General features: G+C 40.1%; 3 protein-coding genes across 3 annotated transcripts; 2 read left to right on the top strand and 1 right to left on the bottom strand.

Annotated features, from left to right (window-relative positions):
* Window positions 1-8,095: 8,095 nt before the first annotated feature.
* Window positions 8,096-8,641, top strand: LOC116012654 (secreted RxLR effector protein 161-like; the record flags this gene model as incomplete). The annotated part of the gene is made up of 1 exon (XM_031252278.1): window positions 8,096-8,641. A coding segment is annotated over one exon (546 nt), but the record flags the coding sequence as incomplete, so codon positions are not given.
* Window positions 8,642-32,500: 23,859 nt separating this feature from the next.
* Window positions 32,501-36,136, top strand: LOC116013807 (protein artemis). Its single transcript, XM_031253737.1, has 4 exons — window positions 32,501-32,848; window positions 32,935-33,040; window positions 33,319-33,530; window positions 34,219-36,136. The coding sequence occupies exons 1-4, from the start codon at window positions 32,660-32,662 to the stop codon at window positions 35,557-35,559; spliced, it is 1,848 nt and encodes a 615-aa protein (XP_031109597.1). The 5' UTR covers window positions 32,501-32,659; the 3' UTR covers window positions 35,560-36,136.
* A 78-nt stretch (window positions 36,137-36,214) lies between these two features.
* On the bottom strand, window positions 36,215-37,878 carry LOC116013808 (NAD(P)H-quinone oxidoreductase subunit O, chloroplastic). The gene is made up of 6 exons (XM_031253738.1): window positions 37,547-37,878; window positions 37,371-37,426; window positions 37,175-37,240; window positions 37,037-37,078; window positions 36,765-36,824; window positions 36,215-36,538 (listed from the first exon to the last, which is right to left on the bottom strand). The coding sequence occupies exons 1-6, from the start codon at window positions 37,788-37,790 to the stop codon at window positions 36,509-36,511; spliced, it is 498 nt and encodes a 165-aa protein (XP_031109598.1). The 5' UTR covers window positions 37,791-37,878; the 3' UTR covers window positions 36,215-36,508.
* Between the last annotated feature and the right edge of the window lie 16,829 nt (window positions 37,879-54,707).

Raw genomic sequence — 54,707 nt, forward strand, 5'->3', positions numbered from 1 at the left:
AGCATGTTGTCGAGACATCTTCTCTTTGATCTTAGCAGGTTCGATGACTGGAAAACACGCATGCTTGCGTATCTATCAGCCCTCCATGATGAGATGGCCGAAGTTATAACATCTGGACCAGTCAAGATCATGATGGTAAACACGACTGCTGAGCAAACCAGAGATACACCAAAGTATGTCCCCAAACCTAGGGAAGAATGGACAAGTGATGATAGGAAGAGAAACAACCTGGACAACATTGCCAAGGATATTCTCTTCAGAGCTATAGACGAAACCATCTTCCCAAAAGTAAGAAAGTGCAAAACGGCAAAAGAGGTATGGGATACTTTGATGTTAATTGGTGAAGGTAACGAACAGGAAAAGGAAAACAAGCTCACCGTGGCCATGAAGAAGTTCGAGGACTTCAAGATGAAGCCAGGGGAGAGCATCGACAGCATGGAATCTCGTTTCATGAAGCTATCAATAGAGATCAGTGATCTCGAGAAGGAGATTCCACAAAAGGAGCTAAACCTGAAGGTCTTACGAGGCCTTACCAAGGAGTGGGAAATGAAGGTGATCACAATGCGTGATCACAGGGATTTGAAGAACACCACAACCGACCAACTGTTCAGAGATCTCAAAGCCTTCGAATTTGAGATGTTTCCGAGAGATGAGGACGTGGNNNNTTCATGAAGCTATCAATAGAGATCAATGATCTCGAGAAGGAGATTACACAAAAGGAGCTAAACTTGAAGGTCTTACGAGGCCTTACCAAGGAGTGGGAAATGAAGGTGATCACAATGCGTGATCACAGGGATTTGAAGAACACCACAACCGACCAACTGTTCAGAGATCTCAAAGCCTTCGAATTTGAGATGTTTCCGAGAGATGAGGACGTGGTGGACAGACGGAATGTGGCACTGGTTGCGGACCAACCAACCACCTCCTCAAGGTCAGATCCTAATCCCACTGATTTTTTATCTGACGAACAGTTTGCTTTCTTCATAAGAAAATTCAGGAAGTTCATGAAGAAGACACCGGAAAGCAATACAAGTTCACCTTCCTCCTCAAGAAGGAAAAATGAGAGATACACATCCAGAAGAATGGAGGAAGAAGATCAAGGTCTATGCTACAACTGCAGGAGACCAGGGCACTTCAAGGCTGAATGTCCTTACCCACCGGTAAGCAAGCATCAAGGCCAGGAAGGTAAGGATTCCAGAAGAAAAGAGGAATCCAGAGAGAAGCCAGCACAAAGTGGCTTCAAGGGAGATTCAAAGAAAAATTCACGCAGAAAGGCGCTTGTTGCTGAGGAATTTGAGAAGGCAATCGAGGAGTCCGAGACATCGAGCTCCAGTGACAGCAGCAGCAGCTCAGAGGATGAGAGGGGGCTCATCTGCTTATACACTACAGAAGAGGAGGATAAATGCTTGATGGCTATCAATAATGAGGTAACCTCCCCTTCTATATCTCGCTGCTCTATCTCTACTTCTCAATGTTCTTCGTTTGGAAGCGATGAGGATCCCTTCGAAACTATGGAATTGATCAGAAGGAACCTCAAAATCGCTAACAGCACTCATGCCAAAATCCGGGAAGAAAATAGCAAACTAACTGCTGAAAGAGATATGCTTAACAACGTCTCGAAAGAGAATTCGGAGCTAACTCTCAAAGTAAGCGAGTTAGAAGCCAAAGTAATCCTACTGGCTGAAGAGTGCAAAGCTCGAGAGACCAGAGAACTTAATCTTAGAAAGGTCATAGCATCATACACTAATTCCTCCAAAGCTATGGAGAAAATGGTAAATGATCACAGACCTACTAGTGATAGAACCGGTCTAGGGTTCCGTCAAAACTGTCTCTCGAGAGATAAACAGACCAATGGTTTGGAAACTTCAAATAATGGAGGATTTCAACCCAAACCAGACAATGGTCATAAAAGACCAACAGAAAAGACCAGAGTAGCTATTCATAAACCGTCCCTATACACCAGCAATGGAAAGCATAGGAAAGCTACGAAGAATGGCCGGGTAAACAATATCGAGAGATCACCTTGCTATCTCTCGCAAGGCCATTCCAAGTACAAAAGAAGCTACATTCCATATAATGCGCCTCAAGGCAAATATGGATGGTCTGAGATCCATAGAGTTAGGAACTCACGGATGGAGAAAGGCAGACTCTATCCATCTAGTGAGAATTGGTCATCGAATCATGATTTCTGGAAAAAACCTCACTTCCAGCAATTTCACATGACCAAACAGCGTATGAAAGGCATGGTGCATAAGCCAATCGAAAAATCTACACCTAAATTGATTTATGCACCAAAGAGGCCCAAAACTTGTGCTAGCATTCCTTATGATTATCAAACGTATAATGGCTACATTACACCTAGGCTTGGAGTAATGGGTCCAAGGTATAAATGGATGCCTAAACTTACTAACCAACCAGGACCCAAAGATTGGGTACCTAAATCTGCTTGATCTGCTTGCAGGACACCAGGGACATATGGTTCATTGACAGTGGATGTTCGAGACATATGACGGGAAACTTAACACTGCTAGAGAACATCCATCCTATCGAAGGTCCCCTGGTGACATTTGGAGACAACGAGAAGAAAGNTCACACAGAAAGGCGCTTGTTGCTGAGGAATTTGAGAAGGCAATCGAGGAGTCCGAGACATCGAGCTCCAGTGACAGCAGCAGCAGCTCAGAGGATGAGAGGGGGCTCATCTGCTTATACACTACAGAAGAGGAGGATAAATGCTTGATGGCTATCAATAATGAGGTAACCTCCCCTTCTATATCTCGCTGCTCTATCTCTACTTCTCAATGTTCTTCGTTTGGAAGCGATGAGGATCCCTTCGAAACTATGGAATTGATCAGAAGGAACCTCAAAATCGCTAACAGCACTCATGCCAAAATCCGGGAAGAAAATAGCAAACTAACTGCTGAAAGAGATATGCTTAACAACGTCTCGAAAGAGAATTCGGAGCTAACTCTCAAAGTAAGCGAGTTAGAAGCCAAAGTAATCCTACTGGCTGAAGAGTGCAAAGCTCGAGAGACCAGAGAACTTAATCTTAGAAAGGTCATAGCATCATACACTAATTCCTCCAAAGCTATGGAGAAAATGGTAAATGATCACAGACCTACTAGTGATAGAACCGGTCTAGGGTTCCGTCAAAACTGTCTCTCGAGAGATAAACAGACCAATGGTTTGGAAACTTCAAATAATGGAGGATTTCAACCCAAACCAGACAATGGTCATAAAAGACCAACAGAAAAGACCAGAGTAGCTATTCATAAACCGTCCCTATACACCAGCAATGGAAAGCATAGGAAAGCTACGAAGAATGGCCGGGTAAACAATATCGAGAGATCACCTTGCTATCTCTCGCAAGGCCATTCCAAGTACAAAAGAAGCTACATTCCATATAATGCGCCTCAAGGCAAATATGGATGGTCTGAGATCCATAGAGTTAGGAACTCACGGATGGAGAAAGGCAGACTCTATCCATCTAGTGAGAATTGGTCATCGAATCATGATTTCTGGAAAAAACCTCACTTCCAGCAATTTCACATGACCAAACAGCGTATGAAAGGCATGGTGCATAAGCCAATCGAAAAATCTACACCTAAATTGATTTATGCACCAAAGAGGCCCAAAACTTGTGCTAGCATTCCTTATGATTATCAAACGTATAATGGCTACATTACACCTAGGCTTGGAGTAATGGGTCCAAGGTATAAATGGATGCCTAAACTTACTAACCAACCAGGACCCAAAGATTGGGTACCTAAATCTGCTTGATCTGCTTGCAGGACACCAGGGACATATGGTTCATTGACAGTGGATGTTCGAGACATATGACGGGAAACTTAACACTGCTAGAGAACATCCATCCTATCGAAGGTCCCCTGGTGACATTTGGAGACAACGAGAAGAAAGGACGTACAAAGGCTGTTGGTGAAGTTCATAAAAATGAATTGGTGATCAAGGGGGTATCCTACGTTGAGGGGCTCAAATTCAACCTCCTTAGCACAAGCCAGTTCTGTGACAAGGGCTACAGAGTAATCTTCACCAAAGGCAAGTGCCAAATCATACAAGAGGAATCTCTCGAAGTCGTCCTGGAAGCAGCAAGGAAAGGAAACATGTACATAGTGGATTGGAGATCTGCCAAACCATCCCTATGTATGCTGGCAAGGAGCAAGGAAGACTTATGCTGGGATTGGCACAGTAAGCTTAGCCATCTGAACTTCAAAACTATCAACAAGCTTACTAAGAGGAACCTTGTGGAAGGACTGCCCAAAGTGACGTTTCGAAAGGATAAGATATGTGAGGCATGTCAACGCTGCAAACAGATCAAATCCTCTTTCAAAAGCAAAGCCGAGACATCATCCACTAGACCATTAAGTCTACTTCACATGGACTTATTTGGACCGGTGGATCCACCCAGCATGAGAGGAAGAAAGTACANAGAAGAGGAGGATAAATGCTTGATGGCTATCAATAATGAGGTAACCTCCCCTTCTATATCTCGCTGCTCTATCTCTACTTCTCAATGTTCTTCGTTTGGAAGCGATGAGGATCCCTTCGAAACTATGGAATTGATCAGAAGGAACCTCAAAATCGCTAACAGCACTCATGCCAAAATCCGGGAAGAAAATAGCAAACTAACTGCTGAAAGAGATATGCTTAACAACGTCTCGAAAGAGAATTCGGAGCTAACTCTCAAAGTAAGCGAGTTAGAAGCCAAAGTAATCCTACTGGCTGAAGAGTGCAAAGCTCGAGAGACCAGAGAACTTAATCTTAGAAAGGTCATAGCATCATACACTAATTCCTCCAAAGCTATGGAGAAAATGGTAAATGATCACAGACCTACTAGTGATAGAACCGGTCTAGGGTTCCGTCAAAACTGTCTCTCGAGAGATAAACAGACCAATGGTTTGGAAACTTCAAATAATGGAGGATTTCAACCCAAACCAGACAATGGTCATAAAAGACCAACAGAAAAGACCAGAGTAGCTATTCATAAACCGTCCCTATACACCAGCAATGGAAAGCATAGGAAAGCTACGAAGAATGGCCGGGTAAACAATATCGAGAGATCACCTTGCTATCTCTCGCAAGGCCATTCCAAGTACAAAAGAAGCTACATTCCATATAATGCGCCTCAAGGCAAATATGGATGGTCTGAGATCCATAGAGTTAGGAACTCACGGATGGAGAAAGGCAGACTCTATCCATCTAGTGAGAATTGGTCATCGAATCATGATTTCTGGAAAAAACCTCACTTCCAGCAATTTCACATGACCAAACAGCGTATGAAAGGCATGGTGCATAAGCCAATCGAAAAATCTACACCTAAATTGATTTATGCACCAAAGAGGCCCAAAACTTGTGCTAGCATTCCTTATGATTATCAAACGTATAATGGCTACATTACACCTAGGCTTGGAGTAATGGGTCCAAGGTATAAATGGATGCCTAAACTTACTAACCAACCAGGACCCAAAGATTGGGTACCTAAATCTGCTTGATCTGCTTGCAGGACACCAGGGACATATGGTTCATTGACAGTGGATGTTCGAGACATATGACGGGAAACTTAACACTGCTAGAGAACATCCATCCTATCGAAGGTCCCCTGGTGACATTTGGAGACAACGAGAAGAAAGGACGTACAAAGGCTGTTGGTGAAGTTCATAAAAATGAATTGGTGATCAAGGGGGTATCCTACGTTGAGGGGCTCAAATTCAACCTCCTTAGCACAAGCCAGTTCTGTGACAAGGGCTACAGAGTAATCTTCACCAAAGGCAAGTGCCAAATCATACAAGAGGAATCTCTCGAAGTCGTCCTGGAAGCAGCAAGGAAAGGAAACATGTACATAGTGGATTGGAGATCTGCCAAACCATCCCTATGTATGCTGGCAAGGAGCAAGGAAGACTTATGCTGGGATTGGCACAGTAAGCTTAGCCATCTGAACTTCAAAACTATCAACAAGCTTACTAAGAGGAACCTTGTGGAAGGACTGCCCAAAGTGACGTTTCGAAAGGATAAGATATGTGAGGCATGTCAACGCTGCAAACAGATCAAATCCTCTTTCAAAAGCAAAGCCGAGACATCATCCACTAGACCATTAAGTCTACTTCACATGGACTTATTTGGACCGGTGGATCCACCCAGCATGAGAGGAAGAAAGTACACTCTTGTGGTAGTAGATGACTACACAAGATTCACCTGGACCGTGTTCTTAACCAAGAAAAGCGAGACAAAAGTTGCCCTACCAAATCTTTTGAAGCAAGTTCAAGTTGAAAAGGATGTCTCGATACTAAAGATTCGGTCAGATCAAGGTGGAGAGTTCGTTAATCAAGTTATCGAGAGCTACTGCAACGAGAACGGTATTCATCATCAGTTGTCAGCTGCTCGAACGCCTCAATAGAACGGGGTTGCTGAAAGAAGGAACAGAACTCTCAAGGAAGCTGCAAGGACCATGCTCTCGCAAGCCAACATATCTCAAGGATTTTGGGCAGAAGCAATCAACACAGCGTGCTATACCCAAAATTGGTCCTTGATCGTGAAAGGAGTTGGAAAGACTCCATATGAGTTGTGGAATGGAAGAAAACCGAATGTAAGCTACTTCCACACATTCGGGTGCAAATGCTATATCCACAACAATGGGAAGACTCAGCTAAGGACTTTTGATGAAAAGGCTGATGATGGAGTATTTCTAGGATACTCATCGACAAGTAAAGCATTCAGAATCTTCAACAAGCGGAGATTGGTGGTTGAAGAATCCATACATGTCTCTTTTGATGATAGAACATCAACAGATCAACCACCAAAGTCAGTGGAAGCAGCTGAGGAAGCTCAGTCGGAGTCAATCGAGAGATTAAACTCACCTCTCGATGGGAAGAAACCGATAGTTTGAGACGTAGCGGAACTTCAGTCAGAATCAGATGATGAAGAGCATACCAAGGAGAAAGCTCCTAACTCAGTTGATCCGATCCAGATCATAGATGCTCAACCCACATCTCAACCTTCAACGGAAGTATCAACTGAGGAGCCACAACCCGACCTAAGATGGCTGAGAAGTCACCCTGCGGATCAAGTGATTGGAGATGTACGTGACAGAGTTCGGACCAGATCAGCATACAGAGAAAGCATGTTTGCTTGCTTTCTATCGCAAATAGAGCCTAAGGTGATCGATGAGGCTCTATGTGATCCAGATTGGGTGCAAGCCATGCAAGAGGAACTTCATCAGTTTGAACGGAACGATGTTTGGGAACTAGTTTCGAGACCTCATCATCAGAATGTCATTGGTACAAAGTGGGTTTTCAGAAACAAGATGAATGAGGATGGAGTCATTGTTAGGAACAAGGCCAGACTTGTCGCCAAAGGCTATTGTCAGGAGGAAGGAATAGATTTTGATGAAACCTTCGCTCCAGTGGCACGTCTCGAAGCCATACGCATCTTTCTCGCATATGCCGCCTTCAAAGACTTTAAAGTATATCAAATGGATGTCAAGAGCGCTTTTCTGAACGGACTTCTCGAAGAAGAGGTGTACGTTGAACAACCTCCGGGTTTCTTGAAGGACGTGGGAGCTGACAAAGTATACAAATTGAAGAAGGCACTTTACCGCTTAAAACAAGCTCCGAGAGCTTGGTATGATACCTTATCTTCTTTTCTACTTCAGTGTGGGTTCACCAAAGGCCTAGTGGACAAAACACTGTTTAGAATTAAGGATGAGGATCACATCTTATTGGTGCAAATCTATGTGGACGATATCATTTTTGGAAGCACCAATCCAGACTTGTGCGAGAAGTTCTCCAGGTTGATGAAAGGGAAGTTCGAGATGAGCATGATGGGAGAACTCAACTACTTCCTTGGATTACAAGTGAGACAGCTTAAGGAAGGTATCTTCATCAATCAGGAGAAATACACCAAGGATCTGCTCAGAAAATACAATATAGAAGGGAAATCCTCAGTCAAAGTACCCATGGGAACCTCTCTACGTATCGATGTCGACAGTGAAGGTCTAGAGGTCGATCAAACTACATATCGAGGTATCATCGGATCTCTTCTTTATTTAACTGCTAGTAGACCAGATATATCCTTTGAAGTAGGTGTATGTGCTAGATTTCAGGCAAGTCCTAAGGAAAGTCACTTAAATGCATCTAAAAGGATCCTTAGATATCTCAAAGGTACGCAAAGTGTTGGACTTTGGTATTCGAGAGGTGGATCTTTCGAACTTACGGGTTATTCAGATGCGGACTTTGCCGGTTGCAAAATAGATCGAAAGAGCACATCAGGGACATGTCAGTTTCTAGGTGGAAGACTTGTCTCATGGTTTAGCAAGAAACAGCATTCGATAGCTACAAGTACCGCTGAGGCAGAATATGTAGCAGCTGGAAGTTGCTGTGCTCAGGTTTTATGGATGAAGCAACAACTACGGGATTATGGTGTTGAATGTAAAGAGGTTAAGATCATGTGTGACAACACCAGTGCTATAGCTATTACTCAGAATCCAGTGTTACATTCAAGGACAAAACACATTGATATCAAGTATCACTTCATCAGAGACCATGTTGAGAAAAAGGATATAACTTTGGAATATGTTGCAACTGAGGAGCAACTAGCAGATATTTTCACAAAAGCATTATGTGAAAATAGATTTTCTCAACTAAGGTTAGAATTGGGAATGATAGAATTGGGATGAATGATCAAATCTTATCTTTTTGTATTTAGTGCCATGAACTGTTTCGCATGTGAGGAGCGGTTTCATCAACTTTATGGCAGCTTTGGAGTTACACAGCATTGAATGGTCATTTATATTGCATCCCGTGACTCAACAGTGGTAACTTTTTGGGCTATAAATAGAGGGTTTTCTTCAGCAGTTTATGTCATCGACTTCTTCATGGAGAAGAAGAAAGGAAAAGACGATGTACCGTTCTGGTATAGGGGGAGAAAATCAGCAACGAAGTCCAAAGATTTTCAAGGAGAAAACTATCCAGAATCAACGAAGGGTGAACAGATTGCGGAGCTTCCTGATAATCCAAGCAAGCATCCTATTCCCATCCAAGGTGAATGGATCCCCAAATGCGAGGAGATCCACAACGATGGGATACTGGAGTCAGGAGAAGAGTCTTGCACAAGTGGGACTCCTACCGCTGCACTTTCTGGAAAAGAACCTCCCTCAACCAAATGGAGAACCAAGGGAAAGGGAGATGAAGCCTGTGAGGAAGGCAGCAGCGGAGAGAAGAACAAGAAGGGGAGTAGCCACCTCTAGTTCTGTTAATAGGAGAAATAGGACTTTAGATGGCTAGTTCCTGTTCTAACGATAGATTCCTATTAGGCTATCCAAGGCCAAACAAAAGTTTCTATGGAATCTAATAGGATATTGATTCATATGTAATGTTTTCGAAAATCACTAAATGAACTTAAGGAAATGTTCCAAGTGATAGCTTTTGATGAATCAATCTTGTCTCCGTATCGCAATCTGTGTTCGAAAGGTAGTTCGAGAGGTACATGTTCAGTTTGCCTTTTTGTGTTATATCTCGAAGAAGGGTAGTTCGAGAGATCACTTCGAAAGATATCAAACTGACTATCTACGTATCTCTAAATGGAGGAATAAGGAGGGTTAGGGATCGATCACTCAGGGGGAAGATCCTTAACCACAGGAATGCTTAGATGGAGGAATAAGGAGGTTTAGGGATCAATCACTCAGGGGGAAGATCCTTAAACTAGCAAAGTCGAGAGTTTACCTTCGAGAGGTAAAACTAATGAGCTCAACGGATATATGGGGAATGGCTAACTTTGGACATTAATGTTAGCCACGTGGTCTTCGGTTACTGACGGTTTTCCGCTCTTAAAGGCATTACCTTGATAAGTGGGAGCATGCTTATATAAATATCATCTCTTTATATCCCACTATCCAAAACCGTATTATATCTTACCAAAATACCCTTACCATATCTTACATACATAACCGTTATAAAGGGTATTTCTGACTTTTAAATTCTTTTAAATTAACCGGGATCCCTTTTTCGGGTCAAGCTCTCAACCCTACCCATATATCCAACCCGAATCCACATGATATAAAAGCCAAACCCTTCTTCCTTACCCGGATTCAAGCTCAAACCGAATACCCAAAACCCCTAAATCCTAAACACTGTACACATTCCCTCCAAAACCTCAAATCTTTCAACTATGGCATCCGAATCCTCCACATCAACCTCATCTTCCGACGCATATCAGAGGGAGTTGCGACACATTCGCACTCAGATCAAACAAGTCAAGGCGGGGAGTATCCTTGACAAAAACGGCTTCATCACCCACTCATCAAATCCAAAGATGGCGGAGAAAGTCCTGAAAAAGTTTGAGAAGGCAGGACTTATGAAATACATGACACACGACTACCAAACCATTCATGAACTCGACTTCACTGAATGGTTCACGAATGCCAAGGTCACGAAGGGCAAAATAGAGAGTCGGTTCAATGAGATTGATATCACGACCTCTGTTGGTGACCTCAGAGCGGCATTCGACTTCGCGACATCGGAGGAAGCAGTCTAGCACCTCTCGGATTACGACTTGGACAAGCAAGTTTTTTGGAATAAAATCCGACTGGAGACTGCACCGCCCAGAGCATCCTTGCCCTCCGCAAGTTCCACCTAAAGGAGAGGTTTGCTCTTGCTGCCGACCTTATAATGAAATTCCTGCTCGGCAAGGTGTCTGGAACTGACGAAATCAATCTGGATATCCTCAAAATCCTCCACGCCATCTGGAACAACAACAAAATGGACTGGGCACATATCATCTTCAATTTTCTTCAACAGCAGGTGCAAAGCTCAGTCTCCAACACCAACCTGACGATCAGTAAAAAGGTTGGTTTCGGTTTTGTTGTTCAATATCTTCTAAGTTTGAAGGGCTTAGAACTGAGGGAAGGGCGAGAGATTCATCGGAATACCTATATGGGTAGGACGAAATCTCAAGCTCCAAAGGCTAAAGGTGTTAAGGGTGCACCTTCTCCCTCGAAGCCTAAGGGAAGGGGCAAAAGGAAAGCCCCAGCCAAGGAGAAGGAATCTGATGATGAGCCTCTGGATACCCTGGTCAAGAGGGTTGCCTTGCCAAAGAGGGCTAAAAAGGCCAAAACTATCACTCAAATTCGAGAGGTAACACCCTCAGCTATCCAAGTACCATTCGAAGACAGGGCACAGGCCCAGGGGGAACCTCATGCTACACTGGCCGCTGAGGTTGAGAGAGTGCCCCCTATCCGATCCATCTCAGACGAAATGTTTGTTGCTCTGAATGATGATGGTGCTGGCTGTGCTGATGAATCCTTGGCTATACCTCGAGAGGAAGTTCGAGAGATTGAAGGTACTGGGATCAGTGATCCAGTACAGACAGAAGTTGAGGAACCACGAGAGGTGGTTCGAGAGGTAACAGTGGAAGCTGCATCGGCAACAGAAATCCTATCTGCTGGATCTCATGACTTTAATGATGATGCTACTACTCAGTTAGATCGCCGTGGTGAAAGATGCCTCTGACTTCTCCAGGTTCTTCGATGGATAAACTGGAGAACAGGCCCTTTTGATCAACTGATTGCACAAGCAGCAGATATGGTGGCTGAGGAGGACTTTGCTTTAAATTGGTTAAACCTCACTGCAATCCCAGCCAATGAACTTCTGAATCTTGCCCATGAGATGCACGTAACCAGGAGAAATCTTGGTCGATCTGACAAGGGAAAGGGCATAGCTGTTGATGCGCAAGAAGCTGAAGCCGAGCCTGTAGTGGATCCTGAATTAGAAGCTCAATTTCAAGAAGATATCAGGCTCGCCACTGCATTATCCTTGGGACATCAAGTAGAGGATACGAGAGGTCCAGGAGAGACCTCTGGGATTGCTCGAGATGATTCTGAGAACCCAAAACCAACAACCGCAATCCCCTTGTCCCAAGTAGATTTCTCTGCTCTGGACGAACAGGTAGCAGTTTTGAGAGGTGAATCCGAGACCTCTGAAGCACTTGAGGTGGCTCCTAACACTGTTCTTCTTTTGCCACCACCTGAGTCCACACCCTCGAATGACACCGATGAAGCACAGACAATTCAAGAGGGTGACATACCGTTGCTCCAACTCCCAGGTTTTCCCATCGATACGGAAAGAGAAAGGTGGAGTGCACCAGCTGCTCCTGAAACAATAGTGATTCCTGACTCACCTGAGCAAGATGAGGTACAATCTGATGAGCAACGAGAGCAAAATGTCCCAAGTCCTGCTGGTTCGAGAGGTACTGAGGAGGACGATGCGACCATCGAAGGTGGAAACAGGGAAGCACCTGTCGACACTTCGTCTCCAACCCCACCAGCAGATGACCAAGTTCCCAGCACTGGTTCGAGAGGTGACGCTGAGGGGGAACTTCTATTGGATGGAAACCGGGAAGCGTCCAATACCGAAGAACCCTCCCTGGCTGATCCAATCTCAACAGTCGCTGAAGCTAAGGCTCCAGGTTCGAGAGGTGAAGAGCAAGAAGTGATCCATCCCTCAGGTGGAAACCGGGAAGCGCCTGACATGGAGCTACCTTCGCGCTCTGAACCCAGTGTCCCTGCGACCCCTCAGAAACTCAATCGAGAGGTGGACTCGCGAATGCAAGTCATGGGTGGAAATCTGGAAGCACCCAAGTCCCCTCCGACTACAGGTACTTCTTCTCCTTCAACTTCTGATTATGATCAAAAGGCCGAACAAGCTTTCATTGGCGAGGTGCGTCAATTCATGGCCGATCACTCTCAGAAGATGGCTCAGATTGAGCGCATACTGACCGTTGTTCGCAACGCTGCAATGCCTGCGGCTGGCACAAGTGAATCTCAAGCTAGCCATGACGAACTTCTCGAACAGGCAGTATGGGCTGAGGATGCAGCACGGAAAGCTGCAGATGAAGCTGCTGTAGCTCGAGCAGAGCTGAATTAGCTGAGATATGGGCAGAGCTTCGAGCCTTCCAATATTCCAGTGAACTTCGACAGGACGTGATGAAAGCACTACTCGATGATCTGTCGAACCAAGTGCCTGCCCAACTTCAAGCACTTTTCGAAGGCATGTCCACCCTCCTTTCCCGAGCCGATGATGCCACCAAGGGGGAAAATAATACTCATAATACTCAGGGAAGGACATCAACAACTAGCAAGAAAAGGGCAGCAAGTGAACCAGCTGGACCTCCTCCAAAAGTTCCAAAGTCATTGAGCAAACAACTGGAGGAAGCGAAAAGAGCAGAAATCTTAAGGGTCCAGCATACACTGGAAATGGAAAGAAGGAGACAAGAAGACAGAGAAAGGAGAAGAAAAAGACAAGAACAACAAACGGCCAAAGAGAAGAGAGATGAGCAATTTATGAAAAACTTTAAGTCAGGGTTCAAAGAAGACTCAACTGAGTACCTCAATGGAATCATAGTAAGTCTTCTTGCTAAAACTGACTTATCTCTTCATAGCGGCCTTAATCCTCTGGAATGCATCGAATGGTAGAGAGATGGGGTGATTGAAGGCAGCTTCATAGGTGAAGCTTTTATCAATTACCTTCACCTGGACATATCAGATAAATATCTAGAGCAGGTGAACTCCAAGGACCCCATCAAGACACGAGCAGCCATAAACGAGAAGAGGAAAGCAGACAAGCAGTAAGCTCTCGATGTCTACATGCATTCGAAATTCATGTTGTTCTTTATCTTCTTTCTTTTCTGCTATTTCATGTAAAACATTCCCTTATATTAATGTACATATCTTTTGCTGGGGGTGTTGCGTGAGTTCTTATTTCATGTTTTAGCAGATTAGCTCACTTGTCAAACTTACCGTATGCGCTGAAAATAAAATCAATGATCTTTTCTTGCTAATCAGGCATACAAGTATAAGTGTTGGCATCATCAAAAAGGGGGAAATTGTTAGGAACATAATGTATTAGGTTTTGATGATACCAAAATGTATTTTAGAATCCCCTAAGTCTCGAAAGATAGGAATCAATGTAAGTTCGACAAGTAAACTAAGAGCGAAAATACAACCGGGTAACTTGAGCTCAACTCGGAAAATATTTAAGCTTAAGGTAAACTTGTGTGAACATCTTAGAAAATCTCGTGTTGTAATCTTATAGATAGATCAGAAGAAGGCACGGGACAACACTGGAGGAATAAGGGTCTGCGAGACATCAACTAAGTCGCGAGACATAAGCACAGTTCGAGAGGTAGGACCTCTCGATACAACAACCCAGTTCGAGACATAAGCAGAGTTCGAGAGATAGATCTCTCGATACATGGGGATCAAGACATCAAACAATCGAGACATCAATTTTGGTCTCGATAAACTGACATTTCTCCAAAAGGCTGAATGACGGTCAGGAAGCATGAATAAAGTTTGGAGAAGAAGAATATCATGGAGATAAAATATTAAGGAGGTGCCAGAAGTGGATGCCACATCAGAATTCCACAACAAACGGATAGAAGGTGCACTAATCCAAAGTCAGTCTTATTCCCTAGAACGAGGATCAATGGGAATTTAAAAAGAGTAACTTTTACCAAAAGTAGCAAGTGGAGCATGGACTCAAGAAAGTGGATTATGGAATATCCACTACCAAACAAAAGGTTCAAGTTACAAGACCACCACTCCATGAAAAATGCTGAAAAGATGCAAGACCCATACACAGCATGGGAGACAAATTTCAAACGGAATAATTTTCCCTCCAACGGAATTATTCCTTAACTCTCATATAAAAAAGGACGTGAAGACACAAGTTAAAGGAAGGGGAAGTTTTCGTCAGAGGAACTGAGTTCATTATGAAAATCTTAAGAGGTGTCTATTTCAAACGTTCAAGTGCCTGTGCTCAATCCGGAATATCATCCTGATATTCAAAATAGCGAGAGAACACATCTTAGTGTTTGAGAGAGTTACAAAGCTTAAACTGCTATACATCTAGAAGGTGACCGAAGCAGCTCTACATCGAAGTTGATTCAACGATAGCTTTTGGTCAGATTGGAGCTTGTTACACTCAACTGTGACAACCAAAGGTCCTTGCTTTGGATTAAGCAAGAAGAGGCGGAGTAACCTGGCAGCTGTCTAGTGAAGATCCTGAGGCTTGAGGCGGGCTTGGTGATCAAAGCTCAAGTGCTCGATAGGTGGAGTAACAAGAAGCGGGGCGAAAAACCTGAGGCTTGAGGCGGGCTTCGTGATCAAAGCTCAAGTGCTCGACATTGTATTAAAAAGGGAAGTTTTAGTTCAATCCTTCCAGGGAGTTTCTGGAAGAAGAGTGGACGTAGGCGGGTTGGCCGAACCACTTAAAAATCTCTCTCGCATCTACTTTCTGTCTTTATCTCTCGATCTAACTCTCGAATTGCACTGCATATAATCACACCTCTCGAACTAACTCAAACTCGTGCTAACTAAAAGGGGATAACTTTTCCGCTGCGCATAAAACTTTGTCTTCATCTTGTGAGGTATCGGACCTAAACATCCTAAGTCCAATACACACGAGAATTCGAAAAAGATTTGCAAAATCTTATACAAGTCTATTCACCCCCCCCCTCTAGACTTGTACCCCATCCCCTTGGGACCAACAGGTGCACATAGGTCGCAACCAGGTGCATGAATGTTAACAAAGTAAATTACTTGCACAAGTGCAAGTAAAATGTATTGCGGATGCAAGTAAAATGTATTACAGGTGCAAGTGAATTGTACAGTGAGTATCAATACTAAGTGCACCTAATGTTATAACTAGGTGCAACCTATGTTATAACTATGTGCAACCTATGTTATAATTAGGTGCACCTAGGTTGCACCCAGGTGCATGAATATTAACAAGGTAAATTACTTGCATTTGTAAGTGAAAGTATTTGCGAAAATAGGTGCATGAATATTAACAAGGTAAATTACTTGCATTTGTAAGTGAAAGTATTTGCGAAAATAGGTGCATGAATATTAATAAGGTAGATTACTTGCACTTGTAAGTGAAAATAGGTGCGAAAATAGGTGCACTTTTAAGTGAAACTAGGTGCAATTTTAAATAAAACTAGGTGCACTTTTAAGTGAAACTAGGTGCACCAAAGTTCCAGTTATTTACGAAAATGCCACCGCGTCATTTTTTTAAAATTGCATATGATTCGTTGATCTGGACACGTGGAAGGTTGTGGAGCGTTCTCATTTCTTACTTGGGCGACAATTCGCATGGGAGTGCAACCCTATATATATATATATATATATATATATATATATATATATATATATATATATATATATATTATTAATAAAATATTTTATTAGTATATTTGGCTACTGCCAGTGGGCAGTAACCATTTAATTTTTTAAAAAATATTTTCCGGTTTCGGAATCATAGGAACCTTAACCGGAGGTTCCGGTTAAGAACCGAAACCGTACGGGCGGTTCCGGTTCCGATTTGGTTTGAACAGTGCACGGTTCGAACCAAACCATAGTCATGGCTACTTTTACCGCTGCCCCCTTTATAGCTTCCTCTGTTTCATTTTGTTTCTTCTTCCTAATTCATTTTTGGAGAATTGTCAGCATGTATTTGGTTGAAGGATCTTACCTTTCTTGCTTTGCTGAAAATACTACCTCCATAGTCTAAAGTTTCTTCAATTTTGAATAAGCTGCCATATTAGTAAGTAAAAACTAATCCCCAATTTGCTTTTTGGACATAAACTTACTCCAATTCAAATGCCAGCAATAACAATTAAAAATAACAATGATAGTAGGAGGAGGCAGCATCCGCCTCTTTCCAAATCGAAAAGAGGCGACATCCGCTTCCTTTTGTTTTGGAAGTTAGCAGCGTTGCCTCCTTCCGTTATGGAAAGAGGCAGTATCCGCCTCCTTCCATTATAGAAGGAGGTAGCATCCGCCTCCTTCCAGATCGGAAGGAGGCGACGCCCACCTCCTTGTGTACTGAAATGTGGCAGCGTTGCCTCCTTCTGTTATGGAAGGAGGCAACATCCGCCTCCCTCCTGGAAGGAGGTGATGTCTACCTCGTTTCGTTCTGGAAGGTGGCAACATTGCCTAATGGAAGGAGGCTGGGGCAGTAACGTTTAACCTCCTTCCAGATCATAAGAGGGCTACAAATAGAGCTGTCGAAACGGGCCGGTGGGCCTCGCCCCGCCAAAGCCCGCTAAAGCCCGCCATATGGCGGGGGCGGGCTAAAAAACCCGCCAAAATACGGACCTATGGGAGGTCGGCCCACCCCGTCCCACTTTAAGCCCGCGGGCCTTGGCGGGGGCCCGTCAAATTTTAAAATTTTAAATTTAAATAAAAAAACTAATACGTGTATACTAAAATAATTTGAATATTTTAAACATATATTAATGCAGTTGTAAAGTTTTAAACACAATAATAACAAATAAATAATCAAATATATAATAATGTATTAATCTAGAAGTAAATAACAAATACTAAATTATTTTTAACTTCATATACATGTATATATATATATATATATATATATATATATATATTATAGTATACTGTAAACGTAAAAAAAAATATTTTAATAATTTTTTTATAATTGAATTTAGCTTATAGTATACTATATATATTACTGTTGCGTTTTATTTTAATAATTTTTTTATTATAGATTTGGCAGGCCCCCACCGGCCCGCAAAGCCCGCCCCGCCAAACCCGCGGGTTAAGCGAGGGCGGGCCAAAAAAGCCCACCAAAATATGGGTCCAAAATATTAAGGCCCGCCCCTCCCTTTTCGCAGGGCGGGACGGGCTAAGCCCATTTTGACAGCTCTAGCTGCAAACATCGCCGGCCGACTAAAAGTAAATATAAATTAAAACTATTTAAGCTATTTGTATGTTTGTATGTTAGTAGCAGAAGTCTTTTTAAACAACATGATGTTATTTAAAAATGGTCTTCAACATGCTGTTATTTAAAAATGGTCTTAAAGTGTGCGACCTTGAAGAATTTTTGTTAAAAATATTGAAATATAAAGGATCTTTTGTTACAAAAATGAAACAACAGAAAAGAAAAATAAATACAAAATTATATATACTTAACTTCACTCTGGGGATCTTATCCTAGTAATTTTGCAAGTTCATATACTCTCAGCCCAGAATTGAAATTCTCTTCTCTACTACCTTTCACTATCCTATCTTTTACCTGTTAAAAATAAAATTAAATTGTTGGAAAAAATAGCACAAAATGACATTTTTAGTAGCTATTTTGTGGTACAAATATATGTGGGGTCCACTTTCGATCTGGGTCAGGTCAAAGTGGATTCGGGCTCTTTGTAGTTAGACGAAGAGATTGATATATAGTACGCACAAAATGGATAATGGGTGAATGAGAAATTGGTTCTCTAAGTTGACCCATTTGAGTTGGAAAATGGTGGAAAAACTTTGAAGTAAGCTTTTGTCCCACATTAGTTTGGGAAGTGGGTTTGCACCACTATTTATACAAGAGCCTTTCTAAGGCTTAGTGAATTGTATAGCATAGAGGCTCTCTCTCGCGCACAGGGGGTGCAAATCAAATCCCAAAATGAGCCCGAAAAGGCTTGACTCGTGTGCGCCAGCACCTGCGGGCATGAATGTCGTCCGGAAAATTGGAAAATTGGCTAGCCTTGCGGGCTTAGTTGTGCCGAATTTTTCTTAACATTTTTCAGGTAAGATGAGGACTTGGTAACAAGAGGACTTGAGGACACACACTAAAAACAACGAACTGTTTTCTCTCTCGAAACTCTGCTTCTACTCCTTTCTCTAAACTGCGTTCATACTGTTGCTCTAGTTCGCTGGGTTCATCAGTTTGGGTGCTCAAACTGTGAATCGTAACACGTTTTATCCTGGGAAACCTAGGCTACAACACTCCTAGCACTTTTGGGAGGTAGCAAATAAGCTTTTAAGGAAAGAGTGCTTCGCTCGACCCGTGTTAATACTTTCCAGATTATCCTTTCGTTCTTATCATTGTTATTATCCCAGAAATATTATTTTCGTAGTAATATTTCCTAACAGTCTTAAAACCTTATTCCTTTCTGTTTTTGTCTCTAATTTCCTCGAAGAAATGGAGAACCCTGCTTTGCCAGTTCACAATGAGAACAAAAATGTTGTTGAGAACAACAATGGTGGGAATAGCAATAATGTTGCCCAATCCCAGACTCCACCAGTGAATGTTGGTTCACAAGACGGTGGGAGCATCGAGGGGTACATCCCCACGATGCAGGTACCTACGGTACCAAATGGATCGGCTATTAGTCACGGAGGATCGAGTGGCGTGATCACTACATGGTCCGAGGACTGTGGTAGTGTGACCAACTACTTCGATCATAATCGAGGGAAGGCCAAGCGAAAGCTTAGTCCTGAACAAGATTATGTGAAGAAGGCGAAGGGTCACTAAGAAGCTAACCGTCATCCTGGTGAAAAGGTTGAGGATAACTTCGCTAGGATTAATGGATACGGTGGATGGTTGGACGAGTGAGGTCACAACCAGATTCCATTAATACCCGATGTGATGTGATGAGACCACCCTGAGGGAGTGGACTGCTAATCAAATGGAACGAGGCACATGGTGTGAAGGACTACTACGAGATAGGAATTAGGAAGTTTATTTCCAATGTAATCTCCTATCTAGTTAAATTTATTTTAATAAATTTGTAGTAGTATCCTTGTAATGCATTTTTAATTTATTGATTAAAAATATGTATGTTCCATTGATATTATTGAATCACGAAATACATGCAATTATTTTATGAAATAATGTTTGATGTATGATTCAATATATATATATATATATATATATATATGCTTTGTGCATATGTAGCATTTTTTAGAAATGCTAAAATGGTTAATGACCTTAACGAAATGTAACAAGTATGTTACATGATTGAAATCACGTAAAGAACCTCGGTTCTAGATTTCAAAGGAAATCACTTTGTCAAAATTAGGATAGCAACATCCAATACAAATATACGAGATAACAAATCCACAACCAAGATACCAACTGAATCACAACTTCCACAGAATAATCACAAAGGAACCAACCAAACCGACATAACAAGGAATAATCGATACCAACTGAGGTATAACCTCAACCCAATAACCACAAAGACAAATCAACCATTATACCAAAGGTAGGCACCAAACCACCACCCCCAAATCACAATAATAACCATAAGACCAATCACCATATCCATAATACAACACGGAGGCAATAAGCCCAACTACGGAGGCATACAAGCCCGTCATTACAGAGGCACACAAGCCCATTATCATAGAGGTACCGAATTCCCAATCATAGAGGCACACGGGCCCAATTACGGAGACATACAATGCCCTAACAATACCAACCACCAAATAGTCCATAATTCCACTAACCAAATCCTAAGGTTACCAAAGATTCAACAAGATAAGAAATGCTCATAAGGACTCAAGATCTCCACATACCAACTCAGATTCACCCACAAGAATCACCCACCAACAGTGTACATCTCTCAATATGAACACAGTGCATACTCAGGATAATAATCAAGGAATAACCCAATGATACTAACTTAAGAGATCAAGATAAATGTCCAAAGATCATGAATAAATACTCAAGAATCAAGGTGAAATACTCAACAAGATGCTCAATACACATCCCAGAATAAAAAGGAATCAAACAGAGTTTCGAGACCTCAAAACAGACACTGGATCAAAATACCAATTGAACTAACGGAACACAGCGGCGGAACGACTTGGCCCGCTGGACTGCACAGCAAGAAAACATGGAAGAGGTTCACGGTACTCACCTCTCCGCCACACCTTTCCGCCCTTACACTTACGGAACACATTGGCGGGACACATTATACCGCCAATGTGCACCGTAAGTGCACTCCAACTCACAGATTCCAGAATCGGAACAAAACACACGATGAACCATTCCAGAATACAAATCATGCTCAGAATACACAGATTACACATCTCAGAAGCAAATAAATCACGGAATCCATAACAAGAATTACTCATACACACCTAGATACAAAGGATGATGAACACAAGTCCAACAATCCACAAATAAAGGTTCACAGACCATCAAACAAGGCTATAACCCCAAGAAATTCACAAGATTCCAACACCAAATCATATATATAGATCATGAGTGAAAATAGGTTTAGTGAGACATAGATGGTTACCTCTTGGAGCTCTTCTCAACCAAGCAATCCTCAATACACCTCACAAGGCACCACCTCCTTCTTGATCATCTTTTTCCCAAGAAAGATCCCCAAAAGAATATAATGAGAACTTATAAAAGACTATGAAAACATGATGAGAAATGATATCTTCCTAAGGAGAAATACTTACCCAAGTGCTATAGACCTTAAAAGAGCAATCTTGACTTGAAATCTTGAAGGATGAAGTGTAGTATATGCTTAGGGTTCTTAGAGGTGAAAGAGTAGGAAGAAATGTATTTTGCAGGAAAAGGAAAGAGCTAGGGGTTGGAAGTACAAGACTTTTTATATGAGTAGGGAAAATCATTACATACACAATATATGTATCATATTAGGGTATTAAAATAAGACATGGGCTTATTTATAAGAAATGGGTCATCCATACCCAATATCAATTTAATGAATATAAATATGGTCCTTCCAATGATTGGGCCATTACATAATTAATATACTTGTAAGGAATAGAAAGGGTCCAATTAAAGAACATCCCTTACAAAATTAATTCAAGGAAATTGGGCCTTGGATTAAATAAATAATTCCGGGTGGGAAATATATTTCTATAAAAAGGTCGGAGCCCAATTAAATTAAATTAATTACACGGTAGAATTAATTACCGGGTTTTAAGGCTTGAATTAAATACGGGGTATTACAATAGCAAATAAGGTTTTAAGGAAAGAGTGCTTCGCTCGACTCGTGTTAACCCTTTCCAGATTATCCTTTCGTTCTTATCATTGTTATTATCCCGGAAATATTATTTCCATAGTAATATTTCCTAACGATCTTAAAACCTTATTCCTTTCTGTTTTTGTCTCTAATTTCCTCGAAGAAATGGAGAACCCCGCTTTGCCAGTTCACAAGGATTTAATCTACAAAAGATTAATCCCACTGCTACTAGTAAGAAACTAGTATAAGGGATTTAAACTACGAAAGATTAAATCCCACCACGAACTTGGTACGAAACCAAGAACAAAATTTATATAATAGTATATAAACGAGAAAGGGTTTCTAACCTTAGGTTTAACCCAAATAAGAACAAGAAATGAAGAACCGGGAAGTACGAGTCGTGTGTACACACACTCTCTTTAAAATCGATTCGCCACCTCCCGATCGTGCTTGGAGCGTTGTGGTGTTAGTCTCCCAAGATAAAATGGACTACGGCCTTGGAGTTTGAGCACACAAACCCAACGCCCGGCGAACTAGAACACTTCGATGTTTTACGGAATTTGATGGCAAAATTTCTTCTTCTTAGCAAAAGGGATGTGTGAATAGAAAAAATCAAAAGAAAATGTTTTGAAAATTTTCAATCGAATTGTATCAAACATTCTGCCAGCAACATGGTATTTGTAGGGGAAAGGAGAGTTAGTAGCCTAATAATGGCACATTAACCAACATAAATTCAATTTAATAATTGGATAAAAACGTCTGAAACGGTCGTAATAATTATCGAAATAATATCAACGGTCACGAAATTAATACGCAACTAATTTTTACCGCACATAACGACCCGTGTTCAAAATATTTGAGTGACCGAGAAGTCCGAGATCCGCACCGCAACGGTGCAGCATTGATTCGGTGCTTAGCACCGAATCCTTAACCAAATGATGCCAAAATGAAAAAGCACCGAAGACTTAATTCAAAGCTTTCCCAAAGCTTAATTAATTAAGCTTTGCCTAAGCTTTAACAATTCGGTGGCCTGTGGACTCAAATCCATAAATAATTGCACCGAAGTGTGTATGCAAATTTCAATTCTCAGTTAAGCTTAATTTAAGCTTCATTTCATGCACACTTCGGGTACATGAATCAAAAGCTTACAAAAAAACAATGAATTGCTAATTTAATTAGCAACTAGCTTAAGATTTGACTTCTCTCATATAGGTTCACTTTGAGAATCAATTTCTCATTCACCTATTACCCATTTTGAGCGTACATTGTATCAATTTCTCTGTCTCACTAAGAAGAGTGCAAATCCACTTTGACCCGACCAAAATCGGAAGTTGATCTCACATACATTTCTACCACAAAATAACCACTCAAAAAAATGTCATTTTAGCTAAAAATTCAAACAATCCCCCACATGAATGAAAATTGATTTTCGGGACGAGGAAAAGCGACACGAACGTGGTCAACGGCCGATCCCTGCATAGCAAAGGTAGGTGTTACCCTTTGAACCTTGCCTTGTGGAGATATGTTTACTCTACTGGCTGTACGGTAGAACTTGATGTCTTTGAACCGACTGCCGTTTGTGTAGATGATGACATAACCCACACAGGAACCTCCCAACATATGTTCTGTTCTCATGGGTGTGCCCTTTTTGGTCATGGGTCACCTTCCTGGTTCTGCGAGAGTTTCTAAAGAATTGAGCCCAATCAATTCTCCTTTGAAGCGACCCCACTTCTCTCTCACATAGGTGATTCTTTCTCGAGTATCCCGCATACTCAAAGCATGACAATCGACATTCGAATCATTAAAGCATCAAATGTGCTAGCCTCGTACGGGAGCCATTGTTCTAACGAGGAATGGTAGGGAGTCCGAGACCACCCACAGTGACACGCTTCATTCCATAATTTAGTTGTCCTATTGAACCTAGGTGCCAGCTAGGTTGGGTGTCCACTATAGAACTTTTATTCCATGGGCTTCAAACCCATTCCTCGTGCCAACTTCTCAACAACATCTTTGCTCAACCCTTTGGTTAGCGGATCCGCTATATTGTCCTTTGACCTCACATAGTCAACAGAGACAACCCCCGTTGTGAGAAGTTGTTTAATGGTATTATGTCTACGACGTATATGTCTAGACTTACCATTGTACATATGACTCTGTACTCTCCCAATTGTAGCTTGATTATCACAATGCACACTAATTGGAGGTACAGGTCTATCCCAACAAGGGATATCATCCACAAAATGGCGTAGCCATGCAGCCTCTTCGCATCATTTGTCTAAGGCTATCAGCTCAGATTCCATAGTGGATCTAGCTATCACAGTTTGTTTAGAGGATTTCCAAGAAACGGCTACATCGGCCAACGTAAACACGTAGCCACTCATGGACATAGAGTCCTTCAAATCCGATATCTAGTTTGCGTCGCTATACCCTTCAAGTAGAGTAGGATATCTTGAATAGTGCAGTCCACAGTTACGAGTATACCTCAGGTATTTCATAACTCTCACTATTACCTTCTAGTGCACATCACTGGGGTTACTCGTATATCTACTGACTTTGCTAACCACAAAGGCAATATCCGGCCTGGTACAACTCATTAGATACATCAAACTTCCAATAATCCTAGCCTATTCTACTTGAGAGATACACTTTACGTGATTTTTGGACAGATGAACGTTTGTATCTAATGGCGTCCTAGCCACTTGATAATCATCCTTGTTAAACTTTGCAAGGATTTTATCAACATAATGAGATTGGCTTAACACGAGACCATCAGGTCTCCTCACGATTTTAATCCCGAGGATTAAATCTGCCAAACCCATATCCTTCATGTCAAATCTCGAATTTAACATGTCCTTGGTAGATTTTATCATACGATCGTTGCTACCCACGATGAGAATATCATCGACATATAAACAAAGCCTGACATAACCGTCTATCGTTTCCTTAACGTAGACACACTTGTCACTTTCTTTTATATTGAACCCGTTGGTTAACATCGCATGGTCAAATTTCTCGTGCTACTGCTTAGGCGCTTGTTTTAAACCATATAACGATTTAACCAACTTACACACTTTCTTCTCTTGGCCCGGAACCACAAAACCCTCAAGTTGTTCCATATAGATTTCTTCATCTAACTCGCCATTCAAGAAAGCTGTTTTCACATCCATTTGATGAACTTCCAAATTCCGCAGTGTGGCTATGGCAAGTAGCATCCTTATGGAATTTATTCTCGTCACGGGAGAATACGTATCGAAGTAATCAAGACCCTCACGTTGCATGTAACTCTTAATTACAAGCCTGGCCTTATACTTCTCAATGGAACCATCAGGTTTCAACTTCCGTCTAAAGACCCACTTGGATCCCAAGGGCTTATTACCCGGAGGAAGATCAACCAGTTCCCAAGTGTGATTCTATAGAATAGAATCCACTTCACTTTTTATAGCCTCTTTCCACATCGGTCCTTCCGTAGAAGTCACAGCTTCTACATAAGTTTGAAGCTCATTTTCCAACAAACATGTCAGAAAATCCGATTCATTTTCTAATAAACAAGTTAGATTATGTGTATCACACTCTAACATGTACGTCAAAAAATCTGGACCAAAGGATTTTTCAATCCTAACTCGCTTGCTACGTCTAGCTTCGAGCTCGGGTTCTTTTTCAGACCCTCCACTATCGTTATTAACAGCCTCGTCGAATATTAGTTTCGACGTACTAGGTCCCTCACTAGACCTGCACGGGAATACATCTTCAAAGAATGATACATTTCGCGATTCAATTATCGTGTTCTTTTGTACGTCCGGACTATGGGACTCGTGTACTAAGAACCGATACGCACTACTGTTATGTGCATAGCCAATAAAGATACAGTCCACTATTTTAGGACCTATCTTTATTTTCTTCGGTGTTGGCACCAAAACTTTGGCAAGACACCCCCACACTTTCAGGTACTGGTAGAAGGTTTCCTACTGTTCCACAGCTCATAAGGAGTCTTATCGAGCTTCTTGTGGGGAACTTTATTTAAAAGGTAATTCTTTGTCAAAACCGCCTCACCCCCACATACTTTGAGGTAGGCTCGAACTTATCAACATCGCATTCATCATCTCTTTCAATGTGCGATTTTTGTATTTGGCAACACCGTTCGATTGAGGTGAGTAAGGTGTCGTACGCTCGTGTATGATACCTACACTTGCACAGAAGTCACCAATAGGTGCTTCGTACTCACCACCTCGATCGCTTCTAACCTTCTTAATTCTCCGATTAAGTTGGTTTTCCACTTCATTCTTATAAAGAATGAATTTATCGACGGCTTTTTCTTTGCTTTTAAGCAAATACACATAGCAGTACCGAGTGTTATCATCGATACACATGATAAAGTATTTATTACCACCGCGTGATTGTATTGATCTAAAATCACATACATCGCTATGAACCAACTCAAGTGGTTCCGTATTCCTTTCAATCGATTTGAAAGAAGTTTTTGTTTGTTTTGCCTCAACACAAGTCTCGCATTTTTGCTTATCATTGATTTGAAATTTAGGAATATGGTCCAAGTTAATTAATCTACGAATAGACTTAAAATTAACGTGACTCAGTCTACCATGCCATAAACATGAAGACTCAAGTAAGTAGGCTGAATTAATAACATTATTAATTGCGGTTATTACATTGAGCTTAAAAAGCCCATCTCGTACATAACCTTTGCCTACATACATTCCTGATTTCGACAAAACAACGACTCAAATACTAACCGAAATCCATTGTTGTTCAACAATGAACCAGAAACTAAGTTCTTCCGTAGCTCTGGTACGTACAAAACGTTGTTCAGAGTCAGATCTTTCCCAGAAGTCATTATGAGAATAACTTTGCCCATGCCTTCAACAGCAGACTGAGCAGAGTTCCCCATCCATACCTTCCCACTATTAGTGGTCTCGAAGGTAGTAAACAACTCACGGTTGGAACACATGTGTCAAGTCGCACCCGTATCAATGAACCATTCCGTTTCGTTCGAACCAACCTGGTTTACCTCGGTCACCATTGCCGAGAGGATGATTTTGGACTTATTTTGATTGACTTGCACCATGTTAGAATCAGAATCACAATTCTTCTTCTTGTGTGCTTTACAATCAGTCCACATGTAGCCCATAATACCACAATAGAAGCATTTTCTGTGAAATTGCCTCTCGTAATTCCTGAAGTCCTTTCTGCCCAAAGGCAACAAATGGATATTAAGTTTCATTTAAAAGGCTTCACTTTCCAATAGCTCATAAGCTATTCTCGGTTTACAATATACGATGTACAACAAGTCACACAAATTGTTCAAAGCGTAGTTAGGCATAGAAAAACAAGATATTTCCAAACCCTCACTTTGCTAACAATTTAAGCGTTAGACTCATGTTCCTTACCACTAGGAACCATCTCGGTCATGAACCATGACATGCCGAGAACCATTAGGTTGTACATTATCACAGGCATCTTCATCGTAGGGTTATACCCTTTGATGCCACCACCGGTCTCCGAACCAAAGTTCACCGGGGTTACGGAATGTGCAACTACGTTGCCGTTCTGACCATCTGAATGTGCACCACATGTAACATTCAAGCTATCACTAACAACATTCAAGATAAAATCGGTTTTAAGATTGTTGGGCAATATTGGTGAAAAATCGATAAATAAATAAAATATATAAATAATATATACTTATTACAATATGGAATTTAATTACAAAAATCAAATCCAAACAGAATTAGTTCGAAACTAAAATAACGAACATGCATATACGAAATATATAACAGAAATAGGAATTTATTTGCCAAAATAATCACACCACAACTAGTACGAAACCAGTACAAGGATTTAATCTACGAAAGATTAATCCCACTGCTACTAGTAAGAAACTAGTATAAGGGATTTAAACTACGAAAGATTAAATCCCATCACGAACTTGGTACGAAACCAATAACAAAATTTATATAACAGTATATAAACGAGAAAGGGTTTCTAACCTGAGGTTTAACCCAAATAAGAACAAGAAATGAAGAACGGGGAAGTCTGAGTCGTGTGTACACACACTCTCCTTAAAATCGATTCGCCACCTCCCGATTGTGCTTGGAGCGTTGTGGCGTCAGTCTCCCAGGATAAAACGGACTACGGCCTTGGAGTTTGAGCACACAAACCTAATGCCCGGAATCTAGAACACAAGTAGAGCACTTCGATGTTTTACGGAATTTGACGGCATAATTTCTTCTTCTTAGCAAAAGGGATGTGTGAAGAGAGAAAATCAAAAGAAAATGTTTTGAAAATTTTCAATCAAATTGTATCAAACATTATGCCAACAACATGGTATTTGTAGGGGAAGGGAGAGTTAGTAGCCTAATAATGGCACATTAACCAACATAAATCCAATTTAATAATTGGATAAAAACGTTTGAAACAGTTGTAATAATTATCGAAATAATATCAACGGTCACGAAATTAATACGCAACTAATTTTTACCGCACATAACGACCCGTGTTCAAAATATTTGAGTGACCGAGAAGTCCGAGATCTGCACCGCAACGGTGCAGCATTGATTCGGTGCTTAGCACCGAATCCTTAACCAAATGATGCCAAAATGAAAAAGCACCGAAGACTTAATTCAAAGCTTTCCCAAAGCTTAATTAATTAAGCTTTGCCTAAGCTTTAACAATTCGGTGGCCTGTGGACTCAAATCCACAAATAATTGCACCGAAGTGCGCACGCAAATTCCAATTCTCACTTAAGCGTAATTTAAGCTTCATTTCATGCACACTTCGGGTACATGAATCAAAAGCTTACAAAAACAATGAATTGCTAATTTAATTAGCAACTAGCTTAAGATTTGACTTCTCTCAAATAGGTTCACTTTGAGAATCAATTTCTCATTCACCTATTACCCATTTTGAGCGTACATTGTATCAATTTCTTCGTCTCACTACGAAGAGTGCAAATCCACTCTAACCCGACCAAAATCAGAAGTGGATCTCACATACATTTGTACCACAAAATAACCACTCAAAAAATGTCATTTTAGCTAAAAATTCCAACAGATATATAGTGGATTCAAACAAATGAGAAACACCAAACAAAGAAACCACGAAGTCAAGCAAAACATTTGTAGAGAAATGGTCCAAACAACATTCATCCTACCTATAACATAATGAAGCCACAAATGTTATAATTAAAGTACTGCCAAAACAAATCACACAATTCTATGTATAAGACTTAATAAGAAGGCAAGTAGAAAAGGCAAAAGCGAAACAATAAAAATGAAAGCATAAAATGACAGCAACTTACCAGAGGAAAAAACGTGAAGAAACCGGAGAGAAATATAACTTATGTAGTATGTATAATAGTAAATAATATATAAGCAAATGTTAGAGATTATCCATGGGAGGAATTAACGTAGGGAAAAAGTCTTCAGAAGGACAATTGAAGTAAGGGGAAAAGTTAACAAATTGGATAAAATGACAGTTAAAAATAATAAAGAACAAAATTGATTCAACAGATTCCAAGGTAAATAAAATAAAATAAATAGTAAAGCCTGCAAAGGAATAGACATGAAATGATACAAAATTAGAACAAGTACAAAGAAAAGTGTGCAGCGCAGTAAGACACCATACAAACCTGGCCCACCTAAATAGTGTGAGTGTTGTCCTCTATATAGCTAGAATTTGAACGACGGCATGTGTAAGGGCAAAATAGACAAACAATTTTGCAAGGAACAACTATCAATACACAAAGTACAAAATATTTCGCCTAAAAAACATACATACATACATACATACATATATATATATATATATATATATATATATATATATATATATATATATATATATATGTATATATGCATGCACATATGTATATGTATGCATATACATATATATGCATACTTATACATATATATGCATACATATATACATATATGTGTACATATGTATACATACGTATATATACGTATGTATACATACTTATATATATGTATACATACGTGTATACACGTATGTATACATATATACACGTATGTATACATATGTATATATATAGAGTTAGGATCATATGAGATCACTTGTTTAGGTAAGATCGTGAGATCATATCTTGTGCATCCATTTAATAATTTAATGGTCTAGATTGATTTAAGATGCTAAGTTGAAGTGTGTGCGAACGGTAATAAAATGTGTGCGAACGGTGATTGATGTACAAGATTTGATCTCAAAAAATTTTAATGGTCTAGATTGATTTAAGATGCTAAGTTGAAGTGTGTGCGAACGGTAATAAAATGTGTGCGAATGGTGATTAAGTGTGTGTGAACGGTGATAAAATGTGTGCGAACGGTGATTGATGTACAAGATTTGATCTCAAAAAATTTTAATGGTCTAGATTGATTAAGATTCCAAGTTGAAGTTTGTGCAAACGGTGGTTAAATGTTTGCGAACGAAGTGTGTATGCCAATCAATCTAGACCATTAAAAAGTATTACATGAATGCACAAGATGTGATCTCACGATCTTACCTAAGCAAGTGGTCTCACTGGAACCCTACCTATATATATATATATATATATATATATATATATATATATATATATATATATATATATATATATATATATATATATATATATATATATATATATATATATATTTATTTATTTATTTATTTATTTATTTATATTTATATATATATATTGTTGGAAAAATAGCACTAAAATGACATTTTAAGTGGCCATTTGTGGTACAATTAAATGTGGGGTCCACATCCGATTTGGGTTGGATCAATGTGGATTCGGGTTCTTCGTAGTTAGACGAAGAGATCCATATATTGTACGCTCAAAATGGATAATGGGTGAATGAGAAATTGGTTCTCAAAGTTCAAAATGGATAATGGGTGAATGAGAAATTGGTTCTCAAAGTACAAAATGGATAATGGGTGAATGAGAAATTGGTTCTCAAAGTAAACCCATTAGAGGTGGAATTTGGGTGGGGAAAATGCTTATCTAGCTTTTGTCCCACATTGGTTGGGAATGAAGATTTGACCCACTATATATACAAGGGTCTTTTTATTACTAAGTAACTTGTGTAGCATATATGTTCTCTCTCGCGCGCAGGGGGGTGCAAATCAAATCTCAAACTGAGCCTGAAAAGGCTTGACTCGTGTACGCCGGCACCTGCGGGCACGACTTCACCTACATGGTGTTATTATTATTTTGCTTAGAGCGACGTTTCACCTACAGGGTGTTATTATTATTTTGCTTAGAGCGACGTTTCACCTACAGGGTGTTATTATTTTGCTTAGAGCGACGTTTCACCTACAGGGTGTTATTATTTTGCTTAGAAGAGCGACGTTTCACCTACAGGGTGTTATTATTTTGCTTAGAGCGACGTTTCACCTACAGGGTGTTATTATTTTGCTTAGAGCGACGTTTCACCTACAGGGTGTTATTATTTTGCTTAGAATTAAATGGCAGATTTAATGATATGATCCTCATCCTCTACTATATATTCGTTTGATGAGCAGCAGATTGGAACAAGACACAAGAGAACACACGAATACACTGCTTTCTACCCTCAAAACACTACTCATCATTTCCTTCAAGCCATCTGCGTTTCATCTCGTCGGGCTCCAAGTTTGTGTGCTCAAACGCCGGAGTCGTAGTACGTTTTATCCTGGGAAACCTAGACCGCAGCGCTCCAGCACCATGGGAGGCGGTAAATAAGGTTTTAAGGACAGTGGCAACACGACTCGTGCTTCCAACCAACCCAAGATCATCGAGTTTCATTCCCTTGGCGATTCCAAGTTTATTCACCGTTTATGTATAACAATTAAATTTGGTTAAATTATACTAACAATTATGTTATTTCAAAAAAATACTAACAATTATGTATAACAATTTTAAATGCATTTGAGGACCACAATAATCCAAAATGTCTCCATTATTAACTACAAGGTGGGGACCCATATTAGAAAGCCATCCAACATTGATAAAAGCAGAAAAAAAAACCACTACCAAACAAAGAATTGATTGAGTCAACATATTACCTACACCAATGTTTGCGACTTCTGAGCACCTCTTTTATCACTCTATTCTTCCGTCGTCAATGGTGTCTACCAACAGAGCTTTTGGAGTCGTCAGTAAGTCTACCAACCAAACTTTTGGAGTCGTCAATGGTGCCTTCCAATAGAGCTTTTGGAGTCGTTAATGGCGTCTACTAACAAGCTAATTAAGGCTTTTGGTGTAGTCGGTGCCTACCAACAAAATTGTTTGAGTTGGAGTCGAAAATGGTGTCGTCAATCGTCAATGGAGAATAGGTACGCACAGAGGATGTGGGAATTCATTTGGGATTTGGGAATTTGGGGTTTTGTGCAGAGTAGTATTTTATATTTATTATTTTAGTTATTTTTTTTGGTTTTAACAAATAAAAATGTATTTGTTTGTTGGCATACACGTAGGTAAATTTAGGTTTTCTTTTTAAAAAGAAAAAAATTCGGGTTGCTTATGTCATCATTGACCTAAAGATTACAGGCAAATTGATTGAATTGCACTAATCTAATAAGTTGAAGGGTTTAATTCGAGGTTTTTATAGATTGAAGTTCTAATTGCTGGTTTGAGTATACGGCCTATTTGACCCTTATCCAAAAAGGAAAAAAGGTAAAAAAAAAAAAAAAAAAAAAAAAAGTTTGGAATCGTGTTTGGGAATTTTCCCACCCTCCTACCTCCATTTTCAACCATGTTCCCTCTCAATTCTCAAATAATCAAATCTCTCTCCTTCTCAATTTATCCTACTTTCTTGCACGCTCTCTCTCCTCGATTCAGAAACAACCTGAGAGATAGGGAGAGATGACGATCGAAATGCTGAAAGGACTGCCGTTCTCGGTGGACACATGGTCGCCAAATTCAAGCCGAAAGCGGAACCACTTCCTCACGCACGCCCACAAAGACCACACTCAAGCGATCTGCACTTACGCCTCTTATCCAATCTACTGCACCCTTCTCACCAAGTCTCTCGTTCTTCAACATTACCCTCAGGTCTCCAATTCCGTTTTTTTCTTCTCTTTTGCTGAGTACTGTTCTTACTTCTGTATTTTCTAATTGTATTATTCTTGACTCGATAGCTTGATAGGTCAGTCTTTGTGAATATTGAGGTGGGGCAGAGTTTTGACATCGAGGATCCCGATGGCAGATTCACTGTCACTGCCTTTGATGCCAATCATTGTCCTGGTAAGGGTATCCTATCCTGCAAATAACCGGACCCTTTAGTTTTATATCTTGATTGATTCTTGAATGTGTTTAAACTCGTAACTCCTCTCCTGATATATTTCAGGGAGCTGGAGCTGATTGTTTAAAACTTTCATACACTGTTTTACTTTAGCTATTATGTTCCTATTTGCTTGGTTAGACTTCTGATTTTTTGGTGTGTAATTAATATGAAGTGGACCGGTGACTACTTTATGACACAATTTTTTATTTTATTTTATTTATTTATTTTGAATTTTCAGGAGCTCTTATGTTCTTATTTGAAGGAAATTTTGGTAACATATTGCATACTGGGGATTGCAGACTTACAACTGAGTGTTTGCAAAGGTTACCAGAGAAGTATGTAGGCAAGAGAGGAAGAGAGTCTAGGTGTCCACTTGATTGTGTTTTCCTGGACTGCACTTTTGGTAAGTTTCCATTGAGGATGCCCACAAGGCAGTCAGCGATCCAACAGGTATACTTGTTAAGTGTTCTGTTGAAGGTCAATGTGTGCTAACAATTTTAAAGATTTCATGGTGTCATTATGCCTGGAGTATTTTGTTGTTTCAACTTTATCTAGATCTCATGATTTGTACTTGTTTTGTCTTATTTTATGTTGCAGTTTCAATCTTCTGAAACCATAATGATTGGCACACTTTGTGCAATAATAATAGTATAATACATTGTACACCATTTACATGGTTCAATTTCCAAACTGAAAATTGCAGATGTTACTGAAAACAAGTTTTTAATCAAGGAAATATCCTCACCTGTACTAAAAAGATGGTAAAACAAGGCCAAGCACTCTGCAGATCTAACCCCTGCCTTTACTTAGGATCTGACTTACATTTGGCAATGGCCTTAGCCCTTATGTTTCAAATACAAAATTAGTTTATTTTTTAAATGTAGTTATATTGGCAAAATTCTCTCTGAACTCTAACTTTTTGAGAGTGAGAGAATATTGCATGGGTGAAGATAGCCTAAGCCTGGCAGAACTGTGCCATTCTCTACTGATTGTCAGTTTTCCATTGCTCACCAACTTTTTGCTCTTTCCTTGTATAGCGTCATGATGGGCCAATTACTCTGTACTTTATATCCTTGTTGCATTCGTTTCAAGCTCATGTTATGCCTTGTTAATTACTTACGTATGGACTATGAAACAGGTCATCAATTGTATATGGAAGTACCCTGATGCCCCAACAGTGTATTTGACCTGTGATCTTCTTGGCCAAGAGGAGATCTTTGTTAATGTCTCCAGAGCATTTGGTTGTAAGATATACGTTGATAAAGAGAAAAATCCAGAATGTTCCCAGGCTCTGGAACTTTTGGTTCCTGAAATTCTCTCTCAAGATCCGCGTTCTCGTTTCCAATTGTTTGGTGGATTCCCTGGACTGTATGATAGAGCAGAAGCCAAGATTGCAGAAGCTCGGGCTAATTTCCAGCATGAGCCTCTTATCATCCGTGCTTCATCACAGTGGTATGCATATGATGAAGGGTGTTCTGAAATGGAAACACGAAAAAAGGAAAGATTTGATCAAGCCGTGAGAGATTTGTCTGGAGTCTGGCATGTTTGTTATTCAATTCACTCTTCCAGGGAAGAATTGGACTGGGCTCTGCAACTTCTTACACCCAGATGGGTTGTGTCAACAACACCTAGTTGCAGGGCTATGGAACTGGATTATGTGAAGAAGCATTGCTTTAACCGTAAACATGCTATGGATGATCCTTTTTGGAAACTTCTGGAGATTGACATGAGTGCATCCCAAGGCACTGAACTAGAAGAAGCTTCTGTTGCATCTGATGTCCCAAGTTTTCAGGTTCAGACTACTTCTAAGAGTAATATTGATCTCTTTACCCAACCTGCAGTATCACCAAGGAGACAGTTGCATGTTTCTCCTCCAATGAAAAGGCTACCTGTTACATTATTTGGTAGAGCAAGACAGGGGATTGTAGATTCAGCTTTCACTTTTGAAGTCAATAAAGGACATATCAATTCTGGTAAGACAGAAAGAAATGTATTTCAGAAGCATGTTACTAAGGAGGATGGCAAGAGTGACTTGGAGGGCTTCAAAGGTTCAAAGGTTGCTTATACAAACCATATATCAGTAGGAAAGAAGATAGAGTTAGATAAAGTGAAAGAATCTAATGCTCCAAACATAATAATGAAGCATCAAAGAAATGGTTCCAGTACACCTAATGGATCCTTAGAGAATGTTGCAAAGGAGGACAAGAGTCACTTGGAGGAAAACAGAGGTTCAAATGTTGACACAAATCATATTTCAGTAGATTCAAGGATTGAGTTAAATAAATTTGAAGAGTGCAGCTTGATAGATACAGTAAATGAGCACCAAAGAACTGTTTCTGCTACTTCTAATGGATCCTCAAAGAGCTTTAGTGCAAGCTTGAGAAAGTTTTATCGCTCTATGAATGCACCAGTACCTGAGCCACTTCCATCACTTGTGGAACTTATGAACGCTAATAAACGTGCTAGAAGGTGGTTATGAGTTATACTATCTTGTAGTTTAGCCCGCCGTTTATACTCTTCTCATCTGTGTCCCGACATGATAAGCCTCAACCCTTAAGATGAACACGGTGTCAATTTGGTTCTTTATCCACCCAATTCTGTTTCCAGTACCAAATTTGTTGTCCTTTTACAGAACAAAGGAAGTACTTTATGCAAATACACAGGCAGCTCATACAGCATACAGTACCTCGCATGGAATGCAAATGCATATGGTATAGGGTATCCTTGTACCCTTCATTCTTTCCTGTAGACTGCTAAACCATTGTTGCAACTTGGAAGCCAAGATTTTTTACTGTAACAATAGGTCAATTTATACACATTTATTTTATTTTATATTTGTTATCATGTTGCCAAGACCTTGTGGTCTAGTGGCACCCGATTGCACTCACATATGGAAGGGGTTGGGTTCGAGTCTCAGTGGAGGAAAAATATTTGTTATCATGTTATGTACAGTCGTACAGATGATATGTCTTTCCCTCTTCCAATATTTATTCCAGTCGGATTCGGGTTTAAACATTGTCCATGAATACAAATTCTTCAATTGCATTTCCTTTGAACTTCAAATTGTCAATCTTGCTTAGTTGCTATTGTTCACGAGAATGCATATAATTTTCTTTCTATTCATTGAGACCATATTGACTGGTGTATTGAACAGCATAGATTAAATGAGGAGAGTAATCTTGAAGATCAAATGTTCAGGTCTTCTTTGGAAATTACACTAGTTTTCTGTTTCAAATCCCCTCGAAAGAAAAGGGATTTGATTGTTTTCATTTTTCATCCAATACATTCATCCCTTGCTTTTTACTCAATACATAAAATGCTTCTTTTGACTCATCTAGCCTGGGTATGGATATAATAAAGTGTCCTCAATCTTGAAGATTTTGTGAATAATAACTTGATGCAGCTAGCTTTGCCTTTTGGAATCTCGATCAAATCCTCTCATAGTTGAGCTTGTCCGACTGGAAAATGGCAAGTGTTCAATGTATTCTTAACTTGAAATACTTGTCTTTTTGTAGTTAATTTTATTCCGGAGTATTATTATTATTTTTTATATCAATGTGCATATACTAAAGCATTTTGATGATCAATTGTAACAAAAGCATGTCTCTAAACAAAAATTTCTTAAGCAGTGTTTGCAAGCAATTTCGCAGGAACCTTGATGTGAATCCTAATAATCATGCTCACCTTAATGAGAATCTCTGTTGGAAGCCACGCTGGTGCAGTTGGTATTCCAACCCATCCAATCTGCAGCAACATTGTACCCATGAGATGATTTTGAATTGAAATGTCATAGACTATTTTAAACTTGAATATATGAATGAATTCATTCTGGGGAAGTCTTTTTGTTGTTGTTGTTGTTGTACAATCAAGTATACCCTCCATACCTTGGAAAAATCCTATGAATTCTATTTTATTGTTGAGCTGTGTACTATACATAACAGATATCATGTACTCACAAGTGCATATTCCCCTGTCTCGAATATCCGAATGTCCAGCACCTAACACCAAGAATATTACAGCAAAATGAAGAGATGAAAGGAGAGCAATCCAAGGAAGAGAAACATGTGGTCTAGAGTGGGGTATGAGTTACGAACCTCGCCGCGATCTTCATATATGTATTCCAGGCCTTTGTAGTAAGGTGGATGCCCAACAGACAGATACTGGAATTATATCAATCACATTATTCACAGCCCACTGATATGTTAGCATTGGCAATGATATGATGTGTCGGTCCAAAATGGACCATTGCATGAATCTCAATCTGATCTATAGGATGATCAACTAACTTACATTGATACTGTTGAGATACTTCTCTTTATCCACTCTCACAATCTGCCCTTTCTTCACTGCATGCCAAGAAACAAATTAAGAAACCAGATTCATTTCTCAATAGAAGTTTAAAGCTAGAGGAAATGGGAAGGAATGAAATTAAATTAAATTAGAGAAGGGTGGGCAAATAAACTGACTGGAATAAACAGGTTTTTTAGGCTTAGGAGGAGGAGGAGGAGGGGCATCAGAGGAGGCTGCTGCTTCGGGTTTTGTCTCTGCAGCAGAAGCAGCAACCTTTTTAGGAGTCTGAGGTGGTTGGGAAGATTCCTCAGCTTTGACGATGAAGCATATGCTGCTGCTGCTAAGAGGAAATGAACATCTCTTCCTAATAGTGCGTGGGAATGGTGATGTGAATGAAGAGAAGGAAGCAGAGAAAGCCATGGAGAGGAGAGGCTGAGCTAGCTTACGACTCTATCTCTGACTGTGAGTGAGTTGGGATTTTTGCTTCGGTCCTTTTAATTTGGATAAGGGTTAGTTGCTCCTTCACTCCTATGTTTTCCAACTACTATCACTATTTCAAAAAAAATGTCCAGTACCTTTCCCACTTGTTTTTTACAAATAACTTTCCCACTTGTTTTTTTTTGACACTTGATCAGATAATTTACAATCGTTATATCGTGGACCACGGTGCACTAGCAATGTGCACCCTGGTCCAAAACGGCGTCGTTTCGATGTTAGTGGACGCGGACACGTATGACTCCAGGGAATTCATTATCTATAATACACATAATCATTATCTACAATACACAGAACGTTTGCCTAGAATATACAGAATGTTTGCTCAGAATACACAGAATATTGACACAAAATACACAGAACCCATCCTCCTAACATTCGAATGCACAAACACATCACAACCTGTGTTAATAACATGAATACACAGAATATTGACACAAAATACACAGAACTCATCCTCCTAAACATTCGAATACACAAACACATCACAACATGTGTTACTAATATGAATACACAGAACGGTTGCCTAGAATACATAAAATGATTGCCTAGATTACACAGAATGATTACCTAGAATACACAGAATATTAACATAAATACACAGACCGGCCGAAACGGGAAACGTGATTTCCAAAAAAAGGGACGGTTAGTTTACAATGCTCAAAACGACGTCGTTTACGTACGTGGTGCACGGTATAATTTACCGATAATTTAGAAAAGGAAAATATGTTGTAGAATAGTGCAATTGATTGAGTCCTTTAAGTGAAAAGAAAGAAAGAAAAAAAAAACAAAACGGTCAAATAGGCCCATGTATTAACTACAATTGTTTATCCGGTACCATGGATTAGAAATTTAGAATATAGTCCATTTAAATTATCCGGTCACCTTTGCCCATTGAAAAACATGCTTCAACTGTATACACACTTTCTATTTTCTATGATATTCAGAAGGAAATATGCACAACATGTTTTAACTGTCGAGTTTTGAGTGTTCGAGAAGATGGTGGCATACTGTATTATGAGATCAAAGATGACAGTGATAGAAAGTTTACTGTTGAGCACAATGTAACTGAAAAGAAATATGTTTGTAGTTGCAAGATGTTTGAAAGAATTGGATTGTTGTGTAACCACACTTTTGTGGTTTTTAAGAATTTGAACTTTGAGAGAATCCCTTTGAAATATGTGTTGAACCGATGGACTAAGGATGCATCCTTAAAGCCTATCTTCCATATTGATGGTCTCAGATTTTATCAAGTTCTAGGAATGGATGAGAGGAAGGTGTTGTTGGCACAATTGTGGGGTGATATGAAGTGTTGTATTGGTCTAGTAGAAGAAGCAGAAATGGATAAATTGAATGAATTTGCACAAGTGATTAAAAGGCAAAAATTGCTATTGATGATAGAACAAGCTGATTTATCCACTACTCATAAGAAGAATGAAGTCAGTCATAGAGTCTTATTGTGAGTCATCTAATCCTTCTGAGATCTCTATTCACCACCAAGGAAAACAGAAAACAAGGTCTGTGGTAAGCGTATGAAAGGTAAAAAAGAGTTAGCAATGGATGCATCAAAGAAAGGTTTAAGAAAATGTCATACGTGTGATGTTTACTTAGAAAATGACAACCAACATGACAGTAGGAATTGTCCACTTAGAAAGGAATTAACAGTGAAGAGGATTGACCATTTTCATATTTTGTAAGGCCAAACAGTATGAATTACAACATTTTAAAATGATGATTGACTATTTTACTGTTAGGTAGAAATATTTGCATTATTAGGCATAAAAATGTGCACTATACGAGTAAAAATCATGCACTATAAGTTATTATGAAAAATAATGTGTTCTATGCAATTTCATTTGAATAGCCATAAGAATGTGCATTGGTAGGCACAAAAATGTGCTCTGTTTGGCACAAAAATGTGCACTATAAGCTAGCATAAAACTAACCTAAAACATGGTTAATACCCTGAACTCTAAGGATGAACTATCTGCACTGTTAGGTCGAAACAAACACTATTAGGCATAAAAATATGCACTACCCGAGTAAAAATCATGCACTACAAGTTATTATGAAAAAAATGTGAGTTCTATACAATTTTATTTGATATAGTCGTAAGAATTTGCACTGGTAGGCACAAAATTGTGCTCTGTATGACACAAAAATGTGCACTATAAGCATAAAATTAACCTAAAACATGGTTAATACCGTGAACTCTAAGGATGAACTATGTGCACTGTTAGGTTGAAATATTTGCACTATTAGGCATAAAAATGTGCACTATACGAGTAAAAATCACGCACTACAAGTTATTATGAAAAAAATGTTAGTTCTATGAAATTTCATTTGATATAGCCACAAGAATGTGCATTGGTAGGCACAAAACTGTGCTCTGTATGTGTAGGTCCCGGTGGTAGAGGTGTGAGTCTAGAAGGGGGGGGGGGTTTGAATAGACTCACAGGGATTTTTTTTTATAACTTTTCTCGAGATCAAAGATAATAACGCAGCGGATAAAAGGTTATAGCAGATTTTAAGTTTACTTTGCACAAGGAATTTATCTATGAAAAATTTAGGTTTGAGAATGGCATGCAATGCAGTACGTAAAAATAATAAAGGAGAGAGAGAGAGAGAGATTTTTATAGTGGTTCGGCTGTTAACAAAGCCTACTCCACTCTTCTTCACAACTCGTGAAGGTTTGCACTATTTTCTCCTTAATAGTACAAGTCTCCTTTACAACGTGCTCCCTTGATCACCAAGCCCGGCAGCCACGTTTGATTAGGTTTTTCAACTCCTTCAAAGTTTACTCCACCTCTTTCTACTTCACAGGTAGAGATGGTTGAAAATGGTTGAGAATGTTTCCCCAACTTGAGATTCTTGTGCTTGAACTTCTTGATTTCAACACTAGAGCTTCACAAGATCTCCTCTTCAATCTAGATAAAACTTTGAGCTTTGAATATTTTTGACACACTGGAAGTGATATTGCTTGCTAATGAGTTTTCACTTTTTTTACAACCTTGTTCAAGTGTGATGGGACAAGGCTATTTATAGGTGGGAATTTTCAGATCCGTTGGAGGGAACCTGAAATTTTCAAACCTATTGTCCAGTGTGTAATATCCAATGGGTAAAGGTCGACCTTTTCAGAATGTTAGTACTTTTCTAGCCATTTTTTCACTTTTATGCAAGGACAATTTGTCTTTTGTCTCACAAAAAGGTGACAATCATTAAATGCTCATTGGGATCGTTGCCTAGGATCCATTTTGACATTCAGGTTATACCCGACCTCAAGGCTATAGATAAGACAACTTTCAGAGAATGTCTTGGCCTTGGTTACTCGTGAGAATGATTAACTTTATCATTCTCATCAATCTCCTCGAATCAATCACCATTTGATTGTTCGGTTTCAAGAGTTCGACCCTTCCATTTTTCAGCCTAAGTCTTCAGTCTTCGGTTATTCAATCTTCAACTCTTCGGTCTTGAATCTTTTACTCGAAGACTTGTTTTTGTAATGACAACAAGTCACTCTTCGAGAGTAATGACTCGTCTAACTACTAAGACTGAGACATGGATCCGATTCTTTAAACTATAAAAGACAAAATAAAATGGGGGGGTCTCCTCGGGTCTTTGGTATCATCAAAATCAATGTTCCGGGGTTCCTAACAATTTCCCCCTTTTTGATGATGCCAACACCTTATACTCACACCGTTCGGCTTCTTTTATCCATAAAAGGATTTTTATTAATGTAGCCGAATAGTTGGAGATTAACAAAACATATTCGAGGAGTAAAGGTTCTAGGTAGAACACTCACACACATGAGCCCAAAAACTTTTCTTTTATTCAATCAAAAGAAGCAGACATTACAAAGTATGACAAAGAAAATTAAAGCGAGGACTGAAAATCATATTTTCTCCTCTTGACCAGTCTTCTTCTCATTCAGCTTCTTCAAATTCTCAGCTTCTTTGAGTTGAATCATGTCGTTGATTTCCTTTCTTGCTTCAACAACATCGAGCCCTTCAATCTTGTATGCGTAACGCTCGTTGATTTTAAGCATTACGTAGTTTTGTGTTACTTCACCAAGATTTTCTCCTTTTATGACTTGCCATTTCCACCATTTGATAAGCTCAGGAGCATTCATCCCAGATAGAAAATTTTGTCCAGTTGCAGTCATAATTTGGATGATTCCATTCATCTTGGCGCGGTCATCAGCAGTGATCTTTATTTTGTTTGCTTCTTCGAGTTCTTTCACTACTTTCTCAAATCTCTTTTGTTTTTCTTGCTGTAATCTGAATATCTCTTCATCTCTCTGCTTCTGATCATAAATTCTTTCATTCTGATTCTTCAAGTATTCCATTCTGTCCTTGACAGATTTGTCATTCCAGAATGGTGGAATGTTGCAGTCTTGATAGTATTTTCCACTTCCCTCATCATATGGAACATAGTCAATCAACTTTCCATCACATCCTCGGGTTTTCTGTTTCTTTTGCCTTTTAGCACTTGGATCACCAGAGGGTTTGTCTTGTGTTCTCTTTGGTGATGGAGAGGGAGATGGAGTCTTCTTGGGATTTAAGAAATCTTCTCTTTCTCTTGTTTGATCATCATTTCCCGGATCATCATCTCCTCGGATGACAATTTCTTTACCTTTGCAAGTGCTCGGGGGGGTTCCCTTCTTCTTTTCCCCCTTGTTGGCATCATTGACATCAATAAGGGTGTCAATTTTGTTGCTCAACCTATTAACACAAACTTGCAGCTGCTTAAGAGTCCACTCAAACTCTGAGATATAGGTGCCCATTTGATTTTGGTTCCCTGTTACATACTCAAGTTTGATGCATGAGAGATCCAGGCGTTCCTTGATAAAAGCATGCTTCGTGACCAGATCATGTTGCACTTTCTTGATCTCGGCCAACGAATCTTTTAATGATACAAGAGAAACCAAGTTTTGAGAAAACAGCACCATCAATCTTCTGTTCAAGAGCTGTGAGTCGGGCATTAGTGTTCAACTTAGAAATCTTCTTCTTTTGCTTCCTTAGATATTTCTTCATCTTGGCAATAGACTCATTCAGCGATTTGAAGTTAGTGTCCTGAGTCTCTGCCATATCCTGTATAGCATGCAGCAGAGAAGTGAAAGCAGAAGAGGTATTGACAATTACCTCTAATGAGTCCGAGCTCTTAGAAACAGCATCCGGATCCTCATGACTTCCTTTGGAAGGTGCTTCAAGATTTTCACCTTGGATCAAGGCGAGTTCATGATGACCAGGTGAAACAATTGGTTGCTCTTCGGATTGTTTGATTGATAAAGGCGAATCCTTGTGACTGGCACTGCTAGATGCTTCCAGATTTCCATCGGCAGTGTAGTCAGGATGCATCTTTACTTCAACGGGTATCAGATTTAGAGAAGAGGTGATCATGTCCTCATCAATTAAGATTAAGTCGTCGTGATCTGCACCACGAGATGCTTCCATGTTATCATCTCGGGCTAAACTCTGACTTAACATGACTGTATGCTCCAATGATTCGGTGGAAATTGGATGTTCCTTAGTTCCTTGACTATTATCAGGAACAATTTCAGTGTGATCAGTCTTCGGACTGTCATCTTCTTCATTCAATGGTTGATCAGTAGTCGCTTCTCTACCATCATTTTTGTCACCCGAATTATGAGAGCTTGAAGAATTTGATGGCTTATCAGAGTCATTCTTCTGTGTAACTTCTGAAGGAGGAGGGATGATGTTTCCAGAAGGATCATCATTGTCATCGTCATCACCATCATCCCTCTTATCTGAATCATCTCGACACTTATCATCGGAATTCAGATCTGATTCTTCACCATCTTCTGCACCTTCGGATCGACAACTCGGCCCTATATCTAGTCGGAGATCTCTTATCTCAGTCTGAGCTCGGGAAATATTGTGAATTTTTGCAATCTTCATATCTTCGAGCATTTGGCGTTCTCGAGGTGTTCGATAGCCAACATTTAAGTCCACAGATTTTCCAAACCGAGTCGTTCGCCCTTGAAGTTTTTCAGCAAATACACGCTCAATTTCCTCTGGTCTCGTTGCATCAAATACTGACCTTGTACCCATCCAGTCTAATGCCCATTCTTCCTCATCAGCCATTTCACTTATGGTTCTGGCAACGACTTGAATGCTTGACATCCTCCATTCTTGCCAATTGTAGACTCTTGCAAGTTCTCGTCGCAGAATGGCTTCATGAGAAGGCATGTTTAGGAGTGCCTTGTCATAATTAGGATCAACAGATGATTCTTCATAAGCCAACTGTTGAGCCAAGATAGCATCAGCGTTAACTTGACGAGTTATCTCAAATTGTGATAGCTCAGGTACTTGAGATTGATTATCTTCAGAAGGAAGTTCCTCAATGCGAATAGTAGAAGCATGTGGTCGATGTATTAAGGCTCGGTTCTGAGCATCATAAACTGCAAGGATTAGTTCGGCTATTTGAGGGTGTAACCTTTCCCTAACCTGTCTTCGGATGGCCTCAAGTATAGGACGATAAGCTGGTCAAGGAATGCCAACGTCTTCCCCCTCAAAGTCTTCCTCTATCCATGTAGAGTCGGAATCTGATTCATTCGGAGCTTGATGCACAACGATGGCAAGATTTTGCTCTTCAGTCATAGGAGCCTCAGTGACCACAGGCTCAATCTCCAAGGGTTCGGAAGATTGTCTTGGCTGAACTGTTGCCTTTGATTCAGATGGTTTAGAAGGTGAAGACTTTGGCTTCATAAATCTAGTGAGAGGCAATTGATCATCCTCATCACTATCTCCTCGGCTGAAGTCTAAAGGAGGTTGGAGAACTCTTGTTCTTTCGTCTCTTAGAGTTCGGCCATGTTCCTCCACTGTTGGTAAGACAACAGTTGATTCTACCTTCTTTTCTTTCGATACTTCCTCTTTCTGATCTCTCTTGATTTTCTTCTTCGGCCTTTGATCTGCTTAGCCTTTCTCTTTTTCGATTCAACTTTCCTTTCCTTTGTCTCGTCCTCGTCAGATGAGGACTCGGATCTGCGAGAGGATTCAGCATGTTTTGACACTTTTCTTTTTGATGACTCTTTCTTTTTCTTCTTTACCGGACTATCAGATGGGTCCAAATCCGGAGTCTTAGAGACTTCAATTTTCTCCTTTTCAGCAGTAGCTTTGTGATGCTTAGATTCTATCTTTCTGCTTGCTTTCTCCTTGGCAGCTTCAATTTCCTCTGCCTTCCGCTTGTTGTAATTTGGTGGATTTGAACCCATGTAAAAATGAGTTCTGTGAGTCATAGTTCCAGTGCGGAGCTTGACCTTCTTATCCTTTAAGATTGCGCTGATCATAAAGCCATAGCCTACTACCTTGATGATCCACCCAGATTCCTCATCAATCCCAGTTTTGATGTTATCTCTTAGCAAATCAAATATGACCCTTGACCAATCAACAGGGTAATTATCCAAGAGAGCGCAAAACATTTTCATTTTCTTTTCAGCAATTTCATCCGTGCCGGACTGTTTACTCTCAATGACTCTGTTGAGTATGTCGATGACAAACTCATAGTCCAACTTCAACATTTTCTTCTTTAAAGAAGGTGGCATTGCGGATGACTATGAGTACCCGTTCATTCTCTTCCACATACGTTTCCGGCTGAAATCTTTTCTAGAACAATCTAGATGATAGTTTGCACCATAAATGGGAAAATCAAAAACTCGACGTGCATCTTCATGGGTAATTGTCACATTGGTTCCATGAACCACTGACCGTATCTCATCAGTCCCATTCTCAGTGCGAAGGGTAGCGTTTATATAAAACTGAGCAACATCAAGAGGATACCAGGCTTTATGCTTGAAAGTTGCAAAGTTGTAAAGGTTGCTATCTTTGAGACGCTGGACCACTTTCTTCCCAAAATCTTTATCAATCATTTTTGAGAGAAAACTATCACCGTCAAGAATTGATCCTGCTTTGACCATGCTATTCTTGGAATCCTGTCCTGGAAGGTGGTGAAGAAAGAAGTTGATGATATTTCGATCCTCACATGGACGAGAGATAGTCCGTGGAGGTATAAAGGGTTGTTCCTTGGGTGGTTGAGTCTTTGCCGGTGAGGAGGGCGCTGGTTTAGGAGCGGGTTTATGACTATCGTGAGCATTATCGGATGATGAGCTGGAGGTGTTAGATGTAGAGCTTGAACTTGATGCCATTGTAGCTTATGTGTAAGGAGGAGGTTTCGATTTATGGAGAGTGGTTTTAGGGTTTTTCGGAGAGATGGTAATGAGTTGTGAAGGTAGAAGTGAGAAATGGAAGATGGAAGGGGTTTATATATGGCAATGAATTGCGGGTCGGGTTACCATGACGAAAATGGGGTATATTTAAGTATATACGACAAAGCCCTTAAATGCCCTTAAAGAGAGGGGCAAAAATGGTAAGAAACCGTATCTCCCTGTTTGTACTTAAAAAACCACTTCCCACTTTATGATTGTGGCAATTAATGCGGAGAGAGAGTATACTCATTACACTATCTTTTCATTTAAGTCCTTTCACTTCTGACGGTTCGTCAGTTTAAGCATAGTGAAGCGCATGCTCAAAATTTATCTGCAAATCAGATGATGACACGTGTTCCCTCACGATCCCAAGTTTGCAAAATATAAACAGTCTGTTGCTGTTGATAACAGTAACCCATTGAGAGAATCCTGATTAGTGTCTTGTCCACCAAGTCTTGAGAGTAACTCTTCGGTTTTCTTGGTTGGTAAGACTTCGGTTGGTAAGAATTCGGATTATTACCCCGAGTCCTTTTATCATTCGGTTTATAAGGATTCGGTTGATATCCTTGAAACTTTGTATTTGTCAAGATGTTCAGTAAACAGCCAATTTGTCTCTTAGTTCTCGTGTATAATGGTTCGTGTAGGATGCTAAAAGATCACATGTGATAACCTTTTCATGCTTCGTGATGTGTTATCTTTGTGTAAGATAAGAAATAGGAATCACGGGAGAACTTTTTATTTCATGAATCAAAGATACATTCAACATAACAGATTCCACCACCCAACCACACCCTGCTTCCACCTCGAGGAGTCAAAAGTTATTTCCTTGCCTTGCCCTTTCCCTTCGCCTTAGCCTTCTTGCTGTTTGTAGTGGACAACAGGCTTTGACCTTGACTGCTCTCCGGAGTCGGAGGGATCTGAACAGGTCTGGCACTCAGGGCTAAGTCTTCATGGAAGCGCCGCCACTCCCTCACCTCGTGATCCCAAGAGGGGGGGCATATGGCCATATCCCGGTTGGTTTTCTTGAACCGAGGACTGATCAGGAACCTCCTCGGGTTCAAGCATCTCTTCGAGGTAGCGAAGATAGTCGTCGTCAAAGTCCTCTGGTCGAGGTTGGTTTCGCCCTTGTGGTGGAGGTTGTACTCCAACCTGATTCTGTTGATACCAGCGCTGGATGTCATTCAATCCTTCATCACCAGAAAGAGATTGAGAGCGCCTGGGAATGTTGTCTTGACTGGGAGGTGGTGAGAAGGCTCCAGGAAGGTTTTCCTCATACCATTGCTCTATTTCATTTGTCCTCCCTCCAGTGGAGATGGAGTGTGGTGGAGAGCGTCGAGGTACAAGATCTTGGTCAGGCCAGTAGGGTTCTTCGTTGGGTGGAGCCAGTCTGGCTGAGTGAAAACCAGGGACAGATAAGGTTGGCTGAATGGAGACATAGTCATCTGATTCAGAGTCCGAAAGCTAGAGGGGAAGGTTAGAGGTATCTCCTTCAAGGGGCTGACCCTTTTCTGCCCTCAGTTTGTTGAGCTTTTTGTCTCCCTCTTTCAGCAACAGCCGAAATGAGAACCTCTTTTTTGCTGGCTTGTCTTCGGAGCTAGCCTTCTTGCCTTTGCCTTTATCCATACCTACAAAATAAAATACGACACAAAGAGGAGAAGTTAGGGGTATTTCTTCCTTTCTTAGTCGTGATCTATTTATAGGGAGGTTAGGTCCATTTTAATTGGCTAGTTTTGAATCTAAAAAGACCATTCAAGGTGCTAACATCCAAAATGCTTGATCTTATCTTTAATGTGAATCCGTGATCTCTGAATTTTATGTATGCTTTTAATGCTTCACGCCATAAATGAAACGTCTCTTCAGTTTCGTAAGCATTCGCTTGTTTGCTTGCTAGTTCATTTCTATCATACCGAGCTCATGGCGTAATGTAGAGAATCTTGCCTCGGCGAGTGGTTTGGTGAGAATATCGGCAAGTTGATCTTCAGTATTCACGTATTCAAACTTAATGTCCTTTTTCTCGACATGATCTCGAATAAAGTGATATTTGATGTCAATGTGCTTAGTCCTCGAGTGAAGCACAGGATTTTGAGTAATGGCAATAGCACTTGTATTGTCACATAGAATGCTTACTTCTCTAGCTGAGATTCCATAGTCCTTTAGTTGTTGCACCATCCACAGTATTTGCGCACAACAACTTCCCGCAACTATGTATTCGGCTTCAGCAGTGCTCGTAGCAAAAGAATTTTGCTTTTTGCTGAACCATGAGACAAGCCTTCCCCCTAAGAACTGGCATGTCCGTGATGTACTATTTCGATCAATTTTACAACCAGCAAAATCCGTATCCGAATAGCCAACAAGGTCGAAGACTGCACTCTTTGGATACCAAAGTCCCACACTTTGAGTTCCTTTGAGATACCTTAGTATCTTTTTAGCTGCACTTAAATGACTCTCCTTAGGATTAGCTTGAAAGCGGACACATACGCCTACTGCAAAGGATATATCCGGTCTACTTGCAGTCAAATATAACAATGAGCCAATAATCCCTCTATACTTCGTATGGTCTACCTCTTTTCCTTCATTGTCAATATCCATTCTCAATGACGTGTTCATAGGAATTTTGACCGAGAACTTCCCATCAATTCCAAACTTTTTGATGAGGTCCTTAGTATATTTGGCTTGATTGATAAAAATGCCTTCACGTTTTTGTTTAACCTGTAGGCCAAGAAAGTAATTTAATTCTCCCATCATGCTCATCTCAAAATTTTCCTTGCATGAGTTTAGAGAATTTCTCACAGAGATCCGAATCAGTACTCCCAAAGATGATATCGTCCACATAGATTTGTACCAATAAAATGTGATCTCCATCCTTGATTCTGAATAGGGTTTTGTCCACTTGTCCCTTCGTGAACCCACAACTTATAAGAAAGCATGATAAAGTATCATACCAAGCCCTTGGTGCTTGTTTTAAACCATACAGAGCCTTGTTGAGCTTGTAGACTTTGTCTGTTCCAACTTCTGAAATAAAACCCGGTGGTTGCTCAACATATACTTCTTCTTCCAAGAGTCCATTTAGAAGATATCGTCCACATAGATTTGTACCAATAAAATGTGATCTCCATCCTTGATTTTGAATAGGGTTTTGTCCACTTGTCCCTTCGTGAACCCACAACTTATAAGAAAGCATGATAAAGTATCATACCAAGCCCTTGGTACTTGTTTTAAACCATACAGAGCCTTGTTGAGCTTGTAGACTTTGTCTGTTCCAATTTCTGAAATAAAACCCGGTGGTTGCTCAACATATACTTCTTCTTCCAAGGGTCCATTTAGAAAAGCACTCTTGACATCCATTTGAAATTCTTGTATGCGGCATAAGTTAGAAATATTCTAATTGCTTCAAGTCTAGCCACTGGAGCGAATGTTTCGTCAAAATCAATTCCTTCTTCTTGACAATAACCTTTTGCAACCAGTCGAGCTTTGTTCCTAACAATGACTCCTTGCTCATTCATCTTGTTTCTGAAGACCCATTTCGTTCCAATGACATTTTGATGAGTTGGTCGTGGAACTAGCTCCCATACATTGTTTCTCTCGAATCGATGTAGTTCATCTTGCATGGCTATGACCCAGTCCGAGTCATTCAATGCTTCGTCTATAGTTTTGTGTTCTATTTGAGATATGATGCATGCCATCATGCATTCCCGAATGGATGCACGAGTTCGTACCCCATCATGGATGTCTCTAATAATTTGATCTTGAGGGTGATTTCTCAGCCACCTTAAGTCTGGTTGAAATGTAGTCGATGGTGCTCCCTCATCTATTGTAGAGTCTTCATGATTGACCTCACCATGTGGTTCAGGTTGATTTGGTTCAGTGACTATATCTTGCAATACTTCGACAAAAGGAGAAGTATTCGGTAGATGATTTGGAAAGATTGAGTAATCATCTCCTTCAGAATCTGTGTCTTTGGATAATTCCTTAACTTTTCCATCTTTCGTGTTCTCCTCAACTTGTGTCTTTTCAGAATTCACCATATTATCTATAGATATCTCATCGAATACCACATGAATAGATTCTTCTATTACCATGGTTCGCTTGTTTAGGACTCGGAATGCTTTACTCTTATCTAAGTAACCCTTAAATAATCCTTCACCAGCACGTTCATCAAAAGCTTTAAGATGAGTCTTTCAATTGTTATGAATAAAGCATTTACTTCCGAAGATATGGAAATATCTCACAACAGGTTTCTTGCCTTTCCATAGTTCATAAGGAGTAACTCCATGAATCTTGTGAATGAGAGATCTGTTTTGGGTGTAACAAGCTTTGTTGATTGCTTCGGCCCAAAAATGCTTAGGCAAACCTGAGAAAGCAATCATAGATCTTGTTGCTTCCTTAAGAGTTCTGTTCCTTCTTTCAGCAACACCGTTTTGCTGGGGAGTTGTTGCTGTAGATAGTTGATGTATAATCCCATATTGTCCACATAAATCCTGAATCACCTTGTTCACAAATTCGGTTCCTTGACCAGATCAGATTTTAATAATGTTTAAATCCTTTTCTGTTTGAAGTCTTCGGAGCAAGTCAGGTAAAACCGTTTCAGTTTCATTCTTCTTCCTTAGGTAGGATGTCCATGTATATCTTGTGTAGTCATCTACTACCACAAGAGTGTATTTTCTTCCACTTAAGCTTATAGGATCAACAGGTCCGAATAGATCCATGTGAAGTAAACTCAAGGGTCTTGAATTGGTATTGAGGATTTTTGTTTTGAATGAAGACTTGATTTGTTTCCCCTTTTGACAGGCTTCACAAACCTTGTCCTTATCATAAGTTACATTGGGTAATCCTTCGACTAACTCTTTTCTTGCAAGCTTGTTGATGGCCTTGAAATTGAGATGGTTAAGTTTGTGGTGCCATTCCCAGCTTAGATCTCTTTTGCTTTTGGCAATTAAGCAAGTGTTCGGCCACACTATTTCCCATGTGACTACATACATGTTCTTTCTCCGTCTCGCAGTTAGCATAACTTCATGATTCTTTTCTGAAATGACTTGACAGAGATCTTTGGAGAATTCCACTTTATATCCTTTGTCGCAGAATTGGCTTGTGCTTAACAGGTTGAATTTTAATCCCTCAACATATGATACTTCTTGAATAGTCAGACCATTCTTCGTAATATCTCCAGTGCCTATGGTTCGCCCACTTGAGTTCCCACCGAATATAACCTTAGGACCATTCTTCGCTTTAAAGTTGCTCAATTCTGATTTGTCACCAGTCATGTGTCTTGAGCATCCACTATCTACATACCATATGGTCCTATTTCCCTATATCCAAAGATCCGGTAGTTTTAGGTACCCATACCTTCTTGGGTCCTTGAGAGTTAGTGGTAAGCTTGGGCATCCATGCATACCTAGAACTTGTGAGCTTCATCATTGGTCCACGGTACCCATTAAACACACGATAATCATAAGGAATAGCATAATAGGCCTGAGGAGACTTGGGTGAATAAACCTTCTGAAGAGATGGTGTTTATTTATTTGTGTTTATCCTGGTGTATGAGGTTTACTTATGTCTATGTGTGAGCAGAAACTTTGCTCTTGTCATAGGCTCATAGTCCATGAACCAGTCCTCATCATTGGGATACAGTCTACCGTCTCCACCCTTATGCTTCCTAGAGAACCTTTTGAAGTTCTTGGCACTATTCGGGTAAGGACTCGGCCTACCCTGAGGTCTACCCTTGCGTTTCCTCTGTGAATAGTGTTGCCTCTTTTTGCCTTGGAATTTCCCTCTTGATTGTTTGTTCCTTTTTGGTTGACCATTTGCAATAAAACTATGAGGGTTTTGTATGCGAGGTCTGTACTGAGGTATCTGACGACTCCTCGGGTTACCGTGTAAGGAACTTCCTTTCGTAGGTTCCACAATTCTTGTTTCAGCCGAATCATTAGATTGGCTCGTTGATTGTGGTTCTTTTCCATTCTCAACATTAATCACTGGCTCAAGATTTTAGGTTTGTCCTTAAACAAAAACAGAGTTTAAACCTCCACTAGTAGAAGGATCTGTTGGTCGTGTTAAGATGACATGTGAATGAGAGCTGGAGTTATAACCAAGTTCGGTTCTACTCCCTGATGGTCTTTGATCATCTACCATTCGATCCATTATCCTGGATGAATTAGTAAACGTCACAATTACCGCACGTAGATTTTGCTCTCTATCATCTTTCACTTTACATTCTTCCTTAAGAAGATGAATTTGCTTCTCAAGCTGGCTTATAGATTCAAGCATCTCAGCATTTTTGAATTTTAAGTCCTCGAGATCTTTTCTTTCTGCCAAAGCTGAGCATTTTCTTCCTTAAGTTTGAAATGTGTGTATCTAACATCATCAAAGTCTTTCACCATTCTTTCGAAAGCTTCCCTAGAACTTTCATGATAACTGGATTCGGAACTGCAATTAGATGAGTAGTTTTGAGAAGTTACCTCTTCTTCTTCTGCCATAAGACATAATTCTTCATCCGAATCCTCTTGACTGAAAAGGCATAGAAGTCCCTTTTCGTCTTCCGAACTGGCACTTTCTGAGTTAGAACTTGATGTGCATGGCTCGTCAGTCTTCTCTTCTGGTTTCTCTTCCACAGCTAGAGCCTTTCTTCGTCTGTCACCCTTCGGATTGTTTCCGGAGTAATTACTCAGTTGATCATTTGCATCATTTGATGTATTCTTTGGATTGTTGTAGCTTCCCGAACTCTTCCTGTAGTTGTCGTACTCCTCTTGATGCTTTTTGACTATGGGATAAGGACATTCAGTTTTAAGTGTCCAGGCTTTCGGCAGTTATAACACAGCATCTGTACTTCGTCATTTTCACGTGTTCTTGATCTTCTTGACTTGTCATTACTTATATGCTTTGATCTTCTTGACTTGTCCGAATTGTCATGAGACTGATTCTTTCTCATGAATCTCTTAAACTTTCTCATAAACAAGGCAAATTGATCATTAGTGAATAAATCAGAAGAAGGGTTAGAATTCGACCTTATTGTTGACGATGAGGGTTGTTGATTTGCAACCAAGGCTATATTCCTCGTTTCAAGTTCTTGTTCATTTAGTGCTTCCTTCTCGAATTCATAAGCCTTTAGATCACTGAAGATTTGAGTAGTGCTCGTTGTTTTGAGGTCTCGGTGGTCACGCATAGCAACAACTTTCATCTCCCAACTCTTCGGTACTCCTCGGAGAATCTTTAGGTTTATCTCTTTTTGTGAGAGCTTCTCCTCATCGAGGTCACTAATATCCATTACACACTGCAATCCTCTTTGTTTTCTGAATCTCTCCATGACATTTTAATCCTTGTTGGTTTGACTGATTTGAAAAGATCTGATTTTGCCTCCAAACCCTCACTCTTCAAGTAGTTCATGATGTTAGGAACCCCAAGCCATTGATTTTGATGATACAAAATACCAGAGGAGACCCCCCCCCCAAACTTTTACTTTATCTTTTATTTTAATAGGTTGAATACTAGTTAAGAACTCGTCTTAACGAGTCCATAACAAAATCAAGAGTAACCTTCCATTGAAGATCAAAGAGCTTTCAAGGAAGAAGACTCACCAAGACCGAAGACTTATCAAGGCCGAATATTGGAAGGGTCGAACTCCTAAAGACCGAATAATCAAGATGATTTATTCGAGGAGATGATGAGAGAATGATAAGGTCAATCATTCTTACGAGTACCCAAGGCCTACGGACTCTAACGACATTCTCTGGAATATTGTCTTGTCCATAGCCTTGATGTTGTGAATGATCAAAATGTCAAACGGATCCTAGGCTATGATCCCAAGGAGCATTAAAGTAGACAAATAGCTAGAAAGTACTAACATTCACATGGGTCAAATTTTACCCAGTGGATATTACACACTGGACATAGGTTTTGAAATTTGGTTTCCCTCCAACGGAATCAAATCTCACATCTATAAATACCTATGCTTCATCCCATTTGAAAGCAGGTTGGTTCATACATGCAATAGACAATTACAAGCTTTCAAAGGTGTGCAAAAATATCCGAAAAAAAAGCTAAAACTCTCAATCTAGTTTCAAAAGGGAATCTTGTGCTACTCAAGTGTTGAATCAAGAAGCTTAAGCCAAGATTTTCAAGTTGGAGAAATTTTTCAACATTTCAACCAACCTCTACTTAGGAGAAGTAGAAAGAGGCGGAGTAAACTCGCAGAAGTTGAAAAACCTACGAAAAGCGTGGCTGCCGGGCTTTGTAATCAAAGGAGCACGTTTTGGGGAGTTATTGTACTATCAAAAGAGACAATAGTGCAATCCTTCACAAGTTGTGAAAAAGAGTGGAGTAGGCTTCGTTAACAGTCGAACCACTATAAAGACCTCTCTCTCTCTCTCTCTCTATTTTATTTACTGCCTTATCTATTGCATTACACATCACAAACCAAGCCTAAATTTTTCATAACCAAATCTGTGCAAAGTAACATTAAAATTTGTAACCTTTTATTTCCATTGCGTTTATCTTTGGTCAAGTTCTAACCTTCTCAAGGATTCGTTCTTGCGAAAATTTTTCAAAACCTAGTGAGTCTATTCAACCCCCCCCCCCCCCCCCCCCCCCCCCCCCCCCCCCCCCCCCCCCCCCCCCCCCCCCCC

This window comes from Ipomoea triloba, chromosome 3 (genome assembly GCF_003576645.1).
Source record: "Ipomoea triloba cultivar NCNSP0323 chromosome 3, ASM357664v1".
NCBI classification, from domain to species: Eukaryota; Viridiplantae; Streptophyta; class Magnoliopsida; order Solanales; family Convolvulaceae; genus Ipomoea; species Ipomoea triloba.

Coding starts and splice junctions, on each gene's coding strand:
- LOC116013807 (XM_031253737.1), top strand. CDS start 32,660: ATGACGATCGAAATGCTGAAAGGACTGCCGTTCTCGGTGGACACATGG. Junction 33,041..33,318: donor TGATGCCAATCATTGTCCTG/GTAAGGGTATCC, acceptor TTGAATTTTCAG/GAGCTCTTATGTTCTTATTT. Junction 33,531..34,218: donor GGCAGTCAGCGATCCAACAG/GTATACTTGTTA, acceptor ACTATGAAACAG/GTCATCAATTGTATATGGAA.
- LOC116013808 (XM_031253738.1), bottom strand. CDS start 37,790: ATGGCTTTCTCTGCTTCCTTCTCTTCATTCACATCACCATTCCCACGC. Junction 37,241..37,370: donor AGTATCTCAACAGTATCAAT/GTAAGTTAGTTG, acceptor ATATAATTCCAG/TATCTGTCTGTTGGGCATCC. Junction 36,825..37,036: donor AGACAGGGGAATATGCACTT/GTGAGTACATGA, acceptor ATGTTGCTGCAG/ATTGGATGGGTTGGAATACC.